Source organism: Mustela nigripes, chromosome 1, assembly GCF_022355385.1.
Source record: "Mustela nigripes isolate SB6536 chromosome 1, MUSNIG.SB6536, whole genome shotgun sequence".
Taxonomy (NCBI): domain Eukaryota; kingdom Metazoa; phylum Chordata; class Mammalia; order Carnivora; family Mustelidae; genus Mustela; species Mustela nigripes.
Genome location: NC_081557.1, coordinates 124,179,078 through 124,250,646, shown reverse-complemented (window position 1 = coordinate 124,250,646; position 71,569 = coordinate 124,179,078). Strand labels below are relative to the sequence as shown.

The following is a 71,569-nucleotide window of genomic DNA, read 5'->3' as shown; positions in this document are numbered from 1 at the left end:
ATAAAGGCTAAAAACCTACACTAAGATGAATAAACCTTTCAAACCTTGACTTCTTCCTCTAATATACATTTGTGCTGTGATTAATCACTGGTCATAGATGATACTTAATATTTGCATAGTTTTGTATTGGTAACAGGTGGAATGAGACAAAATATAGCAAATGAGTATGTACTATCAGGGTTCAGTCAGGAGAGATGAATGACATAGTAATTTGAACAGGGAAAGTTCTATATAAAGAATTATTAACTGTAACAGAGGGTTAGAGTAATGAGGGACCGTCTAGCAAGAGGTGAAGAGAGTGCTAAAGGATACGTGAATAGCAGATGTTGGGAGCAGCCATCGCTCACGGGGCTGAGATAGAGCCCCAAGGAAGGGGGCCTCATTGGTGTTGACATGCAGACTTTGTGGGAAATCACATGGCCTTATCACTGGATCACCAAGTTTGCTAAGGTGCCACACTGGTGAAACTTGCTGGAAATCTACCCCCTGGCATGCTGGAAGGTGTTCATGGAGAAAGATCTTGCCACCAGGTCTCAGATGCAGTCACCCAGGAGGCGCCATGAAAAGCTGTTTATTGGAAGGTACCATATGCTATTGGTCCCAAGTGTTGCTGGCCACTGCTAAAGCCTGGGGAGAGAAGAGTGCCCTGCAGCCAGGAAGCCCCTTTTTCCCCCAGCATGCTCACAACCCCTCTACTGACAATGCTTAAGGAGGAAGGAGAAAGTCCATTATTCTAGAGCAGGCAATGAAAGATAGATTTGGAGGTGGGAGGCAATAAATTAGTAATTGGTGCAAAGCATTTACGAAATTTTCTTAAATACTCCTCCTGAAGAATACCCTCCATCAACCTCATTCTGCCATACTTAAATACAACCTAGTCACAGGAGGAGGAGGACAGAAAGTGTCCAGGAGGCTCTGCAAATTCTACAGGTGAAAGGACATGACTTAAAAACGTAAAAGGAAGGGTTGAAAATCCTGCCACTAGAAGAGCTCAGAATAGATGACTGAAGATGGAAATTTGGTAGTCTCTTACTTAGATCTGGGGAGTAGCATGGTAATACATTACTAGGTGACCTCTAGCTGTACAGACACAGTGGAAAGTACATCCAAAGTAGATTTGTGTTTTTATGAAAATGTGCTACATAGTCTAAGAGAAAGAAACTCAGATGTTTATTTTATATGGAAATTCATTCACTGGAATAGGAGGTTTTATCAGTGGTTATAGGTGCAGGCAGGTTGAAAAACAAGTATGACATGCTCAAACTGAGATGAATTAAAAATTTTTAATTAAGAAGATAGTAAGGGTTGCTCTTTTTCGTGGCGCCTCAGAAGCGGTAGACTGCTTCAGGATGAAGCTGAACATCTCTTTCCCAGCTACTGGCTGCCAGAAACTCATTGAAGTGGACGATGAACACAAACTTCGTACCTTTTATGAGAAGCCTATGGCCACAGAAGTTGCTGCGGACGCCCTCGGTGAAGAATGGAAGGGTTATGTGGTCCCAATCAGTGGTGGCAATGACAAACAAGGCTTCCCCATGAAGCAAGGTGTCTTGACCCATGGCCGTGTCCGCCTGCTGCTGAGTAAGGGGCATTCCTGCTACAGACCAAGGAGGACAGGAGAGAGAAAGTGCAAATCTGTTCGAGTTGCATCATGGATGCCAATCTCAGTGTTCTCAACTTGGTCATTGTAAAGAAAGGGGAGAAGGATATTCCTGGACTCACTGATACTACTGTGCCTCGACGCCTGGGGCCCAAAAGAGCCAGCAGAATCCGCAAACTCTTCAATCTCTCTAAAGAAGATGATGTCCGCCGGTATGTTGTGAGAAAGCCCTTAAACAAAGAAGGTAAGAAACCTAGAACCAAAGCGCCCAAGATACAGCGTCTTGTTACTCCACGTGTCCTCCAACACAAACGTCAGCGTATTGCTCTGAAGAAACAGCGCACTAAGAAAAACAAGGAAGAGGCTGCAGGATATGCTAAACTTTTGGCCAAGAGAATGAAGGAGGCCAAAGAAAAACGCCAGGAACAGATTGCCAAGAGACGGAGGCTGTCCTCGCTGAGAGCTTCTACCTCTAAGTCTGAGTCCAGTCAAAAATGAGATTTTCTAAGAGTGACAAATAAATAAGATCAGACATTAAATCCACCCCCCCCCCCAAAAAAGAAGATAGTAAGGGGTTGAACTGAGGAGCAAAACTTAGCAATTTTTTTTTCCTTTTTGGTTCAGTCTTCTGTTCAGAAGTAGATTCCCCCTCCATGTTACAACTATCAGAGCACAGTATTGTCTCCATCAGAGTCCAATGCGGGGGCGGGGGGCGGACAAAAGATGAAGAAAAACTGGGAGTATGTTAACAGGGAGATTTTACAGAGAGAACTGGTTACTCGAGGCTTGTAGAACTGAACACAAGAGTGGAATAAGAAGACCATCCAGAGCTGAAGGCAGAAGCAGCAGCTACACCTAGGTCTGGGGAAACAGAAGAGAAGATCTCGGGATTACCATTCACTCCGAGGAGGAAGGGAACCTTTGGATCAGGCCTCTGAGAAGTGTCTGTGGCCTGGGCTACCTCTGAGGGGCTGATCAAGCTGAAGCAATTGACAGAAGCTTGGCCAACACGGTTAGAAACAGCTCCAAATTGAGAAAGAAGTCTTCTTCCTCCACCCATCTTCTACTCTGGCTCTGGAACCGGCAGAATTTAACACCAGCTGGCAAAGGAGTCTGTGAAAGGTAATCAGCACAGTCCCAGTGGCAGCATCAATACAGAAGCTTTGAAAGGGTGCATTTGGGGCTGAGATAAATAATCAGTCCGGTGAGCTATCTAGCTAAAGGACATCGTTTAAGGATTTTTTTCCTTGGGGACTCCTGGTTGGCTCAGTTGGTTAAGCACCTGACTTGGGCTCAGGTCATGATCTCCAGGTCCTGGGATCAAGCCCAGTGTAGGGTCCCTTCTCAGTGGTGAGTCTGCTTGCCCCTCTCCCTCTGCCCCTACTCCACTCATGCTCTCTCTCAAATAAATAAATAAAATCCTTAAAAAAAGAATTTTTTCTTGGGGCACCTGAGTGGCTCAGTTGGTTGAGCAGCTGACTCTCAGTTTCTGCTCAGGTCATGGGTCATGAGATCAAGTCCCATGTCACCCCATGCTCAGTGCGGCGTCAGCTTGAAGATTCTCTCCCTCTACCCCTCCCCCCACACACGAGTGGGCTCGCTCACCCTCTCTAGCTCTCTCTCTCTCTCTCAAATAAATAAACAAATCTTAAAAAAAGAAAGAAAACAGTAAATTTGGGCGCAGGAAACCCAGGAATAAAAGTTAGTCATAAAATTTAGCGCAGGAATAAAATTTAGTCATTTTATAAAGCTGAACCTTGTGGTAGCCCTGAAAGCAAATCATAGTAAAATGCATTCATTTTTGGCTTTTAAAGTTTATTTTAAATACTTATACTCCATTTTATTTATTTGTTTGTAATAGCTCTATTAAAGTGTAATTCATATGCCATAAAATTCAGTCCTTTAAAGAGCATAATTTCAAGGTTTTTACTATAGTCATAGAGACGTGCAAACTTTACCATGATCTAATTTTATTTATTTTTTATTTTTTTATGATCTAATTTTAGAACACTTTCATCTCCCCTCCAAAACCATACCTATTAGCACTCACTCCCCATTCTTTGCATCCTGCAAAGAAAACTACTTTCTGTCTCTATGGATTTGCCTATTCTGAACATTTCAAGTGAATGGAACTCTCTACATGTGGACTTTTGTAACAGGCTTACTTCACTTCGCATAATGTTTCCAAGGTCCATTCATCTTGTGGCATACATCAGAACTTTCATTTTTATTACTAAAATAGAATTGCATTAAAGGGCTATCTCATATTTTGTTTACTCATTCATCATTTGATGGACATTTGCATTGTTTCTAGTTTTGGCTATGATGAATAATGTCTGTATGAACATTAGAGTACAAGTTTAGTGAGGACATGCGTTTTTAATTTTCTTGAATATACCTTACTTAAATAGAATTGCGAAGTGGTGTGGTAGTTTCTGTTTTCTAATGTCTTCAGCAGTGTATGAGGGATCCAGTTTCTCTACATTCTTACCAAAACTTGTGACTGGCTGTCTTTTTGATTGTAACCAAATCTAGTGGATGTGAAGTAGTATTCCACTGTGGTTTTGATCTACATATCCATAATGAATAAAGAGTATCTTTTCATGTGCTTATTGGTTATTTATATGGCTTTTGGAGAAACAAATAGGGATTGTGTTGAGTCAGTAGATGAATTTGTGGAGTATTACCACCTTAGCAATATATATATATAATATAATATATACAATATAATATAATATATATTATAATATAGCAATATAATATGTCTTTTGACCCATGAATATGTGATATCTTTTGATGCATTTGTGTTTTCTTTTGTTTCTTTTTATACTTTTTTTTTAAGTAGGCCCCACATCCAGCATGAGATTTGAACTCATGGTTCTGAGATCAAAAGAGTTGCTCTAGGGGACCCTGGGTGACTCAGTCTTTAAGCAACTGCCCTTGGCTCAGGTCATGATCCCAAGGTCCTAGGATCGAGCCCCGCATCAGGCTCTCTGCTCAGTGGGAAGCCTGCTTCTCCCTCTCCCACTTCCCCTGTTTGTGCTCCCTTTCTCAATGTGTTTCTCTCTGTCAAATAAATTAAAAAGAAATCTTTAAAAGAAAAATGAGGAACTGAGGTTTAGAAAAATTAAAAAAAAAAAAAAAAAAAAAAAAAGAGTTGCTCTACTGACTGAGCCAGTCAGGTGCTCCATTCTTTAATTTCTTCTAAAAAAATTTTTTTAAACAACTTTATAATCCACATATTACATAACTCACAACTTAAATTGTACAATTTAATGATTTTTTTAAAAGATTTTAATTATTTGACAGAGAGAGATCACAAGTGGGCAGAGAGGCAGAGAGAGAGAGGAGGAAGCAGGCTCCCTGCAGAGCAGAGAGCCCGATGCAGGACTTGATCCCAGGACCCTGAGATCATGACCTGAGCTGAAGGCAGAGGCTTAACCCACTGAGCCACCCAGGCACCCTACAATTTAATGATTTTTAATACAAAGCTATGACACTATCACCACAATTAATTAATATTCATCATCCTTGGGATACCTGGGTGTCTCAGTCATTAAGTGTCTGCCTTGACTCTGGTCTTGATTCCAGGGTCCTGGGATTGAGTCCCTTACCAGGCTCCCACTGCTTCTCCCTCTCCCATTCCCCCTATTTGTATTCCTTCTCTCACTGTCTCTCTCTCTCTCTCTCTGTCGAATAAATAAAATCTTTAAAAGAAAAAAATTAATATTCATCACCCTCAAAGAAACCCTGCATGCATTAGTACTTCCTTCACACTTTTTCCTAACCTCTCACTTGTAGCCTGAGGCAAACATTTATCTTTCTGTCCCTATGGCTTGACCTCTTTTGGAGATTTCCTATAAATCATACAATATGTAGTCTTTTGTTACTGACTTCTTTCACTTAACACAATGTTTTTAACATGTATCATTACCTCTCTATTTTTTATTGCCGAATAATAGGCCATTATATGGATATGACACATTTTACTTATTTATCCATCAGTCGATGATGGACATTGGGATTTCTCTCACTTTTTGGCTATTATGAATAATGCTGCTTCGAATACTCATATATAGGTTTTGATACAGATATCTGTGCCTCCTTTAGTTTCTTTTAGCAATGTTTGTAGTTTGAGTGTCTTAAACTTCTTTTCTTAATTTCTAAGATTTTATTATTTTTGATGTTGTAAATAGAATTGTTTTCTTAATGTCATTTTTAGATTGTTTATTGCTAATGTATAGAAATAAAATTAATTTCTGTATTGGTCTTGTATCCTGCAACCTTGCTGAACTTGTTTATTAAATCTTAGAATTTTCTGAAGGATTCCATTTTTTTTCTGTTTTCTTTTTTTTCCCATTTTATTTTTTCAAAGTAAAAATGTGTCTTTGGTATGTATCCCATATATACACTTCCTCTATTTTGAGGAAAACTTTTCTCTCCATTTACAACTCTATTGGTCAACCTTTGTTTAAACCCTTGTTCCTCTTACACTACCATTATTTTTGTGTATATTGTGAATTGGTCACTGCAAGATTTGCTGAACAAATCTTCAAGTAAAAGTATATTCATGCAAACTGATGAACAAATGTGGATCAAAATATAAAAGTAATGAGGCAGTTTCTCAAAATTAGAAGTTTGTGAAGAATGATTTTTTTTTGTTTTTGTTTTTTTTAAACATTTTATTTATTTGACACAGAGAGAGAGAGACAGTGAGAGAGGAAACACAAGCAGGGAGAGTGGAAGAGAGAGAAGAAGGCTTCTCGCTGAGCAGGGAGCCCAATGCAGGGCTCGATCCCAGGACCCCAGGATCATGACTTGAGCCAAAGGCAGATATCTAACGACTGAGCCACCTAGGTGCTCCAAGAATGATCTTTGTATACACTAATTTGTGATAGTCCATTGCCACATGGTGGAAAGAAAGCTAAGGGCATTTCTAAAAGATAGGCTGGATGCCTCAAGAAGACATGACAGAAAAAGATGCAGAGATGATTAGGATCAGCCAACATTGTACAGCACTCTTGGAGTTAAAATCAGGAAAATCTGGACTTATTTGGTGACCCTAACTGAAGAATCTATTTAAAAAAATAGAAATACTCACTGTGTTGTTCTGTATTTGTTTTCAAATTATTACTTTGGATGTCAGATGGAATCACAAAGAATTTTATTTACCTTTTCTCCTAAAATGACCAAAAATCCAGACAAAGCATATGAAACCATGGACATTAAACGAAGACACTGGACATTAGACAACAAAGGACAATAGTCACTAAAAGATGGGAAATAGATTATCTGAGTTCAATGATTATCCTAGCTTAATGTTTTCAGAGAGGTTTCAGGCTATGGTATAAGGACAGAGAACTCAAGCAAAGCCCAGGGACTCCCCAAGCTGAGGAGATGGGGCACAGAGTCCGGAAAGACCAAGGCTGCTACAATTCACTGGACAGTTTACAAGAGAGGAGAGAGCTACACAGAGAAAGAACTATGGCAGATTTATGGAGTCCCATCTTACCAATGCATGGATAGGAGGAAACTATCCAAGATCAAGGAAAGAACTACCTGAAAAGATTAGAGAGAATAATGCCCAGTGTAAACAGACGACATGGAAGAGTCCTGTATCCCACCAGTCAGACTGGAAAACTTTAAAATTCTTGGGACACAGGGTACAATACTTAGAAAGGTTTTGTCTTGGAGTGGGGATCTGAAGCTAAATGCTGCTTTGATCCCATCTAACAAACTTTAAAAGACCCCCCCCAATATTTGAATAAATATTCAACCATAGAAGATACACAGACAATATAAAAGCATACTGAGGACACTCAATATTATTTATCATTAGGGAAATCCATGTTAAAATCACAATGAGGTGTGCCTGGCTGGCTCAGTCTGAAGAGTATTTCATCCTCAGTCTTGGGGTCTATATTCTAGCCCTACATTGGGTGTAGAGATTATTAAAACAAAAAGTAAAACTTAAAAAAAATCATGATGAGATGTAACTTTACCTATTAGAATAACTAAAATTAAAATGTATGACCATACCAAGTGTTGGTGAGAATGTAGAGGAAATGGAACTTTTATAAACTGCTGGTGGGAATGTAAAATGAAACAACCTACTTAGAAGACAGGTTGGCAGTGTGATTCTGGCACCAATTCCAATGTGTGCTTTTTTCACATCACCAAGCAATTTTCTGATACCAGCTAGATGTCATGTAATTCAACTGAATTCAGGTACTATCTACCCAAAGATAATATCAATCCCAGAGGGTGAGGGCACAGTCCTACAAGACTGTCACTCACCTGCTCACCCACTTCTGACACAGTCACAAGACCAGGTGTCACTGGTACTTCTGACCAATCTGCTACAGACCGGAGGTTCTAAAGACTCTTCTCCCTGAGTTTGACTAATATGCTAGAGCTGCTCCAAGAATTCAGGAAACATTTTAATTAGTAGATAATCAGTTTATTATAAAAGGTTAACTAGGGGGGGTGCCTGGGTGGCTTAGTTCGTTGAGTGCCTGACTCTTGATTTCAGCTCAGGTCATGATCTCAGGGTCCTGGGATTGAGCCCTGAATCAGGCTCCATGTTCAGCGTAGGGTCTGCTTGAGATTCTCTCTCTCCCTCTCCCTCAAACCCTCTCTGCTCTCTCCCTCAAATAAATAAATAAATAAACCTTAAAAAAATTTTTAAATAAAATAAAATAAAATGGTAACAAGGAACAGCCAGATGCAGGAGATGTGTAAAGCAAAGTATAGGAAGAAAGGCATGAAGCTTCCATGCTCTTGAGAGTTCTCTCCCTGAGTCTACATGTGCTCACCAACAAAGAAGCTTTCCAAACATCCTTTGGTCTTTTATTTATTTTTTTTTTTTTTTAATATTTTATTTATTTACTTGAGAGAGAGACAGTGAGAGAGAGCATTAACGAGGAGAAGGTCAGAGAGAGAAGCAGACTCCCCATGGAGCTGGGAGCCTGATGCGGGACACGATCCCCGGACTCCAGGATCATGACCTGAGCTGAAGGCAGTCGTCCAACCAACTGAGCCACCCAGGCGTCCCTCCTTTGGTCTTTTAAATGGAGATTTCATTATCTGGTATGATTGATTAAATCATTAGCCATTGGTGATTAAGCTCAATCTTCAACCTGTGCCTACTCCCCAGAGGCGGGGGTGGAATTAAAAGTTCTAACCTTCCATTTTTTATTGTTTCTTCCTTAGGTTACCCAGGGACTGCCCAAAAGCCACCTCATTAACATAACAAAGACACCTTTATCCCTTTTTTCACTTAGGAAATTCTAACGGTTTTAGAATCTCTTTGCCAGGTACTGAGAGGGACAAAGACCAAATGTGTATTTCTTATAATAAATCACCATATAACAGGCAATTTCTTAAAAAAGTTTATGCACACATCTACCATATGACCTAGCTATTATACTCCTCAGTAATTTGCCTCAGAGAAATGTGGAGTTCACAGCAGCTTTCTTTTTAACTGCCCAAACTGGAAATAACCCAAATGTCCAACAACAGGGAAATGGATGAACAATGTGTAGTGGGTCCAGACAGTGAAATAAACTCAGGAATAAAAAGACACGAACTACTGGCACAAGAAAGGATCAATCTCAAAGTAATTATGCTGACTAAATGAAGTCAGGCAAAAAAGAGTTCATATTGAAAGAGTTCCACTCATTTAAGCCTCTAAAATGCAAACTTACATACAGCGACTGTTTTAAGCTGTGAAGTTCTAATCCTCATTACCTCAGAATGTAACTGTACTTGGAGATAGGGTCTTTAAAGAGGCAGTAAGTTAAAACAAAGTCAGCAATGTGAACCCCAATCCAATCTGATTAATAATTTCCTAGAAGGAAATTTCTACTCAGATGGGTACAGAGTGAAAAACTTGCGAAGTCATAGGGAGAAGATAACTGTCTATAAATCACGGGAAAAGGCCTCAAAAGAAATGAACTCTAAGCATACTTTGATCTCGGACTTCTAGGCTCCACAATCGTGAAAAAATAAATTTCTGTTGTTTAAGCCACCAGTCTGTGGTATTTTATTATTAGCCCTAGTAGACTAATGCAGTAGCAGAAAGCGCATCAGTAGTTACATGGAGAGTTGAGGGTTAGGAGGGATGGGGGTAAAGGGTTACAAAGGGCAAGAGGGAACTTAGAGGAATAATTGTTATGTTCACTGTTTTGACTGTGGTTATGGTTTCATGGCCATATACATACAGTACACCAAAGAGTTACTGTACACTTTAAATACATACAGTATGGGGCGCCTGGGTGGCTCAGTTGGTTAAGCGTCTGCCTTCAACTCAACTGGGATTGAGCCCTGCATCGGGCTCCCTGCTTAGCAGAGAGCCTGCTTCTCTCTCTCCCTCTGCCTGCCTCTCTGCTTACTTGTGCTCTTTATCTCTCTGTCAAATAAATTAAAAAAATTTTTTAAAAATTTAAAAAAAATGTTTAAATACATACAATTTATTGTGTGTCAATTGCATCCTCCATAAAGCCATTAAAATTTATTTTTACTTAACTTTTATACCAGTTTTAAGAGTAGAATTTTCTATATCAATATTGGTTGGTTTATTGAACATTTTTGTATTTTTTATGAATGATGTCTTATTATATATTCCTTTTTTTTGCCTTATTATATATTATTTTAATTCAAAAATATTGATCCTGCATTTTGCAACCGTCTTAAGAAACGTAACTTGAGGGGCACCTGGGTGGCTCAGTGAATTAAAGCCTTTGCCTTCGGCTTGGGTCATGATCCTAGGATACTGGGGTCGAGCCCCACATTGGGCTCTCTGCTCAGCAGGGAGCCTCCGCCCCCCCCCAGCCCCCTGCCCCTGCCTCTCTGCCTACTTGTGATCTCTGTCAAATAACTAAAATCTTTAAAAAAAAAAAAAAGAAAAGAAATGTAACTTGACCTTTAGATATCTTTGTCTGATAGTATTCCGTATAAAATAATGAGCACAACATTAAAATTGGAGTCTTTTAAGAATTCTTCATGATGATCTAGGAATTATAAACTTGGGAGTTTATTTCCTCCTCTCACATTAATTTAAAAGTCCATGATTTCCTTTTCTTGAATGGCGTACACTGTCCCCTGCCACCATCCCAATTTTCAGATGTTCCCAGACCTGCTGGCTGATCTTTAGAATCACCTGGGGAAAATGATAAAAGAGATTCCTGTGTCCTATCCCTTGTGACTCTAGCTCAAGAAACCTGGGATGAAGTTCAAAATCCTTGTTTTTAAACTTTTTAATTTTTTTTAAAAGATTTTATTTATTTATTTGAGAGAGAAAGTGGGAAACAGAGAGAGAGAGAACTCACAAGAACCATGGAGAGGGGTAGTGGGAGAGAGAAAAGCAGACTCCCCACTGAGTAGGGGGCCTGACTCTGGGCTCAGTCTCAGCATCCTGGTATCATGACCTGAGTCTAATAACTAAGGCAGATGCTTATTCAAACTATAGTTTGCATAATTATAAAATTTCATTCTAAATATTTTCCTCATTAAGAGATTAATTGGAAATACATAAAAATATTTAATGAATATTTGTTGAAATATTCATCCAAATATGCAAAGAAAACGTTCTTAGATAGTTGGGAAATGCAAAATAATCTTAAATTCTACAAAGCTACAAAGAATTTATAATCCCACTGGAGATCTAAAGTTAATTCTCTGCAATGTGACTTTATGAGTTTGCTTTGGTGAGGATGGGAACTGAGAGGTGGTAATGGAAGGAGAGGTAAATAAAAAGACTGGATATGTGTGGAGGTTTATCTAGAGAGATGAAGGACTCTGATTAGCTGTTTGTACAAGAGCCTCAGGCTACTGTGAGATGGCATAGTCTTTCCAGCTTGGGCAATGCCGTGTGCTCACCTCACAAGGAAGTGACAGTTATGATAGGAAACTAAACCATCATTTGACCCTTTTTTAAAAATTTTCAAAATTAAGATATTTTACTTTATTTTATTTTATTTTTATTAACATACAATGTATTATTTGCTTCAGAGTTCAGGTCTGTGAATCATTAGTCTTACATAAGTCACAGCACTCACCACAGCACATACCCTCCCCAATGTCCATCACCCAGACACCTTATCCCCCCACCCCCAAACCCCAGCAACCCTCAGTTTGTTTCCTGAGATTAAGAGTCTCTTATGGTTTGTCTCCCTCCCTGGTCCCATTTTGTTTCACTTTTTCCTTCCCTATCCCCTATGACGCCCCGCCCTGTCTCTCAAATTCCATCATTTGACTTTTCCAATCATAGTGATAATAAGGTTTCAGGACTACAGTCCAAGCACTGTGGTTTGGAACTCAGTGTTATTCCGTGAAGCACAGATGGGCATTCCCTCTCGTCTCCTCCAGGTATTCATACCAGGCCTGGGCAAGGGTCTCGTGGCATATACCTGCTTTAGTCTGACAGAGCAGTCAAGCAGCAAAGCTCCTGGGTAGTTAGCTAAAATGGCCAGAGGGAGATGTTCCGCCCTATGGAGCCTGAGGGTGGGATGGAAAGGACGTAGCCACCTTAGCTGTTGGGATCTCCAACCAAACTTCTTGCAAGATCTTTCTCTAGGTTTGCTCACCTGGCACTTGCTTGTCAGTTGGCACCAGGGACACACCCATTTGTCCTCCTTCTCTCCCTTCCTCCCTCCTTTTTTCTTTATCTCTCTCTCTCTCTTTTATAAGTTCTTGAATTAAGCTTGAGAGATAATAAGCCAAAACAAACAAACAAAAAAATTATTTTATTTAACTATAGGAAAGTGTCTGCCTTTTTCTGTCAGGGCTAGTGGAGCATGACCTTGAAACACTTTCCTGTGGTAAGAAGAAATATTTGCTGTCTTGGGAGAAGGTGTCCTGCCTCCACTATTCATTTGATCCTTTTCATGGAGGTAAGAAAATGTAGAATAACTGAATAATTTGTGCTGTATTAAAATATTTTGGGGGGGTGCCTGGGTGGCTTAGTGGGTTAAAGCCACTGTCTTTGGCTCAGGTCATGATCCCAGGGTCCTGGAATCGAGCCCCTCATCGGGCTCTCTGTTTCGTGGGGAGCCTGCTTCCCCCACTCTCTCTGCCTGCCTCTCTGCCTACTTGTGATCTCTCTCTGTCAAATAAATAAATAAAATCTTTAAAAAAAAAAGTTTCAGAAATTAATGTTAACAAGTTCCTTTGAAAGTGAATTTCTGTAAATAAGGGTCTGGTTTAAAGTCATAGGATCCTTTAACCTCATTTGAACATTGAGCTATATTTGGGGATTTGGCCTACAGAGGGTCTGTCTTGGATTAGGTCTCTAAATACCTAAAGGATTTCCTTTAACAGGCCCAGGGTCAGATACAACAGGTGTTTCACTTCTAATTTTGGAAACAGAAGCAGCCAAACCATAGTGACGCTGTTCTTCACTCATTCAGCAGGAGTGAGAACAGTAATTTTGCCAAGATGTCAAATGTAGGAAACACTGGAGATGTATTACTCTTCTAATACTTCTGATAACAAACCAAAATTTTAGAAGACAACATAGAATTTTTATGATTTCTGATACAAGCTTCTGTTTTCTTAGTATTTAATGAATTTGTTTTAAAATGTTGAAAGTACACTTTAGTGTCAGGTTCTATACTAGAATGTTTATTTAAATGATCATGTTCATTCTTATTTTGATTATACTATTGTCAGTGAATTAAATTTTTATAATGGAAAATAAAGACATGGTAGGTACAATAAAGAATATATCTGGTTTCCTTTTCTTTTCAAAGTATTCACAGGAATTTTGGGGCTTTAGAAGATGGTGATATTACTTTATTAAAAATACATATGTAAGTACATTTAAATAAGATTAAAATCAGATAGGCTTTAAAATAAAAAATATGCTTTGAAATACAGCCACCCAAAATGAAATTATTAAGCATATAAATGTGAGCAAAACTTTGTATTTGAATGCTGTTTTAAAAATTAAAGCAATGTAGAGGCATCTAGGTGGCTCAGTTGGTTAGGTCTCTGCCTTCAGCTCAGGTCATGATCCCAGGGTCCTGGGATGGAATCTCACATCGGGCTCTCTGCTGGGTGGGGAGTACTGCTTCCCCCCCTCTCTCTGCCTACTTGTGATCTCTCTCTCTCTGTCAAATAAATAAGTAAAATCTTAAAAAAAAAGTTAAAGCAATGTAGAGGCGCCTGGGTGGCTCAGTCGGTTAAGTGGCTGCCTTCAGCTCAGGTCATAATCCCAGGGTCCTGGGATCTAGTTCAGCAAAGGGCTTGCTGCTTGGCGGGGAGTCTGCTTCTCCCTCTTCCTCCGACTGCTGCTCTGCATACTGGTACTCTCTATCTCTCTGTCAAATAAATAAACAAAATCTTTACAAAAAGATCAAAGCAATGTAATTATGAACTTTTCCTTTTTTAAAAAAGATTTATTTATTTATTTTAGAGAAAGAGTATGTACACAGGGGAAGGGGCAGTTGGAAAGAATCTCAAGCAGATTCCCCCTTTCCCTTGGAGCATAGAGCCGAACACAGGGCTCAGTCTCAGGACCCTGAGGTCATGCCCCCAGAGGAAATCAAGAGTGAGATGCTCAAGTACTGAGCCACCACGTGTCTGAAACATTTCAACTACAAAACAAGGTTGATAAATTTTCAAACCTGAAGTTCCTGCAGATATACATTTCTAATATGGCCTAAAGATATGCACCAATGCAATCTTAACATGATATATACAGTAGATTCCCCATGAATACATACTGAACATGAGGTTAGCTTTAGAAATTTTTTTTTTTTTAAAGATTTTATTTATTTACTTGACAAACAGAGATCACAAGTAGGCAGAGAGGCAGGCAGAGAGAGAGGAGGACGCAGGATCCCCGCCAAGCAGCGAGCACTATGCTGAACTAGATCCCAAGACCCTGGGATCATGACCTGAGCCGAAGGCAGAGGATTTAACCCACTGAGCCACCCAGGCGCCCCTAGAAATTCTTATTGAAGGAATAATAAAATATATATTAGAAAAGACATAGTTTTCTTTTGACATATTAGAAAGTCTGCTGCTTGTAATACTAATACTATAGAACCTACTCATTTCAGGAAGCCAATATTTAAGCTCTACAGTTTGGATTTTACTTTGAATTCCTCTGTATGTTTAAAAGGCAAAACATGTTAAGTTTTTTTTTTTTTATTTTTTTGACAGAGAGCGAAAGAATGAGAAGGGTGGGTAAGGGCAGGGGGAGAGGAGAAGCAGACTCCCCGCTGAGCAAGAAGCCCCATTAAAGGGCAAAACGTTTAAAAAAAACCAAACAAGCCCTGTTGTAAGTAGTGGCAAACTTGGTGTAATTCTTTCTGAGTGAAATAAGAAATATATATATGCAAAATAATTATTTTTAAGGAAAGAGAAGCAGTAGATTTGATTTGAAACTAGATTTTTCTAAAGAATGATTCTGAAGTCGTTTTCTACAAAATGTACAAAATTTAATATTAGGGGAAGAAATTCATTTAGGTCACAGTAACTTTTGTGTTCTTGAAAAACAGCACAATTAGACATAGACTCTAAACACTGAGGATTCAAAATTAGAAATACCCAGGAAACCAATGCAGGTGTCATTAACTGCTTGCACCCAAAGTACTGAAAACAAATTTCTTTCTTTTTTTTTTTTTAAAGGTTTTATATATTTGAGAAGAGAGAATGAGAGAGAGAGAGAGAGAGGAGGGGGAGGGTCAAAGGGAGAAGCAGACTCCCTACCAAGCAGGGAGCCTGATGGAATCATCCTCGTCCCATCCCGGGACTCCAGGATCATGACCTGAGCGGAAGGAAGTCGCTTAACCAACTGAGCCACCCAGGCGCCCCTGAAAACAAATTTCCAAGACAGAAATGTCAGTAGTTTGCGATGGATTCTTAACATCTGGCCTGCTTTGCTCCCATTACTTAACTTCATGTCTAAACCTATGGTAACCCTACACTTTTCCTCTCTTGCCCCACAAGGCCTCAAGACAGGAGTTCAGTTGATGATTAACCATGTATTTTGATAATTAGGACACCTGACATGGTCGTATTGTAGCAAATGGGTTCTGGTGCCACAGAAACACGCTGAATGAATTCTGGGTTCTAAAGCGTAACGTGTCATTCCACTTTGATGGGTAGAAAGTTGAGTTGGAAGCCTCCAACACGACTGGAACCCATGGCAAATCCAGCATGTTATCCAGCAATTACAACACGAATTTTTCAGAAAAGATATTTTTCAGAAAAGATATTCTGAATATCTGAAAAGATATTCTAATTTTTTCCGACCCGTGATATCACTTTGTGCTGGGGTGGCGCAGCTACAAGGGCGGGGGTGAACAAAGTCTGTGGCAAAGGTATCATCTTGCCCTAGTGAGGGAGCTGTACTTCTAATTTTTCATAGGAATCAGCAGTCCACGGTCGATTTACGGACAGCCTGTGTCGTCCTGCACTGTGCCAGTTCCCTGAGACTTCGTCAATTAGCTCTATTTTCTGCTTAAGCCGTTAAAGCCACCTCCATGGAAACGCCTGAAGAGGCCCGGGCGCGGCGTGGGGGGTGGGGGGGAGGGGAGCAGACAGGTGCGCCCTCTGTTTGGGAATACACACAAAGGGTCGACCTAGCCGCCGCTGTGTCCCTGGCAACTCCACGCACGCAAGGCGCGCGCACTTCTCGCTGCGCCGCGGCGCAGTGGGCGGCCCTCCGGGCGGGCGGGGTAGCGCGCGCAGGTCGCCGCGCGTCGGCTCGCGGACACCCTCGGCCTGCTCGCGGACGCGGTGCCCGGGAAGCGCGAAGCCGGCTCCCGGCGACGGCGGCCGCGGCGCCCGCGCTGTAGGGACTTGTAGTCCGCGTGCCTCCCCGGCACCTCCCCCGGGTAGGTCGGTCCGCGCGTCCCCGCCCGCCGCAAGCCGACTTCCTGCCGCCGCCAAAACTACACCTCCCGGCGTCCTCTCCGCCGTGCGGCCGAAAGTGAAAACAAATTCTGGGCTGCGAGGGTGCTGCCCTCCGCCGGGCGCCCCCATCCGCTCCCCGCCCCTCCGGCGCCCTCCTGAGAGGTGGAGAAACGAGAGGCCGCGTCTTTCTCTCTCGACTTCTTCGGCTCCCAGGGTGGGGAGAGCGCGGGGGACGCAGGCCTCGCTTCCCCTGAGCCGGCCCCGCGCACGCGGGAAGCGGGGGTTTCCTCGCCTCACCCGAGTCGGGACGAGGAAACTTGTGGGGGCGGCGACCCCCGGCTGTGTTCCTGAGCCGGGCAGCGAGGCCGCCGGGAAGTGACTTCTCACGCTTGGGGTTTCTTTAGTTTGCCCCCCGTTACCGCCGGGCGCGTGGTCCCCCGGGAGGCGGCCGCGTGCGCACAGCCATGCATTAGGCAGGGCTCCCCTATGCGCGCGGGGAGCGCCGCCCGCTGCCTCGGGCCGCCGCTGTCTGCCGCCGCCCGCGGAGCCCGAGCCCGAGCCGCCGCCCGTCCTAGGCCGGGGCGTCAAGGAGCCGGGGGCGCGGCCATGTGGGGCTAGTCCGCGCCGCGCCTGGCCTGCACAAGGACCGGCAACATGGAGGCGGCCGTCGGCGCTTCCGACGGGGGGGACCAGGGCGGCGCGGGGCCCCGCGAGGACGCGACGCCTATGGACGCCTATCTGCGGAAACTGGGCTTGTATCGGAAACTGGTCGCCAAGGACGGGTCGTGCCTATTCCGGGCCGTGGCGGAGCAGGTAATGGGGTGGGGAACGGGAGGAAGCTGGGTGGGAAAGCGGCGGCGGGCAGCTGTGCGGGCCGCCCACGTCCGGGGCAGCGCGTGGCCCGGCTGGCGTCACAGCGGCCCATTGTAACGCAGGAATGGGATGCTGCCCTGGGTTTGGAAGCTGTAAATCGAAACTTAAAAACCCGTAAATTAACTGGGTGTCGTCCCTCCCGGTGAAGAGGTAATGAGGACAACCTGTGAGGCCTGTTGAGCGCGTGTACGGTTGATTGATTGCTGGGGACTTGGCGAAATGATATTTTTCCATTCTGGTCCGCGTTCACCTTTGGTTTATAAGCACAGCGTTCACGCCAGTAAACCAGGTGTTTACTAGAGGAGGTGGTGCACCAGGCGGTACTCGCAGAGCATTGTTTTTTCTGCTGCTGGACTTTGGAATGTCGGGGAGTCGGCCGGTCGATGTCCACTTGAATTAAGAGCGGAAAAATGGGCGCCTGGGTGGCTCAGTGGGTTAAAGCCGCTGCCTTCGGCTCAGGTCATGATCTCAGGGTCCTGGGATCGAGTCCCGCATCGGGCTCTCTGCTCAGCAGGGAGCCTGCTTCCCTCTCTCTCTCTCTGCCTGCCTCTCTGTCTACTTGTGATCTCTGTCTGTCAAATAAACAAATAAAATCTTTAAAAAAAAAAAAAAAAAAAAAAAAAAAGAGCGGAAAAATGCAGTTTGGGGACGTCAGCTTTTTAAGAATCTAGAATGTTTTAAAAGAATTGTCTTTGAGTAGATTCCACTCATTGTTATGCTCTGCAAGGTATGCTGAAAATAATTTACTTCTTAAAAATCTGATGTTAGGGATTCTCTAGGCTTTTGACTGAATTATTCCTTGCTAATGGTCAACATGACTTTCTAACAAGGAAGACTTTTTCTTTTAAGAAAGAGATTTTCCGCGTTATATAACACCGTGTAGTTGGTATGCAGTCCCCGAAATCCATCCTATATTTGAAAAATAGCTGCTGAAATAGTTGGATAAAAGTCTCATATTACTATCCTGGTGTGTATTTCATACCTTTCACAGTTTGCTTTTCTTCAGCTTAAGATCTTTTCCTATCATCTCTTTCCCTCCTGTGGAGTTTTTATGATTTTTTTTCCCCCCTCTCACCTTTTTTTGAATGCTAAGTAGTTTTTCAGAATTTTTGTAAGTCAGTGTTTTACTTAACATCTGTAGTCTGGTCTATTCTTACTTTTTTCAACTTCTAAAGGCGAGCCATTTATTTTTCAGGGCCCTTGCTTTCACATCAATATCAGAAAATCTGTTTTTCAACGAGAAATTGACTTAACTGCTTCAGCTTTGCATTATGTTGCAGGCGTTGTCATTCATACATTCTGTGTATAACTCCCCAAATCCAGCCCTGTCTTTTTCAGTTCATTAGATTTCTCTCATTTTTAGAAATTTAGGATGTTCCAATGTTGTTGTGGGATATGTTCACACACTCCCACCCCAGTCTTTACTATTAGTAGATAAACAATCTGTCCCATTTGTGAATTTTCTGGATCTCCATCTGTCCTGGTGTTTCTGCCTCAGCCTCCCCGGACTCCTCAGCACCTCCGGAAGTGGAACGAAGAGGTGGAAGTGAATTTAGCGCTTATTTACACATAGTGTTAGCTCTAGCAAGAATTTGGTTAGGAAGAAGGGAGAAACGAATGAAAATAAGGGAAGTTTGATGCTTATTTGGCATTGGATTATCCCGATCCTGGTTCATAGTGAAGTATAAAAGTGTGTCTCGTTTCCATATCCTGTGCCATAACTGGCAAACTTGGTTATACAGAAATCTCTCTTAGGGAGGATGTCTATTTTTAAGTAGAAGGGGGCAAAGTTAGTGTCACTAAGAACTAACTCATTGTTCACGTCATATAACACATTTTATTGTATCTCAGGATTTAAATCAGGCATAAAGAAAATGTCTTCTTCAATTATGCGACTGTGATTTTTAGTATACTGAGCTTAGAAAGCTTAATACCATGAATTTTGAGGGGAACTCCTTTCTTTAGCAGACATGAATTAAGGATATAGCCTTCATGGCTAAAGGCACAGTTTGTGTATTGGGGTGGGGAGGGAAGTAACACCAACCTCAATAATATCAAAATAATTTATCATTTCTAAGAAGGAGCCAGAGTAAATAATCTAAATGGCAATTTTGGGGAGGTAGGTTGGGAGGTACTTGAATTAGGAGTCTCCTTTTCCTCCAAATTACCTGGTTTAGATAGGCCCTTCCCTTTTTACACTTCTGGACTTGGGCCTGCAGGAGGCCTGACCTGAATCAGCTCTGTGGCCGTGGAGCTAAAAATAGGGCGCTCTTAGAGGATTTGCTAAAGCAGTGTGTCTCCGCCTTTCCTAGTGTTTATCACTATCTTGTCCCAAGTAAAGATTGGAAAGTCTCCTATTTTCTGGCATATAATAATTTGCAGAGATACTTGTCTTAATATTCACATTCTTCCTGTCCTTGAACTTGCACAAAGTTGTACTTTTTAAACAGTTGTCATTTAACCTTCCTTCTCTTGCAGTGCTTGGCTTTGTAAAGCTCCAGTACTCTACAAGTTATGAAAGTTGCTGAGAATTTTGCTTCTGAGTGACAGGTTCAGATTTCATGTGTTAATAAGACCTTTTTAAGAGGAGAAAAAACAGATATGCTTGTCATTGTTTTTAATGGGAGGTAGGCTTTAATCAGTTATGCCTGCCACCTGTTGCTAGGTAAATGGCTCTAACACTGTCTTCAGTTTGCCAATGGCAAGAAAGCCCCATCGGACAACATTGGTTTACTCAAATAATATCTTTATTCATATTTACTCAAATAATATCTTTATTCAGTAGTGTCTTAGGTAGCTTCTGTGGAAGAAGAGTTGCTAAATGTCACTTGTTGAATTGGCAAAAATATTGTGTGGTGGTTTATTTTTCTATATGGACATTTCTTCTAGGGCTGGAAGCTTAGAATGTGTAAAGATGCTTTTCAGTAGTTTCCAAGATAGCAATATAGGAGTACTTCCTTAAGCTGAAAACCAGCAGTATGCTGAAAACAAACATTGCTAACCTCAGCTAGTACATCTTCAGTGTACCTTAGTGTAAAGACATAACTAGCTCTCTCCAGACAGTCATGACTCTCTGGTTCTGTGAGTATACAGATTTTATTTATTTATTTATTTATTTATTTATTTTAGAGGTAGAGAGAGATGGAGAGAGTGCGTGCTAGTGATTGCAAGTGCATGTGGGGGGAGAGACAGAAGGGGAAGGAGATGGGGGAGAATCTCAAGCAGACTACACGGATTGAGAAGTCCAGTGTGGGGCATGACGCGGGGCTCATTTTCACGACCCTGAGATCACAGATCATGACCTGAGCTGAAACCAAGAGTTGGACATTTAACTGAGCCACCCAGGTGCCCCTCAGGTTCTGTTTGTATAAATGAACCTTGAGTGTTATCCAGAGACCTGTAAAATGCAGTTGGATCCTCCCTTTTCCTGAATTCACTGCTCATCTGAGCGTGAGGAAGAATCTCTCATTTGGACCTGTAACTCCTTTTTTTTTTTTTTTTTTTCAAGATTATTTATTTATTTATTTGACAGAGAAATCACAAGTAGGCAGAGAGGGAGAAGCAGGCTCCCTGCTGAGCAGAGAGCCTGATGTCAGGCTCATTCCTAGGACCCTGGGATCATGACCTGAGCTGAAGGCAGAGGCTTAACCCACTGAGCCACCCAGGTGCCCCTGGACCTGTAACTCTTTTTTTTTTAATTTATTTATCAGAGAGAGAGAGGGGGAGAGAGCGAGCACAGGCAGACAGAATGGCAGGCAGAGGCAGAGGGAGAAGCAGGCTCCCTGCTGAGCAAGGAGCCCGATGTGGGACTCGATCCCAGAACGCCGGGATCATGACCTGAGCCGAAGGCAGCTGCTTAACCAACTGAGCCACCCAGGCGTCCCTGGACCTGTAACTCTTAAAGCTACTTTATATTAATATAAATTCTCTTTTCAGGAGCCTTATTAGTAGTGGGACATGTGGTTATTTTAAATGGTTCAGGGTCTCCCCCTGTCCCCCAACCCTTTAGGGTACTAGGAACACTTTGATTTGAGACACTCAGTAATAGAAAATAATTTAAATCTTTTCTTTTAAGCATGATAGTTAAAGTATTGGAGGCTAGCCAAAAGGGTTCCTAAGTATTTGATTATACTAGTTTCTTTCAAATCAAAGCTTTAGCATTTCAGTAATAGACAGAATGCCCGTTAAGTTATCCTTTCATTGAACTAGTTTAACAGAAGAATACAGAGGCTACAAAGTGAGAGGATTTTGATCATCTTTGTAGTGTGGCTTATTTCAGTTGGTGCTTTAAGATTTTGGGCTGAGGCTCTTGGCTGGCTCAGTTGGTAGAGCACGTGACTCTTGATCTCAGCGTTGGTGAGTTCAAGCTCCATGTTGAGCATGGAGCGCACTGAAAATAAAAACAAACACAAAAAGATTTTGGGCCTAAGAGCAAGTTTCAAGGCCCTTGGGATGGTAGAACATAGCAGCATGTTTGCATCTTGTGTGCTGCTCACTTGGATATTCCTTCAAGAATTGTGGAAGGGGCGCCTGGGTGGCTCAGTGGTTTAAAGCCTCTGCCTTTGGCTCAGCTCATGATCCCAGGGTCCTGGGATCGAGCCCCACATCAGGCTCTCTGCTCAGCGGGGAGCCTGCTTCCTCCTCTCTGCCTGCCTCTCTGCCTACTTCTGATCTCTCTCTGTCATATAAATAAATAAAATTCTTAAAAAAAAAAAAAGAAAGAATTGTGGAAGGGGCGCCTGGGTGGCTCAGTGGGTTAAGCCTCTGCCTTCAACTCAGGTCATGATCCCAGGGTCCTGGAATCCAGCCCCTCATTGGGCTCTCTGCTCAGCAGGGAGCCTGCCCCCCCCCCCCCCCCGCCTCTCTGCCTACTTGTGATCTCTGTCTGTCAAATAAATAAACAAAATCTTAAAAAACAAAACAAAACAAAAAACACTAGAAAAAAAAAAAGGAATTGTGGAAGCCTGACAACTAAGGATTTGGGAATGAGTACCTTAATTTTTCTGAAACCACAGGGGAATTATATCTCTACATAACATATAATTCCAAATTATTGGAAAAAAGAAATCTAATTCTTACAAGCTTAAAGGGTCCTGTTGAAGTTGCCTATTCTTGTTTCCAGCAAGTATAGGATGAAGCTAAGCACTATGTGGCAGAGGTTCTGTTAGCCCTGCATTGTGAAGAGCAAAGCTATAGGAAGGCTGGTCAAGAAAGTAAAAAGTATGTTACGTTTACAGTGGTTTCCTCACATGAATGACTTAAAGGAGAAATGGTAGTAAGTACTTCATAGAACGACTTAAGAAGTAGCACTGACTATAGTTCACTTCACCTGTGGTTAGAGGAAGAGGTGGGAGTGAAAAAAGATTTAGAAATTACTAAATGGCAAACAGAGAGAAACTGATTTCTATTGCTTGTGAGGTTATTTAGGGTGTGAAAGAAAGTTCTAGCATGCACCTTAAATTCTCTTAAAAAATGTGTAATAGTATGTTGCTTTTCTTTTTCAGGTGTTACACTCTCAGTCTCGCCATGTGGAAGTCAGAATGGCCTGTATTCACTATCTTCGAGAGAACAGAGAGAAATTTGAAGCGGTAATTTGTAATTTTAAACATGGAATGGTGTCTTGACTTGCATTTACATTTCAGCCTTTAGAAGTGGTCTGGTGGGAGTTTCACAGCCTGAATCTTAATGCAGGTTATGGGAAAAAAAAACTGCTTTATTGAATTTAAATCCAGTTACATACAGTTGTGATTTTTTTAAAGCTGTTTTGTGGTTTTCATTTCTTTAGACATTTAGAAAGTTATGATAGGTAAGATACAGGCCTGTGGAAGATGAAAGGATGACTTGGACAGAATCCTTGAATATTAAGAGTGAGCTTTGTCTGTCATGGTCAGGAAATTGGGTGTTTTGGTTAATTAATAGTTTTCTATGATTTGTAACTCCCTATGAATTTAACAAATTTCAGACTTGGAGTATAAAAAATATGCTGAGCATAGCTAATACTCAGCCTTTAATTTTATCAGAAGGCATTTATAGATTTTTAATTTTCAGGGTTCATCATTATGAATCATATATCAGAACACTGTAATTATGTAAATAATGATTAATAGTTGCTAGAATGTTGTATAACAACTTACTGTAATTTTCTAAGTAGTATGTAGTAGGCTGTGAAATAAGATGCTAGAGTGGCCTGTTTTCTTTTTACATTGAAAGCTTTATAGGATTTACTAGTACTGGTTTTATGACCTAGAATTAGGCCATTGGACTTTTAATGATACTTTTCCCCTTTGACTGCCAAAAAACCACTGACACCTTGCAAATATCTCAATTCTAAAACTTAATAGGTAAACAGTTCTTAATTTGGTTGTGCTTTTTGGTTGGTGTTCCTGTATTCAAGCCAGATGGTAATACTGGTGACATTCTAGATGTATTCTGGGTACCATGTTCTAAGCAAGGCAGTAATATATTCCAGGAAGGAGAGTTAACCCACTTGATCAGGAGATTTGAGAACTTGTTTTACAAAAAGGAAACTGGTGATGTGGAGGATAGATAAGAGAGAGTATTAGGGTATAGTATAAAAGGGGGAGGGGTGAGGTGAGTGGAGTGCTTTTTACATATTTTTAAAGAAATTACAAGTGATTAATCATTATTATTGGTCCCACAGAGTAAAACACTGTTGACAGTAATGGAAATTGCTGTCATTAGTTGAGCACTTCTCTGTGCCAGGCATTGTTTAAGTTCTTTGCTTATATTTATTTAGCCCTCAACATTTTTAAGAGGTATGATCAGAGGTTGAAAGTTCCAAGGGGAAAAGTTTCACTTTCTTTTTATAATTTATACTAAGCACCTTCAAAGAATTCTTATTGGCCAAAACTGGAAAAGACTGTCATGGGAAGGAGGGTGAGGGTGTGTGCTTTGTTTACTGACCGTGTTTAGTCAGACACTTTCTAACTGATTAGAGAGGAGAATCTCAGATTGGATGCAGGCTTGTATCAGAACACTACATAGGTCTCTTCCAACTTTAAATGGCTCTGTGGGGTTTTTTCCCCCAAAAGTATAAATAATCACCTCATACAGAATTGTGTTGGTGGGATATTTAAAATATATGGCTGTTTTATTATAAGGATGTGTTGAAACTTAAGATACATTTTGGAAATTTGACAGCATATGATCTAGAAAAGAATCAATCTCAAAAAAAAAAGCCATGGATGTTTAAAAGATTTTTATAGACTGGAACATGTACTTTAATGTTTTTATGTATATCAGTTTGCTAAGTTAACTGGGACTATACTTTAAATAGAATTTGGTGTTCAGATGAGTGTCTTTTATAGATTTTTTTTTTTTTCAGTTAAATTAGTGTGATGGCTAACAGAAATCACATAGCTTGAATAAACTTTTTGAGTTAAACTGTGAAGCAAATTGTGGTAGAAAAATCTTGTTGGTTCTCCACAGTATCTTGCATTATTAGTTCTCATTTGTTTTTAGTGTGACCTAAGAGACATTATTCATATGTGTAATAGTAAATTAATATTTCTTAGTATATTATCTCTGCATTGGCCATTACAAAATACTCCTCTTAAGTGCTTGTTTCATATATTTGTCTGTTCGTGTCACCGACAATGACCTTGAATTGCCTTCTCCCTCAGTTTGCAAGTCTTTCCTGGGCCCACGGCCCTCTCTAAACAGGTGTCCAGTTGAGTGAGTTCCTCTCTTACTCTGTTCTCCCCAACCAGTTGTCCTGTTTCTGTTGGCTGGTTGGCTTCTATCTTCTCAACATAGCTTTCATTGCCTTTTCACACCACATTGTGCCTGTCCACATCCTGTCCAGGAAATCTTTTCTGAAATGTTTCCTTTTTAAAATTCTTTTGTCTGTTTATAATCTTCACTTAATGATTTTTATGTATTTTAATAATTAGGTTGTTTACATGTATTACTATTACTGATGTATCCAAGGTTCATGTAAAAGCTTGGTAATTCACAGTGAAAAGATTTTTTGTTTTGATACATTTCTAATAGTTTTTTTTTTTTTTGCAGTTTATAGAAGGGTCATTTGAAGAGTATTTAAAACGTTTGGAAAATCCACAGGTATGCAGTGATTCTGTAATATATTTTTTCTATTTATTATGTATTGAAGTAATCAGCATTCATTAAAATGTGATGTAGTGTATGGAGGGGTTACAGCAAGTACTTTTTTTCATAAACATTTCTTAGTTGCACATTTTATGTAGCATTTAATTGGAAGACAGTTGGAGCTGTGTTTAAGATATTGCCTCAGTAAGGACAGAGTAAGATTTTTAATCTTTGTCAAAATGGCATCTGAATATAGCATAAAAGACCTACAATAACAGTGGTGATGATTTTCGGGATTCTGTATTGGTATGGATATTGGTCTTGGTGGACAGAGTGCAAGGTTTGATTTCTTCTTTAGGCCTCTGGGATGGTAGGTTCTTTTATGGAGGTTCCATTTCCCATGATCAGCTTGAGAAGAGAGACTGTTGAGAGGAAAACGATGGCACTTCCCAAGTCCCACTGCCTTACTTTTCTCAGTCATGTTGAAGTTAAAAGAATTTTTGTTTTTTTCCTGTTTGAAAAACTAATACTCTTCTCTGTAAAAATCCAAAATCATGAAATGCCACACAGAACGCCTTGTAGAATGTTCTGTCATCCCTAGAGGTAATTTCTGTTGAGTTTACAATGACATTAGCCAAGGAAGAACCTAAGAAGAGGAGTCGGGTAGGGAGGAAGAGAAATAGTAACTTAGGAGCAGTTTATTTGATTAACAGTTGGTGTCTCCATTTGATTCTCTGAAACTAATTGAAGTCCTTGTTGAGTGCCAAGAATAGACAGGCACTCTGGGGATGCAGAGGTAACTGGGGTTTGGGTACTGTTCTCAGGAGTTGCCCTGTACCTAATACAGCTGAGAAAGCACATGTCAAAAGTCTAGGTAATGATGCTATAGGCATTCACAATTATATTTTTACCTAGGCAGGCAAAAGAAGAGATAGTAGGTTGGCATTTGAAGTCTGAATAGATTCGGAATGAGAAATGCCTAGTGTGAATGGTCTTTCTAGGTAGGGAAAATTGTGAGCAAGGCAGATTCAGAAAGCAGTTCAGTTTGTGTTCAGTCAGGGCAGGCTGTGGGACTGGTCATGGAAGAGCCTTCACTGCTAGGCTCAGTATGGAGCTTATCTTTAGGCTAGCATTTGAAGAGTGTCAGCCATTGACTGTCTGCATCAGAATTACTTAAGGTGGTTGTAAATTCCACTATTCCAGACCTGAATTAAAGTCTATGCCTAGGACCTGAGAATGTGGTATTGGGAAACCTTTCAACTTTTTTGAGGCAAGAAGTGAGTATGTCACTGCTGGGAATCAAAAATAGTGCTTGGCTTCCTTGTTGGCTATCTGAATAGATGGATAAAAGAATATCGGGCAGAGATAGTTTGGAAGTGGATGAGACTCGAGGTGGGAAGACCGTTGTATGGTTTAAAAAAAAAAAGTTTAATACATGGAAAAATGTGCACATTATGTGCAGTGTTAAAAAAAAAAAGGAGTATTGTGTTACTCCAGTTCTGGAGGCAGACATCTCTGAAGGTCTTTTCGCTAAATCCACTCCTGATTCCATTTTTATTTCAGTCATTTCAGTACGGAGTTTTGCCCACATATCATGGTCACAGATACCATTTTCCTGTAGCGCTCCCCCCCCCCCCCCCACTTACCTTAAAGCCTCTTTGATGACGAGGATTGTATATTTTTATTGCTTTTGGGATTTTCATAGTTACCTTTAGTTTGGGGTGCTGAACTGAATGTTAAATTCACATTGCATTCTATGTAACATACTGGAAAGATAAATACCAGAATGTTAACTTTAGTAATATTCTTGGTGATTTAAAAAAATTTTTTTTTATTTTTTTATAAACATATAATGTATTATTAGCCCCAGGGGTACAAGTCTGTGACTCGCCAGGTTTACATACTTCACTCACCATAGCATATACCCTCTCCAATGTCCATAACCCCACCACCCTTTCTCGATCCCCTTCTCCCCAGCAACCCTCCTTCTGGTGATTTTTGTTCCATTATGGAAAGTAAAGGAAGCAACAAAGTCTGTTTATTAACCCCCCACACACTTTTTTTTTTTTTAAAGTAAGTTCTATGGCCAACATGGGGCTTGAACTCATTACTTAGAGATCAAGAGTCACATGCCCTACTGACTGAGCCAGCTAGGTGCCCCCTGTTCATTAACTTTTTAATCGAGGAAAATCCCACAATGTTGTTTATAGTAATTTTTGTGTAGCAGTTCAGGCTGTCAAGCTATGAGTTTCTGAGAAAGGGTGGGCATGGTGGGAATGGAGAGAAAAGGGATAGAGGGAGGAAATGAAGTAGTGTGAACCAGACTGACACTGATTTGGGCATCTACAGGAGGAAGAAGGGAAGTTGCTGCGGTTTTGAGTGTGTTCCGGGATATGGGGTCTCCTTCCCAGGGTGCTGGCTGGCCAGCCAGCTTTTTTATTTTTATGATACCTTGCCCCACCCCCCCCAAATCTAATCAGATTTCTTCTCCAGATGTTTCAGGTACCTTCTGAATAGTAGTTCGTGCTTCTTCTTCTTCTTCTTCTTTTTTAATTAGAGAAAGTGTGTGCGTGCATGTGCGTGGGCAAGAGGAGGGGCAGAGGGAGAGGGAAAAACACTCCCTGCTATGCATGGAGCCCAACTATGGGGGGGCTCCATCCCAAGACCCTGAGATCATGATCTGAGCCTAAGTCAGACGCCTAACTGACTGAGCCACCCAGGCACCCCTGTGCTTCTTTATTAGCAACAGATATGTCTTTTTTCGTTTTTCTTTTTCCCTGATATATGGAATGTATGAAATGAGAAGAGAGATAGTTGATAGATAAACTCTTATGTTTTTCCTAGTTCTCAGAGAAAGCATCTTTATTTTTTACTTAAAATGCCAGTGGAGCATTTTGAAAAATGCCTCAAACTTTTTGCAGGAATATATTTTTGTCAGCTTTATGGAGGTAAAATTGACACATAGTAAAAATCAGAGTTTTTTTACACCTAAAATTCACCTATTTTAAGTGTATAATTTGATGAGATTTGACAGATGTATACAGTTGCATAACCACCACTACAAACACACAGGGACGTTTCTATCACTTCACAAAGTTCCCTGCGCTCTTTTGCTCTTAATCCCTTTCCCCCCTTCTGGCTGTTGGCAACCATTGCTTTTTAAGTTTTGTCTTTTTTAGACTACATAAATGGAATGATACAGTTTGTAGTCTTACGTATCTGGCTTCTTTTACTTAGCTTAATGGAAACACTTGGAGATCCATCCATGTTGTTGTTGGGTTTATCAGTGGTTTGGTCCTTTTTGTTGATGAGCTTATTATACGGATGCTGCAGTTTGCTCGTCTATTTATCATTTCATGAATATTTGGGTTCTTTCTAGCTTGAGACCATTTTATGATTAAAGCTGCTAAGAATATTTGCCAATAAGTGTTCGTGTGGACATATGTTTTCTTTTCTCTTGGATTAACACTTAGGAGTGGAATTTCTCTGTCATATGGTAAATGTATGTTTAACTTAATGAGAAACTGCCAGACTTTCAAAATGGCTCTGTGTTTTGCTTTCTCATTGGCAATACATGAAAATTCCAAATGCTCTTGGTCTTTGTTAACATTCAATCTTGTCAGCTTTGAAATTGTAACTTTTCTAGTGGTTGTGTAGTGGCATGTCATGGTGATCTTAACTTGTATTTATTTCTCTAATGTTGAACATCCTTTCATGTTCTTGTTTGCCATCCATATATCTTTGTTGGTGAAATGTCTGTTCATAGATTTTGCCCATCTTTTGTTATGTTGCTAGTTTTATTGAATAGTTAGAGTGCTTTATACTGGATATAAGTTCTGTATTGATATGTAATTTTCAGATACTTTCTTCCAACTTGTTACTTTATCTTTTCATTTTCTTGATAGCATCCTTAGTAACAAAAGTTTATTTTTAGTGACTGTTGAAAAACATTTAAATTACACTTTTTTAATATAGCTCATTAGTTTAAACAGATTTTGCAGAAATGTTTAACTGTCACCCAAAATAAAGAAGTATATTAAACATCTTAAGAAGCGATAAGTAAATAAGATTATAGCCTTAAGGTGGAAGACAGTGGTAGAACATAGGTATTTTTTATAATTTAAAATTGACCCTGGTTAAAGAAGACAAGGTATTATGATAGCCATTGTTTATTTAACCAGACTACAGCAGAATTTATTCTCAGGATTAAGGGCTTATAAAGTGGTACATTATTTGAGAGAGAGTATTTTGTTGAAACGAGTAGAATAATTTTCCATTTTTTAAAAGTGATTTAACATCTTTTGCATGAAGTAGATGTAGCTTATGTTTGTGATTTAAGCAAACTGGTTTGAGTGAAGGATATCTTCTACACCGGAATGTCACTTGTAGCACTTTGTTAGAAGCCATGATTGTTAGGCTGAGGCCTATTTTAAGAAATCTATTTTAATATATGGTACGCATTTCATTTTGAAAACCAGAGCCAACTTTTAAGAACTATTAAAATGAAAAATCTTCTGAGGGAAGGAAGGATTATCCTTGTCTGAGATACACGTTGTTTAAAATCTTTTCCTTATCTCAAATTTCTTTAAAGGAAAAAGTGGCAACATTGACTTACCATAGCTCATTTTTGTTAGTCTTGGTATTAAGTCTTTACTAATTTCACAAGTAGCATAGGAATGCATTCTTATGGAAAAAGATGTAATACAGAATGAAGAGTGAAGGGGCACCTGGGTGGTTAAGTGTCTGCCTTCAGCTAAGTCAGGACCCCGCGGTCCTGGGATCGAGCCCCACATCAAGCTCCCTGCTAGGCAGGAAGCCTGCTTCTCCCTCTCCCACTCGCCTGCTTATGTTCTCTCTCACACTGTCTCTCTCTCTGTGTCAATTAAATAAATAGTCTTTAAAAAAAAAATGAAGAGCGAAAATCCTTCTTTTTCCCTGATCTTGAATTCCTGTCTCCACTGTCAGTTTAGGATGTATCTTTCTAGTTCTCATACACCTGCACATACATATACTGAGCATAACTTTTTGTTTCTTTTACCCAATAAGGTATTTTTGGTTTTGTTTTAAGATTTAATTAATTCATTTTAGAGGGCAAGTAAAACAGCATGCCTGTGTGAATGAGCAGGGAGAGGAGCAGAGGGAGAGGGAGAGAGAATCTCAAGCCGACTCCACGCTGAGCATGGAGCCTGACCTGGGGCTCGATCTCGTGATGCTGAGATCATGAGGTCGAGTTGGATGCTTAAGTGACTGAGCCACCCAGGCGCCCCATGACTGACTGACTTCTTATACTTGATAGTCTCATCTTTCCAAGTCAGTTCATATAGGTATACCTCATTCTTTAGATGATTGTGTGGTGTTCCATACATGGTGTGGATAAACCATAAATTATTTGGTTACTCCTTTCCTATTACTGGAATATCCAGATTTTCTTTAAAAAATTTTTCTTTAAACTATTACAGATAGCCACAGTGAACATCCTTGTTTTTGTATACTTGTGTGGACATATGAAATAACTTGTTGAGGATAGGTTTACAGAATTTGAATTGCCGGGTGAAAGAGTATGTATGGATATTTAAAATTTTGATATATACTGGCCATTTCCTCTAATAGGCTTAAAGACATAAAGTGACTCCTTTAGGGCTGTAGAATTTCTATCTCATTTCAGAAAGATTGCTAGGACACTGATCTCTTTGTACTTTCAATCACCCTGAAAATAAGAGTCCTACTCCTTTTTTATCTTTTCTAATACCTGTATTCTCCTACTCACATCTCATTTTCTGGGCATGTAAATGTTCCAAGCTATGTCCTGGGTTCTTGGTTAAAGATCAGAGTCCTTGCCTTCAGCAGGTTCTCCACTTAGAGATACCACTCCGTGGTCTTTCCATAGCAATAGGAGCTATCATATCTATAACTATATCTATATCTATATCATAACTATATCATATCACCCTGTGCTACTAAGGATTTTTACAACAGAGACTTGGGCTAATTATTTAAGTTGATTTTTTTTTTTAAGATTTTATTTATTTATTTGACAGATCACAAGTAGGCAGAGAGGCAGGCAGAGAGAAGAGAGAGGAGGAAGCAGGCTCCCTCCTGAGCAGAGAGCCTGATGTGGGGCTCGATCCCAGGACCCTGGGATCATGACCTGAGTCGAAGGCAGAGGCTTTAACCCACTGAGCCACCCAGGCGCCCCTCGATATTTAGTTACATATTAATGTCTGTTTTATATAAATGTTTTAATAATACTAATATATTACATTATATATAGTACAAAATATAAACAATATACATAATTATACAGATATTATACATAAATAAAATACATATACATAATTATATATAATACATAATATATTAATAATAATGAGCTTTTTCTAGCTCATGAGGTATAGTCATAAAGGTATGTGTTAAGGTATTCTATAGAGGTATATGTATTATGAAATATGAAAACTTAAGTGCCAACTTTTTTTCTTTTTTTTAATTTAATTTTTATTTAATTAATTTTTTTTTTCTTTAATACAGGAATGGGTTGGACAAGTGGAAATAAGTGCCCTTTCTCTTATGTACAGGTAAACACTGTAGTAACATTAGGAAACGAAAAGTGAGTGGGAAATTAGTATATATTCCATTCCATTACTAAATTGTTAGAATAACAAAGCAGTTTTATGCCTTAATTGTGAAGCATCTTTTCTAAGATTTTTTAAATTAAATCAGTTAGGTTTCGATGTTAAATATGTCAACGTTTAGAAATTGTAATTCTCAAAATACCTTTGGGAAGCAATACAGACATTTTTCCAGGCCTGTAAACAATATTACTTATCAACTTGATAGAGGAATGATTTCCTGCTTTCTCAGGGATAGTAGCTTCAGATAGATGGCCACTAGAACAGAGGCAAAACACCATGTTATATTTATAATTACTTTTGTCTAGGAGAAGAATAGGTGACTGCTTTATTTTTTCTTCTTGAAATGTCTGTATAAAATTTCATCTTCACAATTTCTGTAAATTTGAAGTCTCCTCTTAGAATTGTATCTGAAGTTAACATATATGCAAATTATATTTGAAGTTCTACTTTTTAAAAAGGTACTTTCATACAGGTGTTTACAATGTTTTACAATTAAGTTATGGTATTGCTGTCTTTGTTTACTGCTCTCTCTACCACCTGGGACATTGCTCGGCACATATTAGGCTCTTAATGAATGCATGAATGAACGAATAATGGTTAAGTCATGAAATACATTTTCCCAGAAGTAATTGCTCAATTTTATTTTCAGGAAAGATTTTATAATTTACCGGGAACCAAATGTTTCTCCTTCACAAGTAACTGAAAATAATTTTCCGGAGAAGGTAAGAATTTTTCTAAGTGTTTCTGAAGGATTTAAGTAAAAGAACCACTTGCCACCTTGACCTTCTAAGCTATAGTTTTAAGGTGACCTTTTGAAATATTTTTGTATGAGGGTTATGATAATTTTTTAAACTTCCTGTTAATCATTATTGAGTCATATTTTGTATTTGTTTTTTTCCACAAATCTCAGTGTTGAACACTATCAGAACATTACACTAGAGGAAAAAACCTCAGATACTAGTGTATATAATTAACTAGACTGTTTTGTATCACTATAAACATTAAGTAGTAAAATTACTTGTGAAAGTAGGTTCTGCCATTGTATCCAAAAATACTTGGGTAATGGTGGTATATTTCTCCTTATAAAGATAATTTACTGGCTGAGATGTTATTATCTAGTCCCAAACTGGAAACAACTGAAAAATTATGTAAAGTCTAGAAAGAAAAAAAAAAACAAAAACCCTCAGTTGGTTCATTGTTACAAGAGAACTTTATTTTAATTAGCTGTTTTGGAATCGTCCAGGCCAAGTTGAAGTGTTTTGTCATCATGCTAATGGTGATAAGAGGGAGGGGAATTGAGTGAAATACTACCTTATAAAAAGGACTTTGGGGGCGCCTGGGTGGCTCAGTGGGTTAAAGCCCCTGCCTTCAGCTCAGGTTATGATCCTGGGATTCTGGGATTGAGCCCCGCATCGGGCTATCTGCTCAGCAGGGAGCCTGATTCCTCCTCTCTCTCTGCCTGCCTCTCTGCCTACTTGTGATCTGTCTGTCAAATAAATAAATAAAATCTTTAAAAAAAAAAAAAAAGAGTGCTTGGCTCTGGATTTGGCCTATCCAATACAGGTTTTGGAATACACCATAATTCAAACAAAATCAGTGTGTCGTTCATTGCATAAGCAATTGACTATTTAGAAAGTACTTAAAACAGCAGAAAAAAATTTACTTTTGATCGTGCCTCTTAGAGGTCAGCATCTTCATAAGGTTTTGGAGTATTTAGTATTTTATTGTCTTTTAACTGTCTTGTTTTTTTAAATAGTGGAAATTCTATTGTTTTCATGTATGCTGTATATTTTTTGGGATCCCGTAAGCGTTTCCCCAGATCATTGAGAACTTTTTGATTTAATGACATTTCAGCATTGGATATACCATAGTTGACGACACTGAAGCTTTAGGTTGCTTCTAAAATAATTTTTTTTTTTTTTTTTTTTAAAGTAAGCTCCATGCCTAGCATGGAGCCCAGTGTGGGGCTTGAACTCACCACCCTGAGATCAAGATCTGGGCTGAAATCAAGAGTTGGGCACTTAACCAACTGAGTCACCAGGTGCCCCTAAAATAATCATTTTTTTAAAAAATCTTATTTGTGAGAGTATGTGCAAGAGAGAGAGAAGGAGAGAGGGAGGGGTGGGGGAGAGATAGAGGGACAGGGAGAGAGCAAGGGAGAAGAAAGTATGAGCCAGGGTGGGGAGAGGAAGAGGGAGAAGCAGACTCCCACTGAACAGGGAGTCCAGTGCAGGGTTCATTCCAGGACCTTGAGATAATGACCCGAGCCAAAGGCAGATGCTTAACGGAGCCACCCAGGTGCCCCTAAAATAATCATTTTCTATTTGGATATTATTTATTAGTAATTCTGAGAAGTTGGAGGTAAAAGTTGCTTGTAAGTGTCATAAGTGAAGGACTGAAAGGTGTCTTTAATTTTTCTCTTTCAGGTATTACTGTGTTTTTCAAATGGAAATCATTATGATATTGTCTATCCCATAAAGTATAAAGAGAACTCTGCAATGTGTCAGTGTGAGTATCACCGTCGTGTATGTGTAGGAAGTTATATTCCTAAGCTATACATTCCTAATGCAAAGAAGTCTGTTTTGTTCCATACAAAGATATGCAGAGAATCTTGGGTTAGCAGAAGTATTAATACTGTTAAGAAAACTTGTTTGACTAGGAAAAAATGGAGCTAGTAACTTGAATTTGACTTCTAAATACAGTTATTTTCTGCAGTAATTCATTTTGGTAATAAGCATTTGTATGTGTTTTTAAAGTTGTTGGTGTAGAGCTTGAAAATCTAAATGAGCAAACCAGGCATTTGATTGTTTTGACACTAGAACAGGGTTTCTTAAACTTTGACACTACTGCCATTTTGGGCCAGATAATTCTTTGGAGTTGTTCTGTGCATTATGGAACATTAAGTATAGCGTCCCTGGCTTGTACCATGTAGAGCTCTCTTTTTCATTGCAACAAGTAAAAAGCTCTCCAAATTTTGCCAGGTGTTTCTTAGAAGGATAAAATCCCCTCTCCTTCCCCAGTTGAGAATTACCACTTTAGTAGTCCTTTCTACCTTACTCTCCTTTATCATCTGTCTGATGAAGTGTACATCACTCAAACAGAGCATCAGTGCTGGGCATGTAACAGCTTTTTCCTTTGTTCTTAAGCTAGTGGTGACAGTAAAGATATGGGTAATGCAATTTTTAGAATTGAGGGATCTGTTTTAAAATAAAAAAGTGTAGCTGTCTGTATCCTAGTCTGTGTCCTCCTCTTCTAGCTGGTTAAAAATCTAAACATTTCAGCTTCGGGAAGGATAGCTCCTGGAGCCTACCTTACCCATACTTCTCTCATGCCTATGTTTTAGATGTTATCAGGGGTGGCAGAAAGGTGATCTGTGAGAAGGTGGTCTCTTTGGGGACTCATTTAGAGGGTGGGTACCTATTGTTGATGAATTTTTAGTTTCAAAAAGATTGCTGCAGTATAATTAAATCAGAGTCCTAAATGCCATCTGTAATGTGTTTTTGAGTATTTGGTAATCTATATTTTTGTGTTTTCTAGAGGTTTTTTGGTTTTGGTTTGTTTTGTTTTTAAAGCAAAAAAGTTGTTTAAATATGCTTCTTTCAGTGGGTGCTCAGAATACATTTTAAAACAGTTGTTTTTGGAGTCGCTTATGAAAAGCTGTCTCTTCTAGGAATCTTAAAGTTTCTTAATGTTTTCTTTCCACATCTCTTAAGGTTGGGCAGATTATGTGACCTTTTTAATTCTCAAGTTTCCTCATCTGTACTGTTAGAATAGTAATACTTTGCTGTGCGTGGAATTTAATATGAACATATGTAAAGGGTATGCATAGTGCCTGGAATGCAGTAATTGTATGCATGTTTAGCCTTTACTGTTATCATACTTGCTTCACGGTTGTGGTACCTTTTTGTGTTTTAAAAATGGCAGTAGCTTATGTAATGGTTTCCAATTAATTACAGAGACAGAAATTCTAGTTGTTTTCTATCTAGATAACTTTTTGATTAAATTGTATTATTGAGCAGAAGATGTCACAAGTGCCCTAGTTAGGATTTTAGAAACCTGGGCAATAGACATTGTCAATTTTGTGTTAAAACATAACATTAGTTAATGTTGCATAACATTTCTCTTATTAATTGCAGCTCTCCTTTATGAATTGCTATATGAGAAGGTATTTAAAACTGATGTTAGTAAAATATTGATGGGACTAGACACTTCTGAAGTAGCTGATGAAAACAACAGCGAAATATCAGATTCAGAGGATGACAGTTGCAAGTAAGAATGAATTTAAGTCCTAAAATATCTTTATAGTGCCCTGTAAAGAAGTAATTCAATAAGAAATGTGAGGCATGGAGTTGCCTCACATATTGAGGTATTATATACCTCATTGTGTACCTAAAATATAGCAGTCTGCAGTCCAAGATTCTTTTTGCCTGCCTCTGATTTTTATTTAATTTTTATTACGGGACTGTTTTTAAAAGTTGATGTTTTTGGTTGATAGGCTCTATTTCTGTAGAATCTACAAGTATATGTGTATAATAGGCTTAGTCCTGCCTATATGTGTGTGTGTATTGTAAAATTTTAAGGCTAACCTGTCATTTGTTTACATATCCAATGATGAAAAAATGACCATTTTATTTCTGCGACTTACTTTTATTGTTTCCTTACTCAGATAATGCCTTCCTTTTTCTTTTTATATAATAATAATCCCAAATTGGGGTACAAGTATGAGAACAGTTCTGGGTAATGTCTCTGTTTAGGATTGTGAATAAACATCTTTTAACTTAGAATCTCTGAGGCCTCTTCCACACAGGATAATGTAGGATAGTGGTTAAGAGCTTGGGGCCATAGACAGCCAAATCTGGTTTCAATCCCGGCTTCCTGCTAAAGTGACTAGACTTGGGGCAACTTACTAAGTTTACTAGCATGCCCCAATTCTATATAAAATTAGGATATATTAGTATTTCCTCAGAGGAAAATTTGTAAGAATTAAAATAAATAATGTATAATGTGTATAGCCTAGTTTCTAGATACGGCATCTGACATTTTTTAGTTTTTATTAATAATGTTAAAACCTTTACTCTGTGTTTCGTAAGAGCTCTACCCAATTCCATTCCCAGTCAGGATAATACTACATTATTCCTAGTGTGTGAGAGTATGAAAGCCTACTTGGTATTCTATAGTGAAACTAGAGAAATAAATGAAATTAAACCTTAGGATATCTAATTCTTTATTGAATATATCTCCTTTTATCAGAAATGCCAGGCATTTGTTGAGTTACATTTTTCTGATCCTTACTGAAAAAGTGATTGACTACCATTTCTTTGTAAGAGAGAGATGAGTCAGGTTAGAATCTGGATCTGCTATTGCACATTTAATTCTAGGATAGACTAACTTTAAACAGAAGTTCTGCTCTATCATTTAATCTAGGTTCCTATCTGATTAGAATGTGTCATTGAGCTTAGAGGAAGTTGAGAGAGCGAGTGATTATCTTGTTATAGCTTATTACCTATTATGGTGTGGAGGGACTTGAGCACATGCCCTTTGGTCCCTGCTCATCATTTTAGCAATAGTTGGGTCTGGCATAGCAGTTGACTGATGAAATAGGTATGAAGTTAAGGCTAGTAAGCTGGAGAAGTTTATGAGGAAAGGTGTGTTCATTGTAAAGTGTAATCTTTCTAAACTGCTAATTTGTAGCCCTTGGAACATGGAAGCCATTTTTTTCCTCCAAAGATTGATTTACTTGAGAGCAAGAGAGCATGCACCCACAGCACACGCAGAGGTGTGCACGAGTGGAAGGGGCAGAGGGAGAGGAAGAATCTCAAGCAGACTCCCCGCTGAGCACAGTGTTTGACAAGGGTCTTGATCTCATGACCCTGAGATAACAACTGGAGCCTAACAGTTGCCCCACTGCCTGCACCACCCAGGCTTCCCAACATGGAAGCTTTTTAAAATTTTTTTATTCTTAAATTTATTTTAATTAATTTACTTATTTTTTTTTTTAAAGTCTTACTTATTTGTCAGAGAGAGAGAAGGGGGAGAGAGTGTGCACACAAGCAGGGGGAGCACAGGCAGAGGGAAAAACAGGCTCCCTGCCAAGGAGGGAGCCTGGTGTGGGGCTAGATTCTAGGACCCTGGAATCATGACCTGAGCCTAAGGCAGATGCTTAACCAACTGAGCCGCCCAGAGGTCCCTGAAGCATTTTTTAAATTAACTTTTTGTTGAATTAATAACATTTCTCTTCACTTGTATCATGTCTGGCCTAAGGAGGCTAAGGCTTTAGTTAGGGAAGAATGCTGCATAATTATGGTATGATAGTTAGGCATAGTTTGGGTAATAAGGAGGATGTCACTCTACTCTTGTGCCTAGATTCTTTTTACTTTCATATTGGTCAGTCCTGAAGTGGTGGGAATTATGGGTGATTTAGACTGTAGGTTGCGGTCTCTTAAATATTGCCACATTTAAGGACACAGATTTGAAGATTGTCCTGAAGACTGAGATTGATTAATTAAGGAGGAGCTGTAGGACAGAAGACTACAGTCCCGTCTCTTCTTTTGTTTGTCCTGCCATCACTATGTTTCCACTTTTCCAATCTCTTGGCCACTCCAGGGTCTTTCCACTTGCTGCTCTCTGCCTGGAATACTGAATAGCCATATGATTTGCTGTCTCATCACCTTTAATTCTTTATTCAGAAAGGCATCTTAGCAAGTCCTTTCCTCATCTCACTTGTTATTTCAGGCCTATGTCTCAGTGCTATCACTTCTGCTAACTGGCTACCTGGATGCCACCCTACCCTGTAGATAGTACTTACCATCATTTTAGCATACTGATGAGTTAGTTTGTGTTTGCGCTCATTTGTTGTGGAATATTTTGTTTAATGGAGCCTCATCAATATACTGAAAGAAAATGTTTACATTAAATGTTTTATAAATTTTTTTCCACCCACCCAAATTTCATAGTTCTTTTCGTTTCTGTGTTTTTGATGATTGAGCCTTACATAAAGGATTACTCATAAAAGTTTTTTATCTATATCTTAATATGGATACATATGTGTGTGTGTGTGTCTGTGTATGGGCGTTTGTATAAATACATCCTTATAATAAATCTTATGTGAACTCCACTGGAATATAGCTTTGGCTTTTTGAAACATAATTATGACGGGAGATCTTTATGTGAGGTTAAGATAAGTTAATTGTATAAACACATTTTTGTACTTTTAATTATGGTTATATTTCTTTTGTAGGAGTAAAACTACCACTACTAATGATGTGAATGGAGTTAAAGCTTTGTCAAGTGATCAGGTATTTTTTTTAATGGTTTTAACTAGTTCTTCCACTTAAGAAAGCAGATTAATTTAGTCTTAATTTTTACTTGTACATTTTCTTTTTTTTTTTTTTTTAAAGATTTTATTTATTTGACAGGGAGAGAGAGAGATCACGCGTAGCCAGAGAGGCAGGCTGAGGGAGTGGGGGAAGCAGGCCCCCTGCTGAGCAGAGAGCCAGATGCAGGACTTGATCCTAGGACCCTGAGGTCATGACCTGAGCCAAAGTAGAGGCTTAACCCACTGAGCCACCCAGGCATCCCTTTACTTGTACGTTTTCAATGGAGTCAGGATCATCTGACTCTGAGAAAATTATTGTTGACTTCCTAATTTTTAAAGTTTTCTTCTTCATTTGATTTTACTCTTACACGTATCTCAAACAAAAATGTTTTTTGTTTTTTTTTTTTTTAATTTATTTATTTATTTGACAGAGGGAGATCACAACTAGGCAGAGAGGCAGGCAGAGAGAGAGAGGAGGAAGCAGGCTCCCTGCTGAGCAGAGAGTGTGATGCGGCACTCGATCCCAGGACCCTGGGATCATGACCCGAGTTGAAGGCAGGGGCTTAACCCACTGAGCCACCCAGGTGCCCCCAAACAAAAATGTTTTAAAAGCATTTCTGTTCTGTGTTGATTGGACTTCCTGACTTTGTTTGTTTAGAACCCGAAAAACAATGGGAACTCTCCTAGCCTCCCTTTGTCTAGAAAGGTTCTTAAGTCACTCAATCCAGCAGTCTATAGAAATGTGGAATATGAAATCTGGCTGAAGTCTAAGCAAGGTAAGTTAATCTGTATTTTCCATAAATTTGCTTTGTGACACTTGAAAGTAATTATGTCAACTTGATATTTATACTCATACTGTTTACAGCTCAACAGAAACGTGATTATTCCATTGCTGCTGGCTTACAGTATGAAGTTGGAGATAAATGTCAAGTAAGTGATTATATAGAGGAAGAAAAAATTTTACTTGCAATCTTAATTTACTGTAATAGGAATTAAGACAGTTCAAGTTTGAATGTGTTGTTAATTTGAGATTTCAGAATATATTTTATCACATATGCATTTTAATAGTTGTGAAAGTTTAGTTTTTTGATCCATTAGAGTACATTACCAAAATTTGTATATATATAAAAGCCATGGCATCCCATCATGTGATCTTTGAGTACAATGTCAGTCTTTGAAAAACTTGTTTGAAAGAAGTAACAATAACATAGTAGATTTTTAGGTATTTTCATTACAGTTGGCAGATTGCTGAAATTGATTCAGACTTGACATTATAGGCCAGTTTGTTTTATGAAAGTCCTCCTAGAAGATTTTGATGGGTACATAATGGTTTTCTGTTGGATTGAGAAAGAGTGAATAGTAATGAAGGGAGTTGTGCCATTCATTTTGAGTAAACTGTTGCTCTGGATTTAAGTAGCTGATTGTTAAAGGGGAAAGTTGGGTTAGATCACTTCTCAACTTGGAGTGATTTTGCAATCCTCACTCCCTATTTGGCAGTGTGTGCAGACAACTTTTGTTGTCACAGCACAGCCGGGGAGGTGCTATTGACATCCACTGGGTAGAGGCCAGGAATACTGCTAAACATCCTGCAGTGCACAGGACACCCCCTCTTACTGCTAACAAAGACTTGTCCAGTCTAGTGTTGATACTCCAAAGCTGGAGAAGCTGGATAATTTTTAAGGTTCCCTGTGGTTTTTTTGTTTTGTTTTTTGTTTTTTTTTTTTTAAGATTTTATTTATTTATTTGACAGAGACGAGAAGCAGTTAGAGAGAGAGAGAGAGAGAGAGAGAGAGGGAAGCAGGCTCCCCGCTGAGCAGAGAGCCCAATGCGGAGCTCGATCCCAGGACCCTGCGGTCATGACCTGAGCTGAAGGCAGAGGCTTTAACCCACTAAGCCACCCAGGCGCCCCATCTGTTTTTTTTTTTTTTTTTAATGGAAAAATTGTCCTCTGTTTCCAAAACAAATAACCTAGGGACATAAAAATTTTATTTGGAGATAATTTTCACAAAAAATGGTTTTCATTGAGAAGTGTTGCCTTTTAAAAATTACTTTAAAATAGCCATTGACAAACATTTTTGCTTGACTTGTGGTAACACTCAGTTTCCTGTGTGGTAGAGTGGTTTGTGGAAAGTATCTGATTGATGAGGATTATATTAGCATCAATGATAGCCTAAAGTATCTGATTGATGAGGATTATATTAGCATCAATGATAGCCTATCTTAAGAACTTTTAATAAAAGTGTTCTGATTCTGAGGTATTTGAAAGGAAAGGAAGAAGAGGATATGATTTATTTATGTTCTTCCTTACGGAATTGTCAGAAATGTGCTGTAATCACAGAACAGAATTCTGGAATCTTTCGTTACAGTGATTTGGAAAACTTGGAAAAAAACAGAAGTGAATCTCGGGCTTATTAGGGCCCCCCTCCTTCTCACTCCCCCTTAACAGAGAAGATTGCTTACGCTGCATCACTAAAACTTGCTTGTTATTTTAAGTCAAGTATGTTTCCTTTGAGGTTGCAGTGCTTTTGGTAAAGTAGATGCTCTTGATAAAGTAGATGGTAAAGCAGATACTTGTTTTAATTTTTTCCTTTTTAAAGTATTTTGTTTCTATACCTACTAGATTATCTCACTTGGGTAAAATTTAATTGATATTTTATTACAGAAACTGCTGTGACTCAAAGGTGATTTTACTCAAGCATTTAAGATGTAGTTTAAACTTTTCACAGATTAACTTCAGAAAGATCTGTTTTATTGCTAGACTGTTGAAGGGAGGGAAGGTTCACTATCCTTTTGTGAGTACTGAAGAATGAAACCTTAGCTTTAGGACTAAATCTAGAAATAGGAAGTTAACTTGAAGGAGTGCTGCGTACCTTGGGCTTATGTGCAGTGATCAGCAGGTACCCTGTTCATTAAGTACTGTTTGACTCTAGGAAGAAACCTAAAGGCTTACTGTTGTCACAGTTTGCTGTTGGGTAGTAACAGTTGTGTATTAGAGAACACGTCATGGATCTAGTTTTAGGGGAAAAAAAAGGTCACAGTTACTCATTTTAAAAATTGAGAAAGTGGGGGTGCCTGGGTGGCTCAGTGGGTTAAAGCCTCTGCTTTTGGCTCGGGTCATGGTCCCAGGGTCCTGGGATCAAGCCCCAAATCGGGCTCTCTGCTCAGCAGGGAGCCTGCTTCCTCCTCTCTCTCTGCCTGCCTCTCTGCCTACTTGTGATCTCTGTCTGTCAAATAAATAAATAAAATCTTAAAAAAAAAAATAAAATAAAAATTGAGAAAGTGAAAAGATAATAGTAATTATAATATGAGGTTCTCTCATTTATAGAGTGGTTGCTGTGTGTTAGTGCCCTTTCTGTATATCATATGTTCCTCATTCCATCTCCATGAGTCCTATGATGTAGGTACTATTATTAGCTCTATTTTGCATGTGAGGACACTGAAGCATGAAACAAGTAACTTGCCAAAGGTCATATTGCTGGTAAGTAGAAAAGATGGGCCTAGAATCCCGGTATGCAGTGCTAGCACCCTTTGTTTGGAACTGGGGCATGCTGCCTCTCTTGTTGGGAGCCTGATAGATTGTGGTCCTGCATCTCTGTAAATTACTTATAGAAACGGTTTATAAAATTTTGGAAGTGTGAACAAAAAAAGGCTTTTTTTTTATGCTAGAGGTCTGGGGGGGTCAGAAAAGTATGTTATACCATTTTTAGCTTGGTTTTGTTTTTAACAGTATACAGTCCTTTTCTCTTTAATTAAAAATAAGATAAAAATTTAAAAGGTGATCATTAATGCAAAGGAAGCAGGTGACTGATTTTTCTTTCTGGAATTGTTCAGCAGGTTAGGTTGGATCACAATGGAAAATTTTCTAATGCAGACTTTCCAGGGATTCACTCAGAGAATGGACCAGTTTTGGTCGAAGAACTTGGAAAGAAGTATGTACTGCTCTTTAACTGAGGCATTTACTGTCTCTTCCATTTAGCCTATTGTAATCATGAGGATTTCTAAATTACCCTATGTATTTGTAAATTAATCAAAGGTATTGCCTTTGTGTAGAAAATGAATTCATTTAGATCTCTTGAAAGAGCAGTTTGAGTTCAGATTTTGTGTTTTGTGTGTTAATGCATTTTAAAAACTTGTTTTATTGCTTACAGTTTAAAATGTGCCATTCTTTGTAAAGGCAGTTTGGTAAATTGACTCTTTTGTAACTGTAAAGTGGGGAACATTGGAGGACAGGGACCATATTCATTTCTAATTTTCACTTAGTACGACATTGCATGTAGTTAATTTTCACTAAATGTTTGTTTGTCACATAGGGTAGTAAAATACTATGGTTGACTTGCTGTTACACAGTCTTTGTAGCACCTTTTGTTTCAGTTCCTGCTGTCTTTGTTAGAAAAAAGGGTAGTGAGTCACACCTAAACTTTACTAGGGAAAATATCAAACATATGCAAATGTAAACATAGTACATTGAACTCCACTGATAGTACATGTAACCCCACTGTAAGCATCACCCTGTTGGAGCAACTGTGTTTGACAGCCTTTTCTAATCAGTTCTCCCTAACCCCCTTTTTAAAAAATGGGTATGGAATTGAATAAAGCAAATGCCAGACAACACATCATTTAATAGACACTTAGCTGCTTATGTATGCCTCTAACATAATATGGACGCCTCCCTGCCTTAGCTGTAGTACCATCAGCACATCTAACAGAATTAAAGTCATTCCTTTTTTATCCAATATTTTCCTTAGATTGTGTTTAAGTCTTTTAGTCTTCCATTTTTTTAGGTTAGGAAATATGCTTTTGATTTATGTCATCTGACTTGATTAGAATTATATCTGGAATTAGAATTAGGATTATACAATGCTTTGTATTTTAATTTAAGAACTAAAACTAAATTCTTTTGTAAGTTAAAAATCCTCATGCAGAATACTTAAGTAGATACTCTTACTAGGAATATTTTTTTTTTATAAATGTTTTTCTCTTGAAGACACTCCTCGAAGAACTTCAAACCACCTCCCTCTGAAAGCTGGAACACCGTATCAGGGAAGAAGATGAGAAAACCTTCCACTTCTGGACAAAATTTCCACTCTGGTTAGGATTATATCAAATTAATCTTTCTTTGGGGGAGGGATATTGGTACTTGGGATTGTTTGTTTATTTTTAAATAGGAAAGTTATGTGATTTTTTTGGCTTTTTGTCACAGACATGGATTACAGAGGGCCAAAGAATCCAAGCAAGCCAATAAAAGCTCCCTCAGCACTACCTCCTCGACTCCAGCATCCTTCGGGAGTAAGACAACATGCATTCTCTAGTCATTCTGCAGGGTCACAGTCTCAGAAACCCTCCAGTGAGCACAAAAATCTTAATAGGACACCTTCACAGATCATAAGGTAACCTTCCTGAATGCAAAGGAAATAGAAATGGAGCAGTATTTCTTTTATCTGCCATGGTACATGCATGCAAATAGTTATAATTTTTTGTTCATTTGTCTGTAGTATAATATTAAAAGTATTGTTGATAAAATACCATGTAAGGATTTTAGTATTTTATAATTAAATGCATAATTCTCATTAAATCAAAGTAATTTTTAGGGTAAGGCATCTTTAGTTTTGAGTAATTTTTTCAAATGATCTGGGAGACCTTATCCTAGCCAAGTCTATTCTTGCACTTAATAGTTTTCTGGTAGCTTGTGATTTGTTAAATGCTCCCTTTATATAGGAACTTAACCAAAATGGTCCGTTGTCTTTGTTCTGATAAGTTTGGGTTGTTTGTGACATGTGCCTAATATTGAATTGGGGCTACAGAGTGTATAAGTTACTGTAATCATGTATATTAGCAATCTGACTGAATATCCAAAGACAGATGAACTTCAGGATCATAATTTTTCTGTATAGTAGATTTTATTTTTTCCCTAATCTTTTTGTGGAGTAGTTTATAGCCCTTAGGGTGTGTCTTAAGTTGAGGCTGTCCTTTCCATGCAAACTTAGCCATGTCTCTTCGGCACTGGAGCCCTGTGACCATTGCCTTTCCCATTCCAAGCTTCGTCTCCCCAAGGGCCTGAGCAGCTGTAGCATCAGCTTATGTGTTGGCCAAACTCTGGTCTTCATTTCCTTTATTTCCAGCTTTTGGGCATTCCCCTTTCTTGGGTATGTCCTTAACCTTTTTCTTTCTTTCTTTTTTTAAAATTTTTATTTATTTTAGAGAGAGAGTGTGGGAGTTGGGGAAGGGCAGGAGGAGAAGGAGAGAGGGAGAGGATACCAAGCAAACTTCTGAGTGGGGAGCCGAATATGGGGCTTAATCTCACGACCCTGAGATCATGACCTGAGCCAAAATCAGGAGTCCTAAGCCTAACTGACTGAGCCATCCAGGTGCCTGACACATCCAGGTGTCAGTAAAGATAGTTTATACAATGAAGATCTTCAAGACAGGGTTGTAGCTTCCTAGGCTGTCATATGCCAAATACTGTTTTAGTTTTCTGGGGCTTTTTTAGCAAGGTACCACAGACTTCTGGCTTAAAACAGCAGAAATTTATTCTTAACGGGTCTGGAGGCTAGCAGTCTGAAATCAAGTTGGCAGTAAGGCCATACTCTTTCTGAATGCTCTAGGGGCGAGTCTGTTTCCTGTCTCTCCTTTGGTGTTCCCTGGCTTGTGGGTGCATCACCCTGGTCTCTGTCTCAATCATCACATGGTGTTTTCCCTGTGTCTCTCTCTCCTAATAAAGTTAGAGAAGTCATATTGGGTTTAGGGCCTACCCTCCCCCGATATGATCTTGTCTTAACTTAAAGTCATATGCACAGGTACCAGTGGTTAGGACTTGAATATATCTCTTTGGAAAGTACACTTCAATCATAGAAACACCAGGACCCTCAAGTTCATTACATTTTTCTTTTAGTTTAACAAACTATTAAGGATAGGTAATTATTTTGTGTTCAAAATCCAAAGCTTTGGGGCGCCTGGGTGGCTCAGTGGGTTAAGCTGCTGCCTTCGGCTCAGGTCATGATCTCAGGGTCCTGGGATTGAGTCCCGCATTGGGCTCTCTGCTCAGCAGGGAGCCTGCTTCCTTCTCTCTCTCTCTGCCTGCCTCTCAGTGTACTTGTAATTTCTCTCTGTCAAATAAATAAATAAAATCTTTAAAAAAAAAAAAAAATCCAAAGCTTTGAGGAGTTTATTTATTTTGATAATTCTTCCTATCCCAATTTTCCGAGAAATCTAGTTTCCTTCTGCAGAGGCATCCAGTACTCAGATTCTTGTGTTTCCTTCCTGGGATACTTCACATATGCATGAAAATTACATATATATCCACAAACCAACTTTTCAAAAGTTCTAATAAGAATAAATGATTAAAAATCAGTCAGAAGAAAGATGTTCCCTCATTCCCGGTTAGTGAAACAAATACAGTCCTGAGAATTGGCCTGGGTAAAGAGTGGTCAGGGCCGTGCTTTCTTGGCATGCCCAGCAACAGTGTGCAGTGACATTGAGGGATCGTGTGGGTTATCGTTCCTAACAGATAGAATTGGAGCCATTAATCAACTGCTTGTGGCTAAGGTCTGTTGTTTGGACATTAGACTCCCCTAACATCTGGTGGCATCTTTTTTAAAGCAGGCAAAGGACCTAAGAGTATTAACTTATTTTGAATATTAACTTTGGAAGCCTAAAAATATGAAGTAGATACATGAAGGTCATGGGCAGAATTAAGATTTTTCTTAAATAAAATTCACTTTTTTTTTTTTTTTTTTTTAAGATTTTTTTTTTTAACTTGACAGAGATCACAAGTAGGTAGAGAGGCAGGCAGGGGGTGGGGGCGGGAAGCAGGCTCCCTGCTGAGCAGAGAGCCTGATGTGGGGCTCTATCCCAGGACTCTGGGATCATGACCTGAGCCAAAGGCAGAGGCTTTAATCCACTGAGCCACCCAGGCACCCCAAGTTCTCAGTTTTTTAATAGATTAAAAAAGAAACATTTTGGGGCACCTGGGTGGCTCAGTGGGTTAAGCCTGTGCCTTTGGCTCAGGTCATGATCCAAGTCCCGGGATTGAGCCCACGGGCTCTCTGCTCAGTACGGAGCCTGCTTCCCTCTCTCTCTCTGCCTGCTTCTCTGCCTACTTGTGATCTCACTCTAATAAATAAAGAATCTTTAAAAAAAAATGTTTTTTTTTCCCCTTGAACACAAAGATCCTCTAAAGAAAATACACATAGACTAGGAAGGGGCGGATTTTATACTTTTTTTTTTTTTTTTAAAGATTTTATTTATTTACTTGAGAGAGAGACAGTGAGAGAGAGCATGAATGAGGAGAAGGTCAGAGAGAGAAGCAGACTCGCCATGGAGCTGGGAGTCCGATGCGGGACTCGATCCCGGGACTCCAGGATCATGACCTGAGCCGAAGGCAGTCGTCCAACCAACTGAGCCACCCAGGCGTCCCGGATTTTATACTTTTATTTACCACAAACTCAACTTATGGCAAGTGTTTTGTGGTGTTGTAGCCAGTCTCCTAGGAATAGGTAAAATAATCAGACAGTTATGAAATGTCATTGTCTTCCTAGGATCTTTTTTATGTGTTAGCTATATACTGGATGTATAAAAACACTGGAGAGCAGAAGGCAGTGGATAATATATAGACACTAAGCTTCAAAGAATTTTTTTTTTTTTAAGATTTTATTTATTTATTTGACAGACAGAGATCACAAGTAGGCAGAGAGGCAGGCAGAGAGGGAGAGAGAGAGGGAAGCAGGCTCCCTGCGGAGCAGAGAGCCCGATGCGGGGCTCGATCCCAGGACCCTGAGATCATGACCTGAGCCGAAGGCAGCAGCCCAACCCACTGAGCCACCCAGGCGCCCCAGCTTCAAAGAATTTTTGACATTGTAATTGATAACATGGGAACCCACTTGGATTTGCAGTTAAGTGTGCCTTCTCCACTGTTGTTGTGAGAGTGAATTTTACTAGCATATGGAAACAAATTTAGAGATTCCTGATGACTAAATATTTGGAATAAGAGTTTCAAAAAAATCTAAAGTACGGAATTTTATAGCTAATAGTGTAATTAATTTAAGCCCACTACTTTATCTTGACTTTATTTCTTATATTTAACACATCAGTTTTAAAATCTTTTAGTTATAGAATAAAAGAACTGGGGCGCCTGGATGACTCAGTGGGTTAAAGCCTCTGCCTTTGGCTCAGTTCATGATCCCAGGGTCCTGGGATCGAGCCCCGAATCAGGCTCTCTGCTTGGCAGGGGGCCTGCTTTCCCACTTCTCTCTGCCTGCCTCTCTGCCTACATGTGATCTCTGTCAAATAAGTAAATAAAGTCTTAAAAAAAAAAGAATAAAAGTATTGTAATGTTGGGTCTGATGACTTTACCTCTCACTTTTTTTCATTTCTTAATGGTATTGGTCTCTGTCTTTGGAGATAATAAAATATATCAGTAACCAGTGCAGGATTGTCATGTATGCTTTCACTGCACAAGTGCTGAGAAAGAGTAATGTTGTTGTTGAATGTCTCTGCTCCAGCTGACTGCACATAGGAAAGATTTGGTTCTTGCTGTCTGATGGGTTAGGGTGAGGTAGACAGTTGGGGTGATGGGAGATGGTGGTGAGGTAGTGTTAGCTTTCCAGGAATGCCTGGCACTTGCTGAATCCTCTCAGGGGTCTGAGGAAGACTGGTCTAAGATTGTGAGGGTCCAGATTTGCTCCTCTCCTTTTTTTTCCCAACTGGGCTTGACATCTGCCCTGTTGGAGTTAGGGTGTGATTTTAAGTGGGACTACATGAGGACATGAAGTGGCTATTCTTTATTTTGGAGGTTTAAAAAAAAAAATCAGATGGTATCACTGTATCCTCACTTGTTTATTTTTAAAAAGACTTATTGATTTAGCTTTGTGGGGGGTGGCGCAGAGGGAGGAGAGAATCTCAGGCAGATTCCCCATTAAACTTGGAGCCTGCCTCTGGCTTGATCTCATGGCCCTGAGTTCTTGACCTGAGCTGAAATCAAGAATCTGATGCTTAACTGACTCTGCCACCTAGGTGGCCCCGTGTCATGTCTGGTATTGTGACCAGGTATTTTTCCTGTACGTTTGGATTTTCATTTTCCACTGTTGTGGAACTGTTAGACATTATAGAAGTATTATTCATACTGCCTATAATAGTTACAAGCCATATAAGCATTAGGGTTTTGGTATAGGCTGGTAAACTATTCATGAATTTCTTGTCATCCTTCTCAGACCAAAATTATATTGAGATGATGATGGCAGACTTATCTGCATGCAGTTCTTATCTAGTCTGGCGTATTTTAATTTTTATTCTTTCTAGCTTTCTATCTCTCTCGGCGGTATCATCAAAAAGCAGCACTGTGGGGGCGCCTGGGTGGCTCAGTGGTTAAGCCGCTGCCTTCGGCTCAGGTCGTGATCTCAGGGTCCTGGGATCGAGTCCCGCATCGGGCTCTCTGCTCAGCAGGGAGCCTGCTTCCTCCTCTCTCTCTCTCTCTGCCTGCCTCTCTGCCTACTTGTGATTTCTCTCTGTCAAATAAATAAATAAAATCTTTAAAAAAAAAAAAAAAAAAAAAAAAAAAAAAAAAAAAAAAAAGCAGCACTGTCTGCTTTGAATGTTGCCCTGAAGTATACAGAAAATGAGAGTGCTCTTGAGATCTAATCTAATAACTTTTCTTTTGAAAGTGAGTTATATGACAGTATTGGACTATGGCATAAAGAATATATATAGTACTTAAGTTTCTGCTCTAATGAAAAGGAAAAACATCTCAGTTACTTCTGTACCACTTGAAAGTGAGTTATATTTTCCTTTTCTTCTTTTTTTCTTGTCTTCCCCTATTGACTCTCATGTTGCCATAAGCTATAGGATCTTCCATTTACCGAACATGTATTAGGCCACCAAAAGTTCTATAATGTCACAGTGCAGCTAAATTAGTCAAATATTTGTATTGCAAAAAAAAAGTTCTTTTATTTTAGGTACTCCATACATTATGTCTTTTTTTTTTTTTTTTTCATGACGACAATGTTTTATTTGACAGAAAACCTGATCGTGAGAGAGCTGAGGATTTTGATCACACGAGTCGAGAATCTAACTATTTTGGCCTCTCCCCAGAAGAGCGCAGAGAGAAGCAAGCTATAGAAGAATCTCGTTTACTCTATGAGATTCAGAACAGAGATGAACAGGCCTTCCCAGCCCTTTCCGTATGTATAAGAAGAGATTTTGAATGTTGTTCACAAACCTTTCCTTAATATAGTGTTTATATTAAACTATAGTTTCTAATGATAGACTGGTAATTTTTTTTAAAAAGATTTTATTTATTTATTTATTTGTCAGAGAGAGAGAGAGAGAGAGAGAGGGAGGGAGAACACAAGCAGGCAGAGCAGCAGGCAGAGGCAGAGAGAGAAGCAGGCTCCCTGCTGAGCAAGGAGCCTGATGCGGGACTTGATCCCAGGACCCTGGGATCATGACCTGAGCCGAAGGCAGCAGCTTAACCAACTGAGCCACCCAAGCATCCCTAGACTGGTAATTTTTAAACTGAAAGGTACTTTAAAGATCATGTAGTTGCCCCTCATTTTCATGTTTTTCATGAGGACGATGAGGTTTGAAGATAGTACTTGTTGGCAGAGTTGAGGCAAGTAAATTGGTTAGCTTACTAGTTTAGTATTTTCTCTTGAGCCAAAAAAAATACATATATTTTGTTAGCTAAAGTTATGCAATAGAGGTTCATATTCAGTAACAGGATACGTCTATAAAATCAGGAAACTCTTTTTAGTGTCCTTTACTAAACCCACTAGGACCCAGTTTATAGATATAGAAAGAATTGTCATTCAGGATGTTTGCTGTGAGAGGTGGTAATCCATGTAATCCTGTGGCTTTGCCCTTGCTCTGTGTGTCAGATGGCAGGCCATGATGGATACTTCTCTGATGAAAGAAATGGTGTCTACCCTTGGGTCTCTTAATTCTATGGGGGGAGTCAGAAGGGAAAACTATTCTCATGTAAAATGAGGTAACTAACTCAGTTTGGGGCACTGAGGGCCCCTGTGCCTGCGATCTTTCAAATATTGGTAAGTGTACCAAGTACCACGTGATTCAGAGTGGTGGACACGTTTTCTTAACAGTGGATTAAACAAAATGTAATGCTACCAGGTATACCAGTATAAAATATTAAAGCACTATGTACTCAATTCTCTATCCTCTTACCTCTGTGGAATCCTTTAGAGGTGTGAGATGTTCAGTTGAAACCACTGATCTGGAATAGTAGTTCAGTCTGGCCACAGAGGTTGGAGCTTATGAATTATTGGAAGATGTGCCCAAATCCATGTGCATTATGCTAAGTATATTTGTCTCTATATGATAGATGTTATTTTCCCATAACATAATGTTTAGATAATAAAAAAGTACAAATCATTTACACTTGTATCCTAGCTTTTGTCCTTTTGTTGTTGTTATTGTAAAATATAACTAGTGTATGTGAATGGTAAAAGTGGTAGTGAATGGTAAAAATACCACTAGTGTAATGTGGGAATAAATTGAGATTTTTTGATGGTTATCACACGTAACATTTTTAGACCTGTCTTGGACTTGGTAGTGACTTAGGTCTGTCTTCTAGCAAATTCCTGTCACAGAGGGCTGAGTTCTTCTCAGCTGTGTGCAACTCATAGAGAGCTAGAGAAGGAAAGGACTTTTAGAGATAGTTTAACTTAGAAACCTGACTTGGTCCCTTTGTTTCACCAGTTAGAAGGTTAGATCTCATGCAGAGCTTAAGGGTTTGCTGATGGTCAGCATTTCAGTGAGAAGAATCCTGGTACACTGTATCTGCTAATTTGACTTTGGGTATTTTTTCCATCACAAAGGTCTGGCCCTATAATGGGCTTTTGAAGATTTGTGTGAAGTGTGGTGTCCTTGGTGCAAAGAACACAAGTGTAATAAGTTGGAAGGTGAAGGTTTAGTCAGGGTGGCTTCCTGAAGAAGGGTTATGAAGAAGTCACTCTACTAATTTAGGCTAAAGGTCTGATTGCCTAATATTTTTGACTTATTAATAAGCATATTGCTATAGACTATATAATTAAACAGGAACCCTATGTCCAATTTTTTATAGTTCTGGAAGTATAAAGACATCAGGCTATGAATTTTGATATTTTTAATCAGATATGTGAAAAATAAGATGAATTTTAGGACTTTTGTTCATAACATTTGTGGGTAGATCTTTAAAACAAAGTATTGGATTTTTGTTCATTTTAAGAGCTCGTCAGTCAGTCAGTCAACTTCTCAGAGTAGCAACCCATGTGTCCAGAGAAAATCATCACACGTAAGTGACAGAAAAGGAAGCAGGCGGAGAATGGATACTGAAGAACGGAAAGATAAAGGTATGTTATTTCAGCATTTGAAAGCAGATGCTAGAGCTCTGTGTCTGGTTTAAAGTCATAGGCTGGGAAAGAGCCCTTTCTAAATCATTAAGTAGTGTAACAGGCACATATCTCACTTGCAGAGAAACATTGACACAGGCTAAAAGCATGTTAAATGTTACCCTGAAAACTACATTTTTCATTGACTAAACACAGTTCAAATAGTACTTTAGCCTTTGTCTTCATATTTTGTTGTTCTAACCTCAGACCTATCTACTGGCTGATACTGTCTTTTTTTTAATCTTGACCTGTTACAGACTCTGTTCATGGGCATATTCATTTGGATAAAAAACCTGAGCCAAGCACACTGGAGGTAAATGTTTTAAATAATAATTATATCTCCCTCCCGCCCTAAACATGATAAAATAGCAGGAAGGAGGAGAAGCTGGAGATTATTTCATCATTTCATAACTAAGTATTACAGAAGTAGAAAAGCAGAAAAGTGGGAAAAGATGATGGTACTTGAGAATTCACTCACAAATTATAACCCATATCTTTGTGATGACCTATCTGAATCAGTGGGAAGTAGCTTTTACTTTCCATTATTCTATAGTAGATTGAGATTTTTAAAGATTTTTGAAACCACATTCCCAGTAAAAACTTCCCAGCAGTTTGGTATGATCAAGATGTGCAGGCCAACTTACCTGTTGAAGACCAGATATAATTGAAAAAATACTTAGTCCTGAGAGGGTTCAGTCAGGTACAGGTGGGGTGTATAGGCAACTACGTATACCACTGTATAGGCAGCCTTGATTATTCTAGAATGTGGGTTTTGGGTTTTTTTTTAAGATTTTATTTATTTATTTGATAGAGATCACAAGTAAGCAGAGCAGCCTCTAGAGAGAGAGGGGGAAGGAGGCTCCCTACTGAGCAGAGAGCCTGATGCAGGGCTTGATTCCAGGAACCTGAGATGATGATATGAGCTGAAGGCAGAGGCTTAACCCACTGAGCCATCCAGGTGCTGCCTAGAATGTGGTCTTTGAAATATAAAATTTCATTTTTTTTGTTTCCAAAGAATGTTAGTGATGATAAATGTGCAAGAGTTTCATCACCATCAAAGTCAAAGAAATTAGAGTGCCCACCTGTAGAGCAAGTAAGTGCATTGTTATATTTGACATCTAATGCTTCATTCTCTGGGTTTCTTTCTTTCTTTCTTTCTTTCTTTTTTTTTAAGATTTTATTTATTTATTTGTCAGAGAGAGAGAGCAAGAGTGAGCACAGGCAGACAGAGTGGCAGGCAGAGTCAGAGGGAGAAGCAGGCTCCCTGCGGAGCAAGGAGCCCGATGTGGGACTCGATCCCAGGACGCTGGGATCATGACCTGAGCCGAAGGCAGCTGCTTAACCAACTGAGCCACCCAGGTGTCCCCATTCTCTGGGTTTCTTATGTCTTTAAAAAATGATCTAAAAACAAAATGGGAAGTAGCTTCATAATTTGGGTGTGGTTGTGATTAGTCTATAATTTTTTGTTGTGTATTTAGAATGTTTGCAGTTTCTGTGGATTTTTTGTTGTTGTTTCTAAATAATCCTAAGCCCAGTGTGGGTTTCATACTCAGAACCCTGACATCAACCCCTCATGCTCTACTGACTGAGCCAGCCAGGTGCTTCTGTGGAATGTTAATTTTTATAACCCCATTTTTTGGATCTGGAAGCCATACTTCTGAATTGATCTCGAATAAGTTTGTATTTGGTATCTTGTGTTACCTTTGTGGTGGGTTGGCTTGGCTTGAAAATCAGGTTTTTGAAGGGAAATTACAAATTTCTGCTTTATTTCGAAACTTTAAAGAGTTGTTTGAATCTTTAACAGTTATTTCGTAGAAGGGAGGGAATGATTTTAGAGGTTAGAAAAATAGACACTTAGAAATCAGTACCATCAATTTACAGATGTAATGAAGAAGGAACTTGAGTTCTCTTAGATGTTTTGGTTCTCAGTCTAATATAGGAGTACAATTCTTAGTCTTTCCTTGCTTTTCAGTTAACATCCTTCATGTCATTTGGAGACCAGTTTAGGGTATGTCTTTGTATGAGGAGCAATTGAAAATAACTCATGAATTTCAAAATGATTTCAGTGGCTTTTGCATTCTTTCCTTAAAAGCATAATGTTCAGGTTGTTTTAGAGTTTGTTTTTATCTCTTCCACTGTCTTTTGTGACTTGGTAGGTAATCCCTGGTTAGGATCAAATTTGTTTGTGTGGAATTTTTAGCTACTGTTTTTCTTTCATTTCTAGGATCAGAAAGAACGTTTATATAGAAACTATCGTTATGTAAAAGGTGACTGAGGATACATTTGGTGTTAAAATTAGTGTTAAGCAAAATGAATTCTTGTCTTTTTCCACCCCACCCCACACTCCCCGAAGAAGCCAGCAGAGCACGTGTCTTTGTCAAATCCAGCTCCCCTTCTAGTTTCTCCAGAGGTACATCTTACTCCTGCGGTGCCTTCTTTACCAGCCACTGTGCCAGCCTGGCCAAGTGAACCTACAACTTTTGGACCAACAGGTTAGATAAGAATTAAAAAATTCCTTGAATCAACCAACAAAAGCCTTCCAAGTCAGTGACTTCAAGTTTTTTAAAATTATTATTATTTAATGTTTTATTTTACTTTTTAAAGTAATCTCTACACCCAGCATGGGTTTGAACTCCCAACCTGAAGATCAAGAATTGCATGCTCTATTACCGACTGAGACTGAGCCAGCCAGTCGCCCCAGGGATTTCAAATTCTTCATAGCTTGAACTCAGAGCAGGGGTAGTTGTGCAGAGCCTCACAGGTTTTTTGTGATCCTCTGCTCTGCTTCCAGTGTGAGAGGGCCAGTTTTAGTTTGGTATTCATTTGAGATATACCCTCCAGAATCTCAGGAGGGAGATGTTTGAGCTGGTTGTCTCATTGGTTGCTTTTGTCACCCAGCACTGACACCACAGTTTGCATTTCCCATCCACCGGCTCTGTATACCTCCCCCTGCCTCAGCCATTGGACCTTTTGTCTGGCTCTGTCTTGTTCATGTTTGTAAGAGCTATGAGTAGAAGATAGTGATTCCAAGCTTGTTTCCTGAGCTCATTTCCTTCTTATGTGTCTAAGAAGGTTCTTAGTTGATAAAAGGTACTTCTTTAGGTTTTTTTTATATACTGTTTTATCAGCTATATCAGTTGTACAGCATTTTTTTTTAACCTCTTAGCTTAATGAAACCTTAACATTTGTGAGGAGAAATGGTTTCACCTTTTTATAGTTTGTGCTTCCTTTCTCTCTTTTGTAGGTGTCCCTGCTCAAATTCCTGTTTTGTCAGTGACACAGACTCTGACCACTGGACCTGATTCTGCTGTGTCCCAAGCTCATTTAACACCCTCCCCAGTTCCTGTGTCAATACAGGCAGTTAACCAGCCCTTGATGCCTTTGCCTCAGACATTGAGCCTTTACCAAGACCCACTCTACCCTGGGTTTCCTTACAATGAAAAGGGAGATCGAGCCATTGCACCACCTTATTCACTGTGTCACACTGGGGAGGACCTGCCTAAAGGTGAGATCCTTCTCTAAGTTCCGCTTGATTTTATTTATCAAATACTGATGGGGTTTCAGGGAGAAATATGAATAGAAGTCAGAGGTTATATTACTGAGTAAGCCGAAGAACTGACTTCGAGAAGAAAAGAGATTTGGCTGTCATTTACTTTCTTGTTTCAGCTTTTGTTTGATTAGAATATGTTTTTTCTCTGTTTAGTAACTGTCCCTCCCTTGTGTCTTTTTTTTTTTTTTTTTTTTCCAAAACAGCCTAAAACCATTTTGAATTAAATCTTAATGATGTCACTAAGTAGGTAACCTCAACATTCCTGAGTTTTCTCATCACTGGACTGGGTTTTGAAACTCTTACTGTTCATTCATGAAAAAATGATAAGAAAAGAATTACATAACTATATATACATATATATTTTTTAAGAGATACTATTATTTGACACAATGAGAGAGGGAACATAAGTAGAGGGAGTGGGAGAGGGAGTAGTAGACTTTCCGCTGAGCAAGGAGCCTGACGTGGGGCTCAATCCCAGGATACTAGGATCCTGACCTGAGCTGAATGCAGATGCTTGATAACTGAGCCACCCAGGCACCCAACAATATATATTTAATAAGAATTTTTTTTTAATTTGCTTTTTTTTTTTTTTTCTTAAAGGAATTTCAGTTTGCAAAGTTTGCTAGCTGTAGAAAAATTGAAGAATGTGCTCTGACTGTATGCTCTTTACCTGGATTTTTGTGGCTAATTTTGTTAGTGGTTTGATGCTTGAGTCTGTGGATAACTGGTTAATGTCCAATGAATACCTACTAATCTTTTGTTACTAATAAGTTAGATGTATGTTGATTTTACCCATAAGGCCCAACATTTTTATTTCATAATTTTTAAAACCCCACAGAGTTAAAAATAAGATGAACACCTGAGCTTCCTTCACACAAAAAAATTAACAGATAAAAATCTCAGTTTAAGCCATTTTCGGACTTAGATATTAGCATAGAGAAAGCCTGTTGAGCCTGGAATTCCTCAATAGTAACAGCTTGGTTTTGGTTATATTACAGTTTTTCGTCTATGTTTTATATCACCGGCTACAGAAAACATTTCAGTAGGCAAAATTGTGTTTAGAGCTATATATTGTTTAAGGATAGTGGGCCAGGGGAACCTTTTTGAATGTATAATTTTAATGAGTGATTATTATGTTATTTATTTTTAGATAAGAACATTCTTCGATTCTTCTTTAATCTTGGTGTAAAGGTATTTATATTTTATCATTTTAAAGTTATCTTTAAGTTAATACTGTTTTAAATTGTCAATATTTAAATCTTAACTTTTATCTTGTCAGTGAATAACCTAAGGTTTACCAAAACACATTTTAAGAACTAGGATTTTTCAGTACTGTACAGTTTCTTTTTAGTGGGGGTTGAGGCTCCAGTATTTGCCTGCTTTTCCTTTTAACTGGCAGTGGTTAACTTTGTGAGTATATTCAGGAAATAGTCCCCGTCCCCTGGGCATCCTGGTGAAAAAGCCTTCATTGAGGAATTCTGTGAAAGATCTGGGTTTGAAATTCTGTTCCATCACTGTTTTAGGTGTATATCCCTGGGCAAGTCATTTAATGTATCTTAGCCTAGCGTTTTTCATTTGTGTTATGTGGATAATATTCTTCCATCTGCCTCATTTATTGAGAGGATCAAAGGGAAGAACTTAGGAAAGTTCTGCAGTGGAAGGTGGTGTGTTCACTAGCAGAGCAGAGCTATCCTTTGGGAAGTGGTCAGCCTAGGCTGGAGAACTCTATTTCCTTGTCAGTGGTGGATTATCTCCTGTTTTGGATTAATTTCTATGGGTTTTAGACCATTAAAATATCAAGTGAAGTGCCCTACTGTAGTCTACTGGTAATTTCATCAAAGGTCATTCGGTTAATTTTATTGTCTACAGTATTCATTGTTTGTTTTATATTTAACTAGTTAATGTTGACTTTAGCCAATTGGTTAGTTTGCCAATTAACTGGTAAATTTTTCTTTTTGTTTGGAGTTTAGCTGGCCCTTTGTAGGGGGTAAGATTTGCTTTATTTTCAGTATTTCCCTTCTGACTGGAGGTATAACTTTATTTTTTATCTTATTTTTTTTTAAGATTTTATTTATTTATTTGACACACAGCAAGAGAGGGAACACAAGCAGGGGAGAGAGAGAAGCAGGCTTCCTGCTGAACAGGGAGCCTGACACGGGGCTTTTTCCTGGGACTCGGGGATCATGACCTGAGCCACCCAGGCGCCCCTGGAGGTCTAACTTTCGTCTGTGCAGTTGGAATACTCTTAGGGCTCCTGAACCTGTAGAGGCCTGACATTGGGATCATCTACTTCTATACCATTGTTTTTTTGGTAGAACAGAAAGGTCCAGACCAATTAACTAGTTGACATGGGGTCATGTAATGAGTTAGTGGTAGAGCCAGAACATGAATGTAGGTTAAGCTAGAGAGCCAGTGATTGAGATGTTTATTCAAAGCTGGAGGCTCAAGTACTTGATGGTGGTTGTTTCTGGGACCTGTATCATCCAGAATTGTTTCCATGCAATTATATCCAAAGGATGGAATTAGTGATCCTGATAATCATTGTTTGAGTTCATCATATTGTCTCCTGTCACTTTAATACCAGGACCTTTGGTTGGTTTCAGGATAGGAAAAAAGAATGGAATCTTAGAGCAGTGACTTAATTTTGTAATTCCTTTTCATGTTACATATCACAGTGATGATACAGTTTTGTCAGGTATGGGGAACTTGAAGCACACGTCTGAACTTCTACCCCTCCCCCCTCTTTTGCTAATGTAACTGTTTTTTCTGTCTTTTAGGCATATAGTTGTCCTATGTGGGCCCCGCATTCTTATCTGTACCCTTTGCACCAGGCCTACCTGGCAGCCTGCAGGATGTACCCAAAAGTCTCTGTCCCTGTGTATCCTCCAAATCCTTGGTTCCAGGAAGCTCCTTCTGCTCAAAATGAAAGTGATTGTACCTGTACCGATGCACACTTTCCTATGCAGACTGAGGCCAGTGTTAATGGTCAGATGCCACAGGCAGAGATTGGACCGCCAACATTTTCTTCACCTCTGGTTATCCCTCCATCTCAGGTGTCTGAAAGTCAAGGACCGTTGTCTTACCAGGCTGATATTGAATCTGAAAACCCTGGGCAGCTTCTTCATGCTGAATACGAAGAGTCACTAGGTGGCAAGAACATGTTCCCGCAACCGTCCTTTGGACCGAATCCATTCTTAGGCCCAGTTCCCATTGCACCTCCTTTCTTTCCTCACGTTTGGTATGGGTACCCTTTCCAGGGATTTATAGAAAATCCAGTAATGCGGCAGAATATTGTTCTGCCCTCTGATGAGAAAGAATTGGATCTGCCCCTGGAAAATCTGGATCTGTCTAAAGAATGTGGTTCAGTTTCCACAGTGGATGAGTTTCAGGAGGCCAGAGGTGAAGGTGCACATTCTCTCCCTGAAACAAGTGTAAGCAAGCATGAAGGCCGGGCAGAGCAGGCGTCCCAGACACCCAAGGCAGATATGGCATTGGCTTCCATCCCTCCTGTAGTAGAGGAAAAGGCCCATCTTCCCACTCAGATTCTAAATAGAGAGCGAGAAACTGTGCCTGTTGAACTTGAGCCTAAAAAGACCATTCCAAGTCTGAAAGAAAAATCAGAAAAAGTCAAAGATCCTAAGACTGCTGCTGATGTGGTCAGTGGGGCCAACTCTGTAGACAGCAGAGTGCAAAGACCAAAAGAAGAGAGTTCGGAAGATGAAAACGAAGTGTCTAATATTCTGAGAAGCGGTCGATCCAAGCAGTTTTATAATCAGACTTACGGAGGCAGGAAGTACAAAAGTGATTGGGGCTCTTCTGGTAGAGGAGGATATCAGCATGCAAGAGGTGAGGAGTCCTGGAAAGGGCAGCCAAGCAGAAGCCGAGATGAAGGATATCAGTACCATCGAAATGCCCGAGGACGGCCTTACCGCGGGGATAGGAGGAGATCGGGGATGGGAGATGGCCATCGTGGGCAAAACACTTGATGGTTGTCGCTGTGGTATTTTAGAGCAGAAACCTCTTCTTAAGTGGAATGTTTCTGAAGGCTTTAAGAAAATACATTAAAATAAAACCCAAATTCGAACTATCTCCTCCCCTCCCCCTTGACCCTCACTCCCATCCTGGACAACAGATTTTGGATATGTGTTCAAGGGGCAAGTGAATTCCTGGCATTGCCATTTTTCTTTGTTCACAATCTGTTTATCAGGTAACTGCCCCCATAAAAAGTAGAAAATAAGTTTGTTAAAGTATTTTTTATAAACAGCTTAATATAAAACTTAGATTTAGTGTTTGGTTTTTTTCCTTATATAAGTTTAATTTTAAATGTTGGAAATGTGTGCTTTATAGTGTTTACTAAAGGTGACAAGAAAAATACCATTTGACACACTATAGATTCCAAAACATAACATTGCACCAAATAGAAACATATATTTTATTATGCAATGCCTTAGTCATAAACTGGGCTCAAATAATTCTTAGCCTAAAACACTGTTGTCTTTTGAAATGCTTCCAACCCAAAGGCCTTTCATCTCAATATCTGTCAAACTTGAATAATGTCTTCTCTTTAATATTACACATAAGGCAGCCTATTAACCTGTGTCTTAGAAATGTTGTATATAGTTCTTTTAATATTCATAGGGTATATTTTTGAATTTTGGTGAGTATTTGTTGAACTTGAGATCGCATACAAGACAAGACGTTTAAGAAATAATAGGAAATCTAATGAAATGGCTGTTTCCACCAAGAATTCCTAGCACTGGTGTAAATATCATGGTGCCTACTTGAAAGAAATGTAGATGCTATGCATTTTGAAAATAATCTGCATCTGTTAAAACTGCAGAAGTTTTTTAATGCCACTTTAACACTAATGCACTGACAGATTTAAATATTTTGAGAAGAAATGTTAAAAATTTTTAGCTTGACAGGTTTCTATGGAGTTACTGTGTTTTGTTTTTCTCTTTGCACCATTGGTTATGTGTATCACTTTACATTTGCATGTTCAACTTGTCACTCGCCTGGAACTATTGTACAAAAACAGGATGATTGTGATTTCTAGTTCTTTTCTAGAGGATGCTGCTAGAAACAGGTTGCTTTGCAGTTTATGGCTTGTTTACCCTTTCGGTAACCTAGCTCTTCTGATCCTGCTTCTTTTCCGTCTTTGCAGTATTCACAGAAATTCCCTTTGCATGTTGCACTCTCAGTTGGAGATTTAACTCTGAAGCAACACAGTATTCACGCCTCTGTGTTACTCTATAAAAATAACTGTAGCTTATGGTTCTTATTTGTACATACCAATGTGAAAAATCTACCCTTTTTCTTATGTTCTCTTTTGATCAGGAAGTTTGAGTGCTATGCAAAATAATGTAGTAATTTCTCTTTGCATGCCATGTGTAATATACCTAGCCAAAAATAGATTTTGTTTTTTAAAGGCAAATACAATTCACTTGAATTTGACAAACTGAAGCAGATGAGTTTTCTGGGTTCTTTGATTACCCACAGGAATGTTTGGATGCCAGCTAGGCTCAGTTGAATCTCCACTGTACTGTAATAATGGTTATTTACCTCTGTGTTGTTTTAATTACCTAATGTCTGTGTAACTGCTGATTTAGAAGTGATTAGCATTTAGATGTTTTGTAACATAGGATTTTAGAGAGCACTTTGAAAGATAACATTTTTATTATGATGGTGCTAGGTAAAAATTTGTAAAGATGGATGGGTGTGTAGAAAAAAAATTTGAGGGTACTTGTTGAAGTTTCTTTTGTCACCTTCTAAGCAAGAACAATTGGGGAAGGTACTGCTGAAGCCATTTTGTTTTCTTAGTTAACATCAACAGTTGTTAATGGAATGAGAAGATTGCATAGGGTCCCTCCACTTTCAGCTAATGCTTTTTAGTGTCACATTAGCTTATCTGATAATTTTTATGAAAACACATTTAGATACAATGATCAGATTTAAAAGTTCAATAGAAGTTTGATCTCAGGAGTCCAAAAAAAATTGCTCTTTCCAGTGTCTTTCATTTTATTGACTGAGATTTGAATCTCACTTTCTTCTGGAAATGTCTAAAATGTGGGTAGGGAAGAATACTGTTCATTTCTTCACTGTCACTCTGTCTTACCTCAGTTGAGTAGCAGAATACTCTCTAGTTCCTGCAGGAAATACTGATTTGCTTCCTGTTTCCCAAATCTTACCTCCAGGACATGATGGAAACAGTGCTGAAAGAGAACGTTAGCAGATTATACTTTACGCAGTGACCTCTGGAATAAAAGAACTCTGACTTTTGATAATTAGTTTTAAAATTATTAGTTTTTCATTAAGGTCAGTTTTATTTTTTTTTTTTTCCTTTAGTTTTGTTTTAAATGTATTATTAGTGCAGGGGATTTTGCCTTATGCTGAGGTCAAACTAGGGCCACGCAAGCTTTTGTCCTTCATTTTAACTGAGTCATAAGGTATGTTGACATGAGATATAATGTTTCTATATAAGAGAAAAACAGAAGCTTAGAAGTGAGAATCATTTGTCTTTTGAGTTAGAAATTATGGAAATTCACTGTAATAAGATTACTCACATTTTGAAGAACACAGATGTTAAGAACGACCAAAGCTCACCTGTTCATTTTTGTTAGTTGTTTTTGCTGAACTTGGTCCCTGTCCCTTCCTTTTTAGTATCGTGTGCATTTCTCTTCAAGTCTAGTTTCCTCTCAGTTACATCTTCAGCTCTTGTTCCATGTACTCATTGGCAGTAGGACGCTAGCATCTGTGCAGTCCTCATCTTGTTTCCTGTTAACCCGTATGTTCATTTTCATGGCTGACCTAAATTCAGACCCTGTCTCGACCTGGCAGGAGTAGGTCTTCCCAAACCACGATGTTGATAACAGCTTATTTGATGCAAACTATGTATATTCTTGCAGTGTGTTTCCTTTGTGACTCAAGGTTGAATTAAAATGCCTGTGAACTGCAAACTTGCTTATGATTGACTTGGTGCAATAAAGTTCCTTTCTAACCATTTCTGGTTTAGAAAACATTCAGCCATCCTAGAAACTAGCAATATTTATTTATGCCTCATTTATTTTACCTTTGGTTTTAGATGAGGTAACCTTAGACTTTCACTTATGGGTACTAAGCAAGGTCCATTTTAGTGTAGCTGAAGAGAATGCATATTTGGCTACACAATTTCTGTTTACTGTATTTTGCTTCCTATTTAATGTCTAAGTGTTTTTGTTTAAAATCTTAGTAATGGCTCAGTTCCAGTATGTCAGTTTCAGAAAACTAAGGTTTTGCTACAAGTATCAGCCATTTACTTTCCCACTAATTGGGATTTCCCACTAACTGGGAATTTTTTTCCCCCCTGAGATGTAAGTTTTAGAAAAATCTTAGAAGAGGGGTGGGTGCATGTCTTAATGCTGGGAAACAGCAACTTTGGGGTTGAATTTACTTGAATGGATTAAAAAATTGCATTGTTACAGAGCTAGAAGAAAATTTATGTATGAAAAATGATAATAGCCTTACACTGAGTACAAATAATACTTAAAAGCATGTGAAGATGTGATCATTTGTGATGTTACTTGTAAAAAAAAGTATATATACATATCTTTTGAAGTGTTGAAAGGAAAATAGTACTTTATATTCTTTATCATATCACTTTTTGTAAGTGTTGAATATATTCCTGTTTATTTTTCTATGTTCTGTTTTGTAGCCTTAAGAAGTGTTTCAAACATATCTGAATGTATAAAATAAGAGTAAATGCCCTACATGGTGTGATGCTGCATTATATATAAAACTGTGTGCATATATTAAATTTTGTCTCTTGATTCTGCTTGTGATTCTTTGGTTTCAGGGCTAACCGAGTAATATAGCATATTAATCTTAAGAGGAGTTTTAGTAAGCATCTAAGAACAAGAGATGATTTCCATGGTTTCTATTCAGTCAGAAGACAATTCTAGTATATGCAGCTAAAAATTATGTGGGATGATTTGTAATCTATAGGGTAGGTACGGTTATTTTCCCTACTGAATATATATAAAACTGAGATAGGCCAAGTAGTTTAATTTAACTAAGGGGGTAGCTAATAAGTGGTAGCTCTCAGTGGTTTTAGAACTAGTGCTCTCTACCATTTTTCCAGCATTCACAAAATGAAATGAGATGTGTAGACTAAGAATAATTTACAGATTAAATGATGTTTTTTATTTTATTTTTTATTTTTTTTTTTTTTTAAAGATTTTATTTATTAATTTGACAGAGAGAAATCACAAGTAGACGGAGAGGCAGGCAGAGAGAGAGAGAGAGAGGGAAGCAGGCTCTCCGCTGAGCAGAGAGCCCGATGCGGGACTCGATCCCAGGACTCTGAGATCATGACCCGAGCCGAAGGCAGCGGCTTAACCCACTGAGCCACCCAGGCGCCCCTAAATGATGTTTTTTAAAGTTAGTATTCAGTACAGGCATATTTTATGCTGCTTTGCTTTATTGTCCTTTGCAGATACTAATTTTACAAATACAACATTTGTGACTTGCACTGAGCAAGTCTCTTGATGCCATTTTTTCCAGCATTTGCTCACTCTGTCACATTTTTGGTAATTGCAATATTTCAAGCTGTTTCATTATAATTGTTGGGGTGAACTGATGGTTAGTATCTTTTAGCAATAAAATATATATACATTTTTTTAAAATTGTTATTTATTTATTTGACAGGCAGAGATCACAAGTAGGCAGAGAGGCAGGCAGAGAGAGAGAGGAGGAAGCAGGCTCCCTGCTGAGCAGAGAGCCCGATGCGGGGCTCAATCCCAGGACCCCGGGATCCTGACCCGAGCCAAAGGCAGAGGCTTTAACCCACTGAGCCACCCAGGAGCCCCTATATACATTTTTAAAAAAGATTTTATTTGAGAGAGAGCACAAGCAGAATGAAGGTCAGAGGGAGAAATAGACTCCTGCTGAACAGGGAGCCCAATGTCGGACTCGATCCTGGCACTCCAGGATCATGACCTGAGCAGATGCTTAATGACTGAGCCACCCAGGCGCCCAGCAATAAAATATTTTTAAGTTAAGGTTACGTGTATTGTCTTTAGACATAATGCTATTACTGCACACTTGTAGTGTAAACATTTATATGCAATGGGAAACCAAAGAAATTGATTACCTTAAGATCCACAGTATCGCTGAGGTTTATTTACCTCTATTACTTGTCTAATGAAGAAAGATAAATCATTCAAAAGTTTTACTTGAAAACTGAAGTAGCAGGTACATTTTAGCACTTTGAAAATCCAAGTTCCTTAATGCTGTGTAATCTTATTATATGGACTTTGTCTTAAGAATGGCTTACCCGGGAAGGAGAGCCTGAAAGAAAGGCTTTCTTTTCAGTACAAGTGTTTGGTGGAGGTGATCTGGGAACAGGCGGCAAGCTGGGAATGTTAAGTTGGTGTTAGACATGGAAGCTAGTTGTTTGGGATTGCCCAAGTAGGTGAGTGAAGTATCGCAGAACCTTGGAATGTAGGGAAAGGAAGAGACGGGAAGCATTTCGCTGTTAGGGATGTGAGTGCCACGGTCTTCCCCACGTAGTCAGTAGAGAAGCTGTGGAGTATGAGAAAAGAAGGGTGTCTTGGTAGAGCCCTTTCACGATAGGTCACTTGAAGTGGATGGGATAAAAGGTGAAACCAAGTGACAGAAGTGTTCTGTATAGTTTCCCTTAAAGCTTTCTATAATTAGGGCTTGCTTTCCACTTTGAGTATTTGTTTGTCTAGGGAATAGTATGAGACTACTACAGCAGGAGGTTAAATAGCTTCCTTGCATAAACCTTAAATTTATAAAGCTCTTAAAGTGTGAATCATGCATTCATCAGAATGGCGAAGCTACAAACATTGGTTATAAAAAAGCATTTTTTAGATCTGACTTTATTAGAAGTTGGAGCTTCACATCCCATCTTTTTTTTTTTTTTTTTTTTTTTTTTAAGATTTTACTTATTTATTTGACAGAGGATCACAAGCAGTCAGAGAGGCAGGCAGAGAGAGAGGGGGAAGCAGGCTCCCTGCCCAGCAGAGAGCCTGATGTGGGGCTCAATCCCAGGACCTTGGGATCATGACCTGAGCCAAAGGCAGAGGCTTACCCCACTGAGCCACCCAGGGGCCCCACAAAGCCCATCCTTTTTAAATACATACCATACCTGTGATTTTATTTCCCACTTAAGGAAAAAAAAAACCCTAGATCAAAGATGTAAATACAGATGAACAGTGTGATTCTCATGACCTCCTAGCCCTTTTAATATTTTACTTAACTGTCAGCAAAAATTCTGTGTAGTAAGCTAATTTTTTTTTTTAAATGAAGACTGGCTTTGGACTAACCACCTACTTATGGAGTAGAAAACAACTAGTACACCTAGGGATGTACATATTACTATGTAACTTCTTGCGTTATTTCTTGTGAATTCTGAATTAGAAGTCAGTAAAAGCATTTAAGTCCTTCGTAATTTTATAAGGCATATGTAATTGTTTGGTATATTCACATATTAGGGCCAAAAATGGAGACCAGAAACTGGAGGTACAGACTCTTAAAAGTGGCACAAGACTGCAGCCCGTGAAAAGGGATGGATGGACATGGTTGAGTCTGATTAGCTGAGAACTGTGTAGGTCTGAGCGAGACTAGGGCACATGCAAGGTTGGAGGCTGGAACTAACACATTTGTATTAAAGCTAGGAGCATCCCACTAAATAGGGCAGTCAAAAGAGTGAAAAGTCCCTATACCTAAAAATCCCAAACACTGAGCATGTTACTCTGCAAGCTAAGATGCAAAGTGGCTCCCAGCTGGTGGTAATACACTTGGGTCACCTGGCAGAAGCTCATGTAGAACCTTTGGAGACAGACCTCAGCCAAGGAGGCAAGATTACGTGAACAGGAAACCAGTTTGACTTATGGTAGCCTAAATAAACAGATGCACTTCCCTCTCATGTAAGTCTGAAGGGAAGGGCAGTTGGCAATTAAGCAGTTTATTTTTAAAAAGATTTTATTTATTTATTTGACAGAGAGATCACAAGTAGGCAGAGAGAGAAAGGAGGGAGCAGGCTCCCTGCTGAGCAGAGAGCCCGATGTGGGACTCGATCCCAGGACCCCGAGACCATGACCTGAGCCGAAGGCAGCGGCCTAACCCACTGAGCCACCCAGGCACCCGGCAATTAAGCAGTTTTAATGCGAAGACTAGCAACCTTAGTTGCTTACTTTGAATTTACTAGCTAGATCTGGGTCAACATGGCCATGCCTAGCTGCAAGAGAGATTAGGAAAATACTGTCATGACTAGCTTAGCCCATTTATGATTCACCATCTGGGGCTGGGCACATGCGACCCAGTCAAACTGCAAGGAGGGAGGTGCTGGTGAGTAGGACACAGGGTGGGAAAGAAAACGGGAGTGTTTGGCACACCAAACCTCAGAACTTTCAGAGATAGAACCTCACTAGACATCAATTCACAGACCAAATTATAAACAATTACAGGTTAAGTGGTAGTTCAAAATACTAAAACAGGGGTGTGTGGGTGGCTCAGTCAGATAAACATCGGTCTTCAGCTCATGATCCCAGTCCTGGGATAGAGCCCTACATAGGGCCCTCTCTCTGCCCACCACCCCCTCTGCTTGTGCTGTCAAATCTTAAAACACTAAGACAACAGAATAAAAATTATAAGCTCCTGTATAACTATCTTGATAATTCTACCTGCTCCAGTAAGTGTGGTTTTTGCTTTCTCTGATCCCTACCATGAGTATGTAAAAACCTCAAATTTCTATCTTGAAGGCACAGAAAATTTCCAAGTGCCTGTAGTCATCCTTTTCTATTAATCTCCATGCCCATGCTGATTTCTGCCTCTGACCTTTCATTTATTCTGCCTTTACATTGCAAATTTATCATTTGTTGTTATAGGTACTATTTTTCCTGAGAGCTACCTACTCCTTCACTTAGCCCTTTATGGCTCTCCAATCCAGAAGTTTCTCTTCTGAACCCCTAGGTGTGCATCATATGCCAGACACTGGGTTGAGAGCTTGACATAAATGTATCTAAATGTTAATGGATACCAAAGAAACCATAGAACGAAATGAGTAGTTGATCCAATCTTCCTACTTTCTCTCTAGCAAATAGTTTCATTCTCTACACACAGGAGGCAAACTACATGCCGGATGCCAAAATAGCAGTTATAATAAGCAAGAGATTGGAGACTGGGCTTCAAGATGCTAGAATCTAAAATTATGTTAATATTGCCGTACGTACACTGGTTGAACATAGTACAGATTATCTCTTTATTGAAGATGTAAAAACATAAATGATCTCTAAACAGCTGATACATATAGCATCCAATTCAAAAGGTAATGGTTCTATGTGTAGATCTCAATTTCTTACCTGTTCTTTAACAAAGTTGTTATTCCCCAAAGGCTTATTGTCTTGAGTATCCTTTTGGTATTTTAATATTTTGTATATTTTCATATAAATGATGTGTTAGACTATTTAGAGATACTTATCAATTAGGACATACTGAGCATTCTTTCTAAATGTAATAGCTAACATCTGCACTGTTGGTGTATTTGAGATGGTATTACTGATTTTTATAGAAAACCTTTTTTGTTAGCACAACTGTAAATTCTTATTGCTATTTAAAAATTTAAATCCATATTTTAAAATTTTTCATTTACATGAACAATATCACAACTAATACATATTCTGTCATCAGCAGTTAAGTAGAGCTGTGTTCTTATCACAAGTGTTTTCTCTAGGACAGAATACGGAATCAGTAAGTAAAAACTTTTGTCTTATTTTATTCAATATACTTGAAATAATCATTCACAAATTTAACCTATCTTTAAAAATAGGCCCTACTTATTTTAGTATAATCCCATTTATGTACAAAAGAAACCCTTTACATATTCACACTTAGGTAAGTGCACAGAAAAAAACCATAAAAGGATATATATTATTAAATGCAAACACTGATAACCTTTGGGAGGGTAATGTGAGGAGAGATTGTAACTTTTTATTACATGTATTTCAGTAGGTTTGAGTTTTTCACACAAACATGTATTTATGGATTACTTCTAAAATTATTTTTTTAAAAGGCCTAATGGGGACCAGCTAAACCATATTTTCTGTTCACCGTCTGCATATTAACGCTTGTTTCAAGGAGCTCTAAAGTCTTCAGTAATTTCCAATTCTATTTTGCTTGCCCCATTTACTTAGTAAACTCTTTTCCTCACTTGTAGTATAAGTTAGTTCCAGTTCAGTGCATTAGAAGTGTAAATGAAAGTGGTGTCACACTACAACCCACTGTTCAAACTCAGGAACTCAAAAGATATGGGTAAGTTTTTAGAGCTCTTGCTACATATAGTATCCAAAATTGCCCCCCGCCCCCAATCAAATAGGTTTAGATCATGTCCTCTACATTCAAACATGGAGGTGAGTATATTTGGTACCAAGAGGTACTTTACATTGCTATCTGGGGACTTGTTTGCATTAATGTTGCCTGTAGGAAAGCGGCTTACTCTCCTTGGCTGCCCATTAGAAATCTGTGGAAGTTTAAAATTACATAGATGCTTAGGGCATCAACTCTAAAGATTTTGAGCCTATACTTTTAAAGGAAGCAAATATTCTTTAAAATCCTTTTCCTAAATCTTGATCAGTGATTGTACAATTGTGTAAAGAATGTTACTTTGAGAATTATAGAATATAGAATTTTATGGAATACTAAAACTGAGTAATTCATAGTAAAGTTAGGGTTTTTTCTGGTGGAGGGGGGGAAGGGTGTTGAAATGACTTTTGATATTCAAAAGATATTCAAAAGCACCAAAAACACTGTAAACAATGCTTAAGTTGGGAACATGGCCATTTTCCAAACAGTGGTGTTTTATAGTAGTAGATCCTCTTCCTTTGAAAGTCTCAACACCCTGAAAACCTAGTGCAAAGACTGAAAACAAATAACAAATATAATCCTGATGTTTATTTATCAAATTTCTTTAGTGGAATCTTCGACCGGCTTTTAAAATAAGGGCAGTTTCATTATAGAGGAATATTTGGCAAACACTAAGTACAGAAAGCTTTTTCAAGATTTTTAAAAGGGGGTAACACTGGTCAGCATTTGGTACATGAATTTGATAACACCTACTGAAAATCTTCCCATACATCATGAAAACTTGGGAGGTAATTTGTGTAGCTTGAAATGTCTTCATTTTAGAATGTTATACATAAAAAGGGCCTTATCAAGAACAGAAAAATGCATTTTCTGTGTTCAGACTGTAATTTACAACACAACTGGCTTTTGATGTTACATTAAGTAAATTATACTTCAAGCTCCAGAGTATGTGGGGCATAAAACCTGATTAAAGTTTTATATGACAAAAATCCCAATAAATGTTTCCTTTAAGAAATGGCTTTTCAATATTCTGATTCGGCTTTTCAATATTCTGATTCAGTCTAGTCATCCAAGAAAAAGTAGTTTCCACTCTTCTTTTGTTCTACATCCTAAAAAATAGAGAACAACAAAATCAACACCATTCTCCTGTATGCTGAGGGTAGACGTTCACCCACAGTATTGGTTAGTAGTGTTTACAACAGCACCTCTACAACCACCTCTGCACTCACTGTCTGCATCTGGATATTCCTGGATCCACTAAATCAAAGACAAGACTAGGACCTCTGTTACTTATCCTTACCACCAGAAAACTTCCCTTAGTCCACCTCAAGCAAAGCCCCTTTATATAAAATGCCTTACTTATGTAAAATTTTGCTATATAAAATACTATTTTCAGCTAAACTATTAAATTCCATTTTCATCATTTTGACTTTATTTACTTATTTTTTAAAGATTTTATTTGACAGAGATCACAAATAGGCAGAGAGGCAGGCAGAGAGAGGAGGAAGCAGGCTCCCCACTGAGCAGAGAGCCCGACTCGGGGCTTGATCCCAGGACCCCGGGATCATGAACTGACCCGAAGGCAGAGGCTTTAACCCACTGAGCCACCCAGGCGCCCCTCATCATTTTGACTTTAACAAGCCTCTTGTCCAGAAGGTTAACACTGTCAGTTTGAGAACTATTACACCAAGTGCATATAAAAGTATTTTTTCCCAGTACTGTTCATAGTCTGGCCAGTAATGATCCATCTACCTATCTGCCTAGAGTTTCCTATTTAGGATCAAGGTATGACGACTAAGATGAGTGGGCACAGAGAAATGATGACTAGGTATATCTGGGGCCAGAACCATGGGTTTCTACACAAGAAAAAGACAAATATAACATTTTAACACTTTGGAAGGAATTCTTAGGAAAATTAAGCTGTGCATAAGT

General features: G+C 39.0%; 2 protein-coding genes and 1 pseudogene across 4 annotated transcripts in view; 2 read left to right on the top strand and 1 right to left on the bottom strand.

Moving 5' to 3' along the window:
• The first annotated feature begins 1,341 nt into the window (after positions 1–1,341).
• Positions 1,342–2,136, top strand: LOC132013621 (small ribosomal subunit protein eS6-like; annotated as a pseudogene).
• Positions 2,137–16,505: 14,369 nt separating this feature from the next.
• Positions 16,506–64,080, top strand: OTUD4 (OTU deubiquitinase 4). Of its 3 annotated transcripts, none has more exons than XM_059373155.1 (21): positions 16,506–17,278; positions 22,843–22,926; positions 25,370–25,420; positions 31,931–31,977; positions 32,684–32,756; positions 34,461–34,542; positions 36,171–36,303; positions 39,272–39,329; positions 40,008–40,125; positions 40,215–40,279; positions 43,181–43,278; positions 44,334–44,437; positions 44,550–44,736; positions 50,358–50,520; positions 52,563–52,686; positions 52,983–53,038; positions 53,741–53,818; positions 55,082–55,217; positions 55,970–56,230; positions 57,426–57,466; positions 59,053–64,080. In XM_059373155.1, exons 1-21 carry the CDS (start codon positions 17,120–17,122, stop codon positions 60,259–60,261), a joined length of 3,327 nt encoding a protein of 1,108 aa, XP_059229138.1. In that variant the 5' UTR covers positions 16,506–17,119; the 3' UTR covers positions 60,262–64,080. The 3 variants fall into 3 exon arrangements, with proteins under 3 accessions (XP_059229138.1, XP_059229134.1, XP_059229126.1); XM_059373151.1 differs by having other exon boundaries at positions 16,507–17,278; positions 43,184–43,278; positions 55,079–55,217; XM_059373143.1 differs by having other exon boundaries at positions 16,507–17,278; positions 55,079–55,217.
• A 4,433-nt stretch (positions 64,081–68,513) lies between these two features.
• Positions 68,514–71,569, bottom strand: part of ABCE1 (ATP binding cassette subfamily E member 1) — a 33,760-nt gene continuing 30,704 nt past the window's right edge. The window contains exon 18 of the mRNA XM_059373164.1: positions 68,514–70,746. Coding sequence (XP_059229147.1) covers positions 70,699–70,746 — 48 coding nt within the window. The 3' untranslated portion in view covers positions 68,514–70,698. The remainder of the gene's footprint in view (positions 70,747–71,569) is intronic.

What these genes read in the sequence shown, in the direction of transcription:
- OTUD4 (XM_059373143.1), top strand. Translation starts at nt 17,120, where the DNA reads ATGGAGGCGGCCGTCGGCGCTTCCGACGGGGGGGACCAGGGCGGCGCG. An exon ending in AACGTTTGGAAAATCCACAG is followed by an intron (nt 25,421 to 31,930) that starts GTATGCAGTGAT and finishes TCTTTAATACAG; the next exon opens with GAATGGGTTGGACAAGTGGA. An exon ending in TGAAGAACGGAAAGATAAAG is followed by an intron (nt 52,687 to 52,982) that starts GTATGTTATTTC and finishes GACCTGTTACAG; the next exon opens with ACTCTGTTCATGGGCATATT.